Raw genomic sequence first — 72089 nt, 5'->3', positions numbered from 1 at the left:
CATATCTCCGGACCAGTAGGTGGCGCTGCGCCGAAACACAGCATGTAGCCTCAGGTCATGCTTGTGAGTACAAGTACCAAGTTTGGTCTGAATACGATAAACCGTTGCGGAGATACGGCCTTACGACTGTTTTTGCTAGCGCTACGTAAAATGTATTTGTGCGTTTATCGAAAACGGTTTGACGAATCCATTTGAATTCCATAACTTTTTGTCAGCACTACCTGAAGATGATCTGGTTCAATTTTCGTGCAAATCGGACAAACCGTCTAGGACGAGTTCGAAAAAGTAGCTTTTTTTGAAAATTCAAGATGGCGGCCATATTTTTATGACGGAAAATGACGTCATAGGGTGCAATCGAATCGCCATGAGCTCAGGAATCAGAGGAAAAAAGAATTTCGCTGATTGGCCTTACGGTTCAAAAGTTATTAGCAAAATAAAAGTGAAACTTTGGACAGGTGGTGGCGCTAGAGGGAATGACTTAGAAACACCAAAATTGGTGTATTTAATGTTGAGACGGTCCTCTATCAGAATGTCAAACCAAAACAACTTTCCCGCAATCGGTTCTATGGGCTGCCATAGACTCCCATGGCGGAAGAATAATAATAATAATAAATATAGCTGCAAGCAGCAATTACCGGGGCCAAGCAGAATAAGACGACAAGACATGCCAACATGTCTGAAAGTGTCAGACCAACTGCAACAATGAGCAATTAAAGACATTTAAAGAGGATTTTAGGCGAAATGGCTGAAAAATCATGTAAAAAGTGATTCAAAATATGATTTAATGGATTGTCACTTTTGACCAAAAGGTGGCGCTGTTACGAAATTGATGTGGTGTGGTCAGAGTAAGTAGACAGTGACACATACAAAGTTTTGTGTCAATATGTCGAGGCATTGCAGATATAAAGCCTGAATAGTCATTTTGGCATCATGCCTCAACTTTGCTGCTGCGCTATACGAAAACGGTTTCATCAATCGACACGAAATCCATAACTTTTTGTCGGCACAGTCTGGAGATGATACGATTCGATTTTGGTGAAAATCGGACAAACGGTCTAGGAGGAGTTCGAAAAAGTAGGTTTTGAATGAAAATCAAGATGGCGGACAGGAAGTTTGGCCAAATAAGGAAAACTTGGTATCTATGTTCTCGGCTTGACCCAAGGAATCTATTAAGACCTGTGGCATTTCAATAGCCAGATTTATTCAAAAGTTATTAGCCTTTTTGGAAATTTTGTTATAACTTTTGACCACTAGGTGGCGCTGTCTTGAAATATTTTGGTTGCCTTCAGGGGATGGTGCTGATGACACAATCTGAGTTTCGTAATATTACACCAATGCATTTGTTTAGTATAGCATTTTATTTCACAAAACTGTATTGAAGTCAATGGGAATTTCATATTTTGTTCAATTATAGCGCCACCAAGAGGCTCAGTCCCACAATTTTTTTTACGTGTCCTCAGAGTGAGCCCATACATATGTGTGTCAATTTTGGTGAAAATATCTCAATTCGCTTCGGAGTTATAGACATTTATATGAAAAAACACGAAAAAAATGACTGACACATGACTTTGATTGGAAATTAGTACCCCTAAACATCAATATTTTCGCATTTGGGCATTGGCGTATAGCTATCGACCTATGTTTCCAAACTTCTGACGGTGGTTTCGTCTCGATCGGACTAGCGGTTTCAAAGATATAGCCAAATGTTTTTTAAGCGCTAAATCACAATGCTACACAAACCGTAAGGCGAAACCTAGCATGTTTGGTATCGTAGGACTCGGCAACGATTCAGGAGTCTAAAAAGATGAGTTTCGTGAAAATAAGTCGACCACACCCAAAGTTATAAGCATTTGAAAAAAAAAATTCACCACTAGGTGGCGCTGTTTCGAAACTTCTCAGGCTCATTCAGGGCATTGTGCTGATGACCCATACCACGTTTCGTAACAATCCGTTCATGCGTTCATAAAATACAGAATTTTAGCACAAAATTCAAAATGGCCGACAGCCAAAATGACCGATATGGTCAAATTGGATATCAGTCGACTCGGCATGTTGCCCTGAATCTAACGAGACCAATTGTATGATTTTTGGACAAACTGTTCAGAAGTTATAAGCAAAAATAGCCATTTTTCATATCTCCGGACCAGTAGGTGGCGCTGCGCCGAAACACAGCATGTAGCCTCAGGTCATGCTTGTGAGTACAAGTACCAAGTTTGGTCTGAATACGATAAACCGTTGCGGAGATACGGCCTTATGACTGTTTTTGCTAGCGCTACGTAAAATGTATTTGTGCGTTTATCGAAAACGGTTTGACGAATCCATTTGAATTCCATAACTTTTTGTCAGCACTACCTGAAGATGATCTGGTTCAATTTTCGTGCAAATCGGACAAACCGTCTAGGACGAGTTCGAAAAAGTAGCTTTTTTTGAAAATTCAAGATGGCGGCCATATTTTTATGACGGAAAATGACGTCATAGGGTGCAATCGAATCGCCATGAGCTCAGGAATCAGAGGAAAAAAGAATTTCGCTGATTGGCCTTACGGTTCAAAAGTTATTAGCAAAATAAAAGTGAAACTTTGGACAGGTGGTGGCGCTAGAGGGAATGACTTAGAAACACCAAAATTGGTGTATTTAATGTTGAGACGGTCCTCTATCAGAATGTCAAACCAAAACAACTTTCCCGCAATCGGTTCTATGGGCTGCCATAGACTCCCATGGCGGAAGAATAATAATAATAATAATAAATATAGCTGCAAGCAGCCATTACCGGGGCCAAGCAGAATAAGACGACAAGACATGCCGACATGTCTGAAAGTGTCAGACCAACTGCAACAATGAGCAATTAAAGACATTTAAAGAGGATTTTAGGCAAAATGCCTGAAAAATCATAGAAACAATAATTAAAAATATGATTTGATGGATTATCACTTTCGACCAATAGGTGGCGCAGTTACAAAACTGATGTGATGTGGTCAGAGTGAAGTTACAATGACACATACAAAGTTTGGTGTCAATATGTCAAGGCATTGCAGAGATAAAGCCTTAATTAATGCTATTAGCATCATGCCTCAACTTTGCTGCTGCGCTATACGAAAACGGTTTCGTCTATCGACACGAAATCCATAACTTTTAGTCGGCACGGTCTGGAGATGATACGATTCGATTTTGGTGAAAATCGGACAAACGGTCTAGGAGGAGTTCGAAAAAGTAGGTTTTGAATGAAAATCAAGATGGCGGACAAGAAGTTTGACCAAATAAGGAAAATTTGGTATCTATGTTCTCGGCTTGACCCAAGGAATCTATTAAGACCAGTGACATTTACATAGGCCGATGTATTCAAAAGTTATTAGCAGTTTTGGAAATGTTGTTATAACTTTTGACCACTAGGTGGCGCTGTCTCTAAATATTTTGGGTACCTTCAGGGGATGGTGCTGATGGCACATTCTGAGTTTCGTAATATTACACCAATGCATTTGTTTAGTATAGCATTTTATTTCACAAAACTGCATTGAAGTCAATGGGAATTTCATGTTTTGTTCTATTATAGCGCCACCAAGAGGCTCAGTCCCACCATTTTTTTAATGTGTCCTCAGAGTGAGCCCATACATATATGTGTCGATTTTGGTGCAAAAATCTCAATTTGCTTCGGAGTTATAGACATTTATATGAAAAAACACGAAAAAAATGACTGACACATGACTTTGATTGAATATTACTACCCCTAAACATCAATATTTTCGCATTTGGGCATTGGCGTATAGCTATCGACCTATGTTTCCAAACTTCTGACGGTGGTTTCGTCTCGATCGGACTAGCGGTTTCAAAGATATAGCCAAATGTTTTTTAAGCGCTAAATCACAACGCTACACAAACCGTAAGGCGAAACCTAGCATGTTTGGTATCGTAGGACTCGGCAACGATTCAGGAGTCTAAAAAGATGAGTTTCGTGAAAATAAGTCGACCACACCCAAAGTTATAAGCATTTGAAAAAAAAAATTCACCACTAGGTGGCGCTGTTTCGAAACTTCTCAGGCTCATTCAGGGCATCGTGCTGATGACCCATACCACATTTCGTAACAATCCGTTCATGCGTTCATAAAATACAGAATTTTAGCACAAAATTCAAAATGGCCGACAGCCAAAATGACCGATATGGTCAAATTGGATATCAGTCGACTCGGCATGTTGCCCTGAATCTAACGAGACCAATTGTATGATTTTTGGACAAACTGTTCAGAAGTTATAAGCAAAAATAGCCATTTTTCATATCTCCGGACCAGTAGGTGGCGCTGCGCCGAAACGCAGCATGTAGCCTCAGGTCATGCTTGTGAGTACAAGTACCAAGTTTGGTCTGAATACGATAAACCGTTGCGGAGATACGGCCTTACGACTGTTTTTGCTAGCGCTACGTAAAATGTATTTGTGCGTTTATTGAAAACGGTTTGACGAATCCATTTGAATTCCATAACTTTTGGTCAGCACTACCTGAAGATGATCTGGTTCAATTTTCGTGCAAATCGGACAAACCGTCTAGGACGAGTTCGAAAAAGTAGCTTTTTTTGAAAATTCAAGATGGCGGCCATATTTTTATGACGGCAAATGACGTCATAGGGTGCAATCGAATCGCCATGAGCTCAGGAATCAGAGGAAAAAAAGAATTTCGCTAATTGGCCTTACGGTTCAAAAGTTATTAGCAAAATAAAAGTGAAACTTTGGACAGGTGGTGGCGCTAGAGGGAATGACTTAGAAACACCAAAATTGGTGTATTTAATGTTGAGACGGTCCTCTATCAGAATGTCAAACCAAAACAACTTTCCCGCAATCGGTTCTATGGGCTGCCATAGACTCCCATGGCGGAAGAATAATAATAATAATAATAATAATAATAATAATAAGAAACGGAACAGATACAATAGGTGCCTCCGCACCTTCGGTGCTTGGCCCCTAAATATAGCTGCAAGCAGCCATTACCGGGGCCAAGCTGAATAAGACGACAAGACATGCCGACATGTCTGAAAGTGTCAGACCAACTGCAACAATGAGCAATTAAAGACATTTAAAGAGGATTTTAGGCAAAATGCCTGAAAAATCATAGAAACAATAAATAAAAATATGATTTGATGGATTATCACTTTCGACCAATAGGTGGCGCAGTTACAAAACTGATGTGATGTGGTCAGAGTGAAGTTACAATGACACATACAAAGTTTGGTGTCAATATGTCAAGGCATTGCAGAGATAAAGCCTTAATTAATGCTATTAGCATCATGCCTCAACTTTGCTGCTGCGCTATACGAAAACGGTTTCGTCTATCGACACGAAATCCATAACTTTTAGTCGGCACGGTCTGGAGATGATACGATTCGATTTTGGTGAAAATCGGACAAACGGTCTAGGAGGAGTTCGAAAAAGTAGGTTTTGAATGAAAATCAAGATGGCGGACAAGAAGTTTGACCAAATAAGGAAAATTTGGTATCTATGTTCTCGGCTTGACCCAAGGAATCTATTAAGACCAGTGGCATTTACATAGGCCGATGTATTCAAAAGTTATTAGCAGTTTTGGAAATGTTGTTATAACTTTTGACCACTAGGTGGCGCTGTCTCTAAATATTTTGGGTACCTTCAGGGGATGGTGCTGATGGCACATTCTGAGTTTCGTAATATTACACCAATGCATTTGTTTAGTATAGCATTTTATTTCACAAAACTGCATTGAAGTCAATGGGAATTTCATGTTTTGTTCTATTATAGCGCCACCAAGAGGCTCAGTCCCACCATTTTTTTTATGTGTCCTCAGAGTGAGCCCATACATATATGTGTCGATTTTGGTGCAAAAATCTCAATTCGCTTCGGAGTTATAGACATTTATATGAAAAAACACGAAAAAAATGACTGACACATGACTTTGATTGGAAATTAGTACCCCTAAACATCAATATTTTCACATTTGGGCATTGGCGTATAGCTATCGACCTATGTTTCCAAACTTCTGACGGTGGTTTCGTCTCGATCGGACTAGCGGTTTCAAAGATATAGCCAAATGTTTTTTAAGCGCTAAATCACAACGCTACACAAATTGTAAGGCAAAACCTAGCATGTTTGGTATCGTAGGACTCGGCAATGATTCAGGAGTCTAAAAAGATGAGTTTCGTGAAAATAAGTCGACCACACCCAAAGTTATAAGCATTTGAAAAAAAAAATTCACCACTAGGTGGCGCTGTTTCGAAACTTCTCAGGCTCATTCAGGGCATTGTGCTGATGACCCATACCACGTTTCGTAACAATCCGTTCATGCGTTCATAAAATACAGAATTTTAGCACAAAATTCAAAATGGCCGACAGCCAAAATGACCGATATGGTCAAATTGGATATCAGTCGACTCGGCATGTTGCCCTGAATCTAACGAGACCAATTGTATGATTTTTGGACAAACTGTTCAGAAGTTATAAGCAAAAATAGCCATTTTTCATATCTCCGGACCAGTAGGTGGCGCTGCGCCGAAACACAGCATGTAGCCTCAGGTCATGCTTGTGAGTACAAGTACCAAGTTTGGTCTGAATACGATAAACCGTTGCGGAGATACGGCCTTACGACTGTTTTTGCTAGCGCTACGTAAAATGTATTCGTGCGTTTATCGAAAACGGTTTGACGAATCCATTTGAATTCCATAACTTTTTGTCAGCACTACCTGAAGATGATCTGGTTCAATTTTCGTGCAAATCGGACAAACCGTCTAGGACGAGTTCGAAAAAGTAGCTTTTTTTGAAAATTCAAGATGGCGGCCATATTTTTATGACGGCAAATGACGTCATAGGGTGCAATCGAATCGCCATGAGCTCAGGAATCAGTGGAAAAAAGAATTTCGCTGATTGGCCTTACGGTTCAAAAGTTATTAGCAAAATAAAAGTGAAATTTTGGACAGGTGGTGGCGCTAGAGGGAATGACTTAGAAACACCAAAATTGGTGTATTTAATGTTGAGACGGTCCTCTATCAGAATGTCAAACCAAAACAACTTTCCCGCAATCGGTTCTATGGGCTGCCATAGACTCCCAGTCGGAAGAAGGAAGAATAATAATAATAATAATAATAATAATAATAAGAACGGGAACGAAAACAATAGGTGCCTCCGCACCTTCGGTGCTTGGCCCCTAATAATAATAATAATAATAATAAGAAACGGAACAGATACAATAGGTGCCTCCGCACCTTCGGTGCTTGGCCCCTAATAAGAACGGGAACAGATACAATAGGTGCCTCCGCACCTTCGGTGCTTGGCCCCTAATAATAAATATAGCTGCGAGCAGCGATTACGGGCCCAAGCCGGTGGTACCGCAACCCCGGTGCCTTTAGTTACCTAAAGGCACCGGGGTGGCGGTACCGCCGGCTTGGGCCCTTCATCGCTGCTCGCAGCTATATTTATATATATATATATATATATATATATATATATATACATACACACACATACATATATATGTATATGTATATATATATATATATATATATTATATATATATATATTATTGTTCAAAAGTTTGAGGTCAGTAAGATTTTTAATGTTTTTAGGAGAAGTCTCTTCTGCTCACCAAGGCTGCATTTATTGATTGAAAATACAAACAAAAACAGTAATATTGTGAAATATTATTCCAATTTAAAACAGCTGTTTTCACTTTTTAAATATTTTACATAGTAATTCATTTCTGTGATCTAAGTTGAGTTTTCAGCATCATTACTCCAGTCTTCAGTGTCACATGATCCTTCAGAAATCATACTAATATGATGATTGATGCTCAATTCATTATTATTTTCAATGTTGAAAACAGTTGTGTACAGATTTTTTTTTTTCAAAATGCTTTGATGAATGTAAAGTTCAAAAGAACAGCATATATTTCAAATATATATATTTTTAACATTATAAATGTCTTTACTGTAACTGTTGATCAGTTTAACTCATCCTTCATAAATAAAAGTACTGATTTATTTTATTTATTTCCCCCCAAAATAAAATTTTAATTATTACTAACCCAAAACTTTTGAGCGGTAGTGTTTAACGTTACAAAAGCTTTAGATTTCAGATAAATGCTGTTCTTTTGAACTTTCTATTCATCAAAGACTGTACACAACTGTTTTCGACATTTAAAATAATAATGAATGTTTCTTGAGTATCAATCATCATATTAGAATAATTTCTGAAGGATCATGTGACAGTGACGACTGGAGTAATGATGCTGAAAACTCAGCTTTGATCACAGGAATAAATAACAGCTGCTTTCTATTTTAATATATTTTAAACTGTTTTAAATTGGAATGATATTTTACAATATTACTGTTTTTGTTTGTATTTTTAATCAAATAAATGCAGCCTTGGTGAGCAGAAGAAACTTCTCTGTTATGTGCGCGCCACAGACTGCACGCACGTCCGCTTAGAGTTCCGCCTTTTGCCTTCCGTCAATATTACGTTATTAGAAAAATATTTTTTTAGAGAATCGATTTTTTGACATTTGTGAATCGATTCAGAATCGTCCACGTCCGCATCGCGATGCATCTAAGAATACATTTTTTCTCCCACCACTAGATTTCATACAACAGGTTAATAAACAGTTACAATTAAGTCACTTACATTTTAGATGCAATGTTGACTGTTTTTGTTCTGTTTCAGCAGCGAAAATAGTTAAACAAAGATCACGGCAGAACCATATATTAGCGATTTAAAAGCACCCACTCGTGTCACACGTCGATTAACCGGTGGGAAAATATCCTCAGACACATACCTAATACATGTATATTTAAATACAATATTGGCCTACCTGGTAAAAAGTTTTATATACTATTTTGATGTCCTTTTGGACACAAGAGGGCAGTATAGCCCTATGTTTGCTTTTTTGTTGAACCAAAATAGCACTAAATAGCCTGTTTTAACTTTTTCATTCTTCTTGAATTGCAAAAACAGAATAAAATGGGTTTAGTTGTGATATTTGTATACTTTTATATAGAAATAAATGGTATATAATTACATTTTTAGAAGATTTTTAGTGTTTCCTTTTTGGACATTATTTAATCCCTCGCCATAGCAAAACCGTTTGAGATATTTATTATCCATTCACAATTTAGCATATTTAATGTAGTTTCATCATTTTGAAAAAGTTTGGTACGAATAAAATAAATAGTTTAAGAGGAGTGGCTAAAAATTCAGAGGCTGATTTTGCAAAAAAAATCACATTCAGACCAAAATATCTGACTTCCTGATGGCCAGAGCTATTGAATGTAAATTAGAAAGTTGTCCGGCTTGATGAGAACAATATACAAACTATTTTTGCTTTACTGTAGTTAAAACTAACCCCCCCACTTTTGTCAAAAGCATGTTGAAAGTGACACACTTCCTGCTGCCAGTTGGTGGCGCTATAACTTTGACTCACAATAGCTACATCCATCTGATCGGCCTCTTACCACGAACACACTGCTGAAGTTTCATCAAGATCAGTTAATGTATGCAGAAGTTATTCCACTTCCGTGTTTCTCTTTTCTCGCCATAAATTCGATTCCTCGCCACAGCCAAACCGTTCGAGATATCAAAAATCTGTCCGCAATTTAGCATCCTCAAAGTCTTGACTACATGCACACCGAGTTTGAAGGGGACACGGTGAATTTTCTAGGAGGAGTATTTCACATTCCACAGCAAGCGTTTTCCAAACAACCCATAATAGCCGACTTCCTGTTGGGCTGGCGTAAAACTTGACTGGGGTAAAGTTGTTCGGCCCGATGAGATCTATATGTGTACCGAGTTTCATATTAATTCATGCGAGCGTGTTTGATATATGGATCAAGTTTTAGAACCCCGTTCAAGGGGGTGCTGTTGAGCCCCCCTACCACGCCCGGGTACCAGCTTCAGCCCGGCCCTGATGGCCGTGGGTTCTGACCTGTGTGCAAAGTTTCAAGAGTTTTTGAGCACGTTAAGGACCCCAAAAGCCCCTGAAACCTTGATTAACAATATAAAAGCAATAGTCAAATCCCCCCTCCCCTCACACACACACAGACACAGAGAGAGGGAGAGAAAATTCTTCAGAAAATCCACATTCAAACCAAAATATCTCTCTTCCTGTTGGTCGGAGATGGTTCATGTAAATTAGAAAGTTGTCCGTCTTGATGAGAACAATACACATACCAAGTTTTGTTGCTGTTGATAAAACTAACCCCCCCACTTATGACTAAAGGTGGCGCTACTGAGCCCCTCACCACGCCCGTTTCTGAAACTTTGCACATGTCTACTGGATAATAAATGTGATGTGTCTGTCGAGTTTCATGCAATTTCAAGTATGTTAAGAGTCTCAAAAGCATAAAAAAAGAATATTAAAGTTTGATGCGTTGCCACGGCAACAGTATCTAAGATATCAATAATCCTTTCACAGGTCTACATCTGCCGTGTGTCTACATTGTACACATAAAGTTTGAAGCAAATCTGGTAAAAATAAGACAGTGATTTCAAAGCATTTTAATAGTGATGTACTTCCTGCGGCCTGTTGGTGGCGCTATAACTTTGACTCACAATAGTCACATCTGTGCGATCGGCGTCTTACAACGAACACACTGCTGAAGTTTCATCAAGATCAGTTAATGTATGCAGAAGTTATAACACACTTCCTGTTTCATTTTTTCGCCATAAATTCGTTTCCTCGCCACGGCCAAACCGTTCGAGATATCAAAAATCCGTCCGCAATTTAGCATCCTCAATGTCTTGACTTCATGCACACCGAGTTTGGAGGCGAATCGATGAATTCCCTAGGAGGAGTACATTAAATTCCACAGCATGCGTTTCCAAACAACCCTAAATAGCCGACTTCCTGTTGGGCTGGCGTAAAACTTAGAGCACGAAAGTTGTTCGGCCCGATGAGATCTATATGTGTACCGAGTTTCATATTATTACATGCAAGCGTGTCTGATTTATGGACAAGTGTTCGGATCCCGTTCCAGGGGGCGCTGTCGAGCCCCCCTGCCACGCCCGGGTACCAGCTTCAGTCCGGCCCTGATGGCCGCGGGTTCTGACCTGTGTGCAAAATTTCAAGAGTTTTCGAGCATGTTAAGGGCCCCAAAAGTGGCCGAAAGGTTAACAAAATAATAATAATAATAATAATAATAATAATAATAATAAATATAGCTGCGAGCAGCGATTACGGGCCCAAGCCGGTGGCACCGCAACCCCGGTGCCTTTAGTTACCTAAAGGCACCGGGGTGGCGGTACCGCCGGCTTGGGCCCTCCATCGCTGCTCGCAGCTATATTTATATATATATATATATATATATATATATATATATATATATATATATACATACATACATACATACATACACACACATACATATATATATATATATATATATATATATTATTGTTCAAAAGTTTGGGGTCAGTAAGATTTTTTATGTTTTAAGGAGAAGTCTCTTCTGCTCACCAAGGCTGCATTTATTGATTAAAAATACAAACAAAAACAGTAATATTGTGAAATATTATTCCAATTTAAAACAGCTGTTTTCAATTTTTAAATATTTTACATAGTAATTCATTTCTGTGATCAAAGTTGAGTTTTCAGCATCATTACTCCAGTCTTCAGTGTCACATGATCCTTCAGAAATCATACTAATATGATGATTGATGCTCAATAAATATTCATTATTATTTTCAATGTTGAAAACAGTTGTGTACAGATTTTTTTTTTTCAAAATGCTTTGATGAATGTAAAGTTCAAAAGAACAGCATATATTTCAAATATATATATTTTTAACATTATAAATGTCTTTACTGTAACTGTTGATCAGTTTAACTCATCCTTCATAAATAAAAGTACTGATTTATTTTATTTATTTCCCCCAAAAATACAATTTTAATTATTACTAACCCAAAACTTTTGAGCGGTAGTGTTTAACGTTACAAAAGCTTTAGATTTCAGATAAATGCTGTTCTTTTGAACTTTCTATTCATCAAAGACTGTACACAACTGTTTTCGACATTTAAAATAATAATGAATGTTTCTTGAGTATCAATCATCATATTAGAATAATTTCTGAACGATCATGTGACAGTGACGACTGGAGTAATGATGCTGAAAACTCAGCTTTGATCACAGGAATAAATAACAGTTTAAAATATATTAAAATAGAAAGCAGCTGTTTTAAATTGGAATAATATTTTACAATATTACTGTTTTTGTTTGTATTTTTAATCAAATAAATGCAGCCTTGGTGAGCAGAAGAAACTTCTCTGTTATGTGCGCGCCACAGACTGCACGCACGTCCGCTTAGAGTTCCGCCTTTTGCCTTCCGTCAATATTACGTTATTAGAAAAATATTTTTTTAGAAAATCGATTTTTTGACATTTGTGAATCGATTCAGAATCGTCCACGTCCGCATCGCGATGCATCTAAGAATACATTTTTTCTCCCACCCCTAGATTTCATACAACAGGTTAATAAACAGTTACAATTAAGTCACTTACATTTTAGATGCAATGTTGACTGTTTTTGTTCTGTTTCAGCAGCGAAAATAGTTAAACAAAGATCACGGCAGAACCATCACGCATCACGTGTTTTCTCATAACTGAACGATTCAGCATTTTTAACGAATCGGTTGACTCAAAGATTGAATGATCAATCCATAAACATCTGTCTTAATCATGATCGACTCATTCGAACGAATCGTTTGAACGAATGAATCAATGACTCGCTTATTAAGATGGATGCCTGGCGACACCTAATAGCGGTTTAGTGTTGTTTAAAAGCATCATTCTTTCCCACATGTGTGTGATTTGTGTGTGCAACATTATCATTATTTTTCTTTCACTATTATATTAGCGATTTAAAAGCACCCATTCGTGTCACACGTCGATTAACCGGTGGGAAAATATCCTCAGACACATACCTAATAAATGTATATTTAAATACAATATTGGCCTACCTGGTAAAAAGTTTTATATACTATTTTGATGTCCTTTTGGACACAAGAGGGCAGTATAGCCCTATGTTTGCTTTTTTGTTGAACCAAATAGCACTAAATAGCCTGTTTTAACTTTTTCATTCTTCTTGAATTGCAAAAACAGAATAAAATGGGTTTAGTTGTGATATTTGTATACTTTTATATAGAAATAAATGGTATATAATTACATTTTTAGAAGATTTTTAGTGTTTCCTTTTTGGACATTATTTAATCCCTCGCCATAGCAAAACCGTTTGAGATATTTATTATCCATTCACAATTTAGCATATTTAATGTAGTTTCATCATGTTGAAAAAGTTTGGTACGAATAAAATAAATAGTTTAAGAGGAGTGGCTAAAAATTCAGAGGCTGATTTTGCAAAAAAATTCACATTCAGACCAAAATATCTGACTTCCTGATGGCCAGAGCTATTGAATGTAAATTAGAAAGTTGTCTGGCTTGATGAGAACAATATACAAACTATTTTTTCTTTACTGTAGTTAAAACTAACCCCCCCACTTTTGTCAAAAGCATGTTGAAAGTGACACACTTCCTGCTGCCAGTTGGTGGCGCTATAACTTTGACTCACAATAGCTACATCCATCTGATCGGCCTCTTACCACGAACACACTGCTGAAGTTTCATCAAGATCAGTTAATGTATGCAGAAGTTATTCCACTTCCGTGTTTCTCTTTTCTCGCCATAAATTCGATTCCTCGCCACAGCCAAACCGTTCGAGATATCAAAAATCCGTCCGCAATTTAGCATCCTCAAAGTCTTGACTACATGCACACCGAGTTTGAAGGGGACACGGTGAATTTTCTAGGAGGAGTATTTCACATTCCACAGCAAGCGTTTTCCAAACAACCCATAATAGCCGACTTCCTGTTGGGCTGGCGTAAAACTTGACCGGGGTAAAGTTGTTCGGCCCGATGAGATCTAAATGTGTACCGAGTTTCATATTAATTCATGCGAGCGTGTTTGATATATGGATCAAGTTTTAGAACCCCGTTCAAGGGGGCGCTGTTGAGCCCCCCAGCCACGCCCGGGTACCAGCATCAGCCCGGCCCTGATGGCCGTGGGTTCTGACCTGTGTGCAAAGTTTCAAGAGTTTTTGAGCACGTTAAGGACCCCAAAAGCCCCTGAAACCTTGATTAACAATATAAAAGCAATAGTCAAATCCCCCCCTCCCCTTTCAGGGCTTGGGCCCTAATAATAATAATAATAATAATCCTACCGAAAACAATAGGGCCTTCGCCCTTTCAGGGCTTGGGCCCTAATAATAATAATCCTTACGAAAACAATAGGGCTCTGCGCCCTTTCAGGGCTTGGGCCCTAATAATAAATATAGCTGCGAGCAGCGATTACGGGCCCAAGCCGGTGGCACCGCAACCCCGGTGCCTTTAGTTACCTAAAGGCACCGGGGTGGCGGTACCGCCGGCTTTGGCCCTCCATCGCTGCTCGCAGCTATATTTATATATATATATATATATATATATATATATATATATATATATATATATATATATATATATACATACATACACACACACACACACATATATATGTGTGTGTGTATATATATATATATATATATATATATATATATATTATTGTTCAAAAGTTTGGGGTCAGTAAGATTTTTTATGTTTTTAGGAGAAGTCTCTTCTGCTCACCAAGGCTGCATTTATTGATTAAAAATACAAACAAAAACAGTAATATTGTGAAATATTATTCCAATTTAAAACAGCTGTTTTCAATTTTTAAATATTTTACATAGTAATTCATTTCTGTGATCAAAGTTGAGTTTTCAGCATCATTACTCCAGTCTTCAGTGTCACATGATCCTTCAGAAATCATACTAATATGATGATTGATGCTCAATAAATATTCATTATTATTTTCAATGTTGAAAACAGTTGTGTACAGATTTTTTTTTTTCAAATGCTTTGATGAATGTAAAGTTCAAAAGAACAGCATATATTTCAAATATATATATTTTTAACATTATAAATGTCTTTACTGTAACTGTTGATCAGTTTAACTCATCCTTCATAAATAAAAGTACTGATTAATTTTATTTATTTCCCCCAAAAATAAAATTTTAATTATTACTAACCCAAAACTTTTGAGCGGTAGTGTTTAACGTTACAAAAGCTTTAGATTTCAGATAAATGCTGTTCTTTTGAACTTTCTATTCATCAAAGACTGTACACAACTGTTTTCGACATTTAAAATAATAATGAATGTTTCTTGAGTATCAATCATCATATTAGAATAATTTCTGAAGGATCATGTGACAGTGACGACTGGAGTAATGATGCTGAAAACTCAGCTTTGATCACAGGAATAAATAACAGTTTAAAATATATTAAAATAGAAAGCAGCTGTTTTAAATTGGAATAATATTTTACAATATTACTGTTTTTGTTTGTATTTTTAATCAAATAAATGCAGCCTTGGTGAGCAGAAGAAACTTCTCTGTTATATGCGCGCCACAGACTGCACGCACGTCCGCTTAGAGTTCCGCCTTTTGCCTTCCGTCAATATTACGTTATTAGAAAAATATTTTTTTAGAAAATCGATTTTTTGACATTTGTGAATCGATTCAGAATCGTCCACGTCCGCATCGCGATGCATCTAAGAATAAATTTTTTCTCCCACCCCTAGATTTCATACAACAGGTTAATAAACAGTTACAATTAAGTCACTTACATTTTAGATGCAATGTTGACTGTTTTTGTTCTGTTTCAGCAGCGAAAATAGTTAAACAAAGATCACGGCAGAACCATCACGCATCACGTGTTTTCTCATAACTGAACGATTCAGCATTTTTAACGAATCGGTTGACTCAAAGATTGAATGATCAATCCATAAACATCTGTCTTAATCATGATCGACTCATTCGAACGAATCGTTTGAACGAATGAATCAATGACTCGCTTATTAAGATGGATGCCTGGCGACACCTAATGGCGGTTTAGTGTTGTTTAAAAGCATCATTCTTTCCCACATGTGTGTGATTTGTGTGTGCAACATTATCATTATTTTTCTTTCACTATTATATTAGCGATTTAAAAGCACCCATTCGTGTCACACGTCGATTAACCGGTGGGAAAATATCCTCAGACACATACCTAATAAATGTATATTTAAATACAATATTGGCCTACCTGGTAAAAAGTTTTAGGGTAGAGTGGGGGAAAACGCCCCCCTTAAGGAAAATGTGACATTACAGTGAAACAAAACATAAATGTGACTAGAATTGCCATCCCGGTTTTGAGTGACTATGGCAGGAGTTATTCACCAAATATTAAAATTGCTCAGCCTTCATAATTAATTAGTATTTTCACTGAAAATATTTTTGTACAAAGGGGGCGTTTTGCCCCAGCGGTGGGGTAAAACGCCCCCCAAGGTGGGGTAAAATGCCCCCTTTCTTACCAACCAGTTTGCTTCATAGATCAACAGCAAAATTAACAGACAATAGTTTTTAATCTCTAAAGGTAAAAGGCAAGTAATGTATCAACATGTATATATATTAATATTTATTTCAGAAATGTCCAAAATAGCCAAATTTAACTACCTTCCATCAGTGAGCTAACTGTGCTAGCAAGCTAGCTAGTTAATGCTCACTTGAGGTAATTTTTTCATGTTTTGTTCAAATATTTAGATTTTACCACCTAGTTATACTGCATTAAGTGTAAAACAAAGGATTTGATAGACAGAAATATTTTATTATAGTAATTATGATAGAGAAACTATGCCCCCAGGAGGGGCGTTTTACCCCTCAGCGTAGGGGGCGTTTTACCCCACAAGCTATGAGTTTAAAAAAAAAAAAAAAAATTTAAAATATAATTATATTCCTTATAAATAATATATGATCTCAAACTACAGACTTCACTATTCATCTATCATACATCACTGCGATATCCTGCAGAACAATATTCTCTTAAACACTTATTTACTAATATCTGAAAATTATAGCATTTACCATGTAATCCTCTTCTCTTCAAATGTGTCGCTGGTGTCAGCTTCTCCGTAGAGATTTGTATATCCCCGTTATCAACGTAGTGCATAGCAACAGTAAAAACCTATATTGACTACTTTTAGTGGTTATTTTGGGAAAAACAGGTGGGGGGCGTTTTACCCCAGGGGGGCGTTTTCCCCCACTCTACCCTATATACTATTTTGATGTCCTTTTGGACACAAGAGGGCAGTATAGCCCTATGTTTGCTTTTTTGTTGAACCAAATAGCACTAAATAGCCTGTTTTTAACTTTTTCATTCTTCTTGAATTGCAAAAACAGAATAAAATGGGTTTAGTTGTGATATTTGTATACTTTTATATAGAAATAAATGGTATATAATTACATTTTTAGAAGATTTTTTGTGTTTCTTTTTTGGACATTACTTTAATCCCTCGCCATAGCAAAACCGTTTGAGATATTTATTATCCATTCACAATTTAGCATATTTAATGTAGTTTCATCATGTTGAAAAAGTTTGGTACAAATAAAATAAATAGTTTAAGAGGAGTGGCAAAAAATTCAGAGGCTGATTTTGCAAAAAAATTCACATTCAGACCAAAATATCTGACTTCCTGATGGCCAGAGCTATTGAATGTAAATTAGAAAGTTGTCCGGCTTGATGAGAACAATATACAAACTATTTTTTCTTTACTGTAGTTAAAACTAACCCCCCCACTTTTGTCAAAAGCATGTTGAAAGTGACACACTTCCTGCTGCCAGTTGGTGGCGCTATAACTTTGACTCACAATAGCTACATCCATCTGATCGGCCTCTTACCACGAACACACTGCTGAAGTTTCATCAAGATTAGTTAATGTATGCAGAAGTTATTCCACTTCCGTGTTTCTCTTTTCTCGCCATAAATTCGATTCCTCGCCACGGCCAAACCGTTCGAGATATCAAAAATCCGTCCGCAATTTAGCATCCTCAAAGTCTTGACTACATGCACACCGAGTTTGAAGGGGACACGGTGAATTTTCTAGGAGGAGTATTTCACATTCCACAGCAAGCGTTTTCCAAACAACCCATAATAGCCGACTTCCTGTTGGGCTGGCGTAAAACTTGACCGGGGTAAAGTTGTTCGGCCCGATGAGATCTATATGTGTACCGAGTTTCATATTAATTCATGCGAGCGTGTTTGATATATGGATCAAGTTTTAGAACCCCGTTCAAGGGGGCGCTGTTGAGCCCCCCAGCCACGCCCGGGTACCAGCTTCAGCCCGGCCCTGATGGCCGTGGGTTCTGACCTGTGTGCAAAGTTTCAAGAGTTTTTGAGCACGTTAAGGACCCCAAAAGCCCCTGAAACCTTGATTAACAATATAAAAGCAATAGTCAAATCCCCCCCTCCCCTCACACACACAGAGACACAGAGAGAGGGAGAGAAAATTCTTCAGAAAATCCACATTCAAACCAAAATATCTCTCTTCCTGTTGGTCGGAGATGGTTCATGTAAATTAGAAAGTTGTCCGTCTTGATGAGAACAATACACATACCAAGTTTTGTGATTCTAGGAAAAACTAAGCCCCCATTTTTGACTAAAGGTGGCGCTACTGAGCCATTCCACCACGCCCGTTTCTGAAACTTTGCACATGTCTACTGGCTAATAAATGTGATGTGTCTGTTGAGTTTCATGCAATTTCAAGTATGTTAAGAGTCTCAAAAGCATCAAAAAAGAATATTAAAGTTTGATGCGTTGCCACGGCAACAGTATCTAAGATGTCAATAATCCTTTCACAGGTTTACATCTGCCGTGTGTCTACATTGTACACATAAAGTTTGAAGCAAATCGGGTAAAAATAAGACACTGATTTCAAAGCATTTTGAAAGTGATGTACTTCCTGCTGCCTGTTGGTGGCGCTATAACTTTGACTCACAATAGTCACATCTGTGCGATCGGCCTCTTACAACAAACACACTGCTGAAGTTTCATCAAGATCAGTTAATGTATGCAGAAGTTATAACACACTTCCTGTTTCATTTTTTCGCCATAAATTTGTTTCCTCGCCACGGCCAAACCGTTTGAGATATCAAAAATCCGTCCGCAATTTAGCATCCTCAATGTCTTGACTTCATGCACACCGAGTTTGGAGGCGAATCGATGAATTCCCTAGGAGGAGTACATTAAATTCCACAGCATGCGTTTCCAAACAACGCTAAATAGCCAACTTCCTGTTTGGCTGGCGTAAAACTTAGAGCACGAAAGTTGTTCGGCCCGATGAGATCTATATGTGTACCGAGTTTCATATTATTACATGCAAGCGTGTTTGATTTATGGACACGTGTTCGGATCCCGTTCCAGGGGGCGCTGTCGAGCCCCCCTGCCACGCCCGGGTACCAGCTTCAGTCCGGCCCTGATGGCCGCGGGTTCTGACGTGTGTGCAAAATTTCAAGAGTTTTCGAGCATGTTAAGAGCCCCAAAAGTGCCCGAAAGGTTGACAAAATAATAATAATAATAATAATAAATATAGCTGCGAGCAGCGATTACGGGCCCAAGCCGGTGGCACCGCAACCCCGGTGCCTTTAGGGTGGCGGTGCCGCCGGCTTTGGCCCTTCATCGCTGCTCGCAGCTATATATATATATATATATATATATATATATATATATATATATATATATATATATACATATACATATATATATATATATATATATATACATACATATATATATATATATATATATATATATATATATATATATATATATATATATATACATACATATATATATTTATTTATTCATTCATTCATTCATTTTTTTTTTTTTATTATTATTATTTTTTTTTATTATTATTCAGATTTTATGATACACTCAAAATATTCCACAACAAATCCTTTAAATTTAATGTAAAAGTAAAAATGAAAGTAAGAAGTGTTGGGCTCACGTAACCCTCTCATCAGAATCAAAATGTTTCAACATTTGCGATGTATTTGGATGCTAAACTATTCTTTATTATAGGCTTTGTTCTTCACTCGTGTTCCAATATTGATGGAAAAAATCATCCTCTTCACATGCGCAAAAATTTGCTTGGAAACATCACAGTGGAGCGAGCGGTGCTTACTGTGAATGTACGAATTGTACTACTGACTATTTAGAGCAGTGTAATTTTTATATGTTAGGTTGACTATTTTATTATTATATTTTATTAAGGCTATAATGAACAGGCTGCGATGTCAAGATTGTAATGCTGGAGTGTGTGTGTGTGTGTGTGTTCATGTTTTTCTATCCCGGTGGGGACTTTAACCTGAATGCACACAGACTCATGGGGACTCGTGTCACAGTGGGGACCTAAATAGAGGTCCCCATGGGTAAACAAGATTATAAATCATACAGAATGAGTTTTTTTGGAAATGTAAAAATGCAGAAAGTTTTATGGGATAGGTAGGTTTAGGGGTAGGGTTAGTGTGAGGAGATAGAATATACAGTTTGTTCAGTATAAAAACCATTAAGTCCATGGAGAGTACCCACAAAGATAGTAAACCGTGTGTATGTGTGTGTGTGTGTGTGTGTGTGTGTGTGGCGTGGGCGCGATTGAACAGTAGACACATAAAAACATACTCCGTCATTATACAGGACGACATTCAAACTGCAAAGTGTTAACTTATATTTGTGTACAGTTGCAATAAAACACAAAATTGTGCTTTTGTAAAATAATTTCAAGCAATCCACCCCCCGAAAGGCGCTAATTTTAAAATGAAACTAAAATGCTCATGGCTGCACGGGCATTCATAATGGTGCGCGTCCACGGCGAGGAACGAGCAGAACAGAGTGAACGTTTTTCAGTTAATTCCTTCTTCCATAGGAATTCATTTGAAACGCTCGCTCAACCAATATAAATGTCAGTGCGGACGAACATATTTTACTTTCGTTTTTAAGTTAGCGATTAAAAAGCCCCCAGCGGTGTCACACGTCAGTTAACCGGTGGTAAAATATTCTCACCGTCACATACCTAGTATATTTTTATATAGATATAATAGGCCTACCTGATTTTGAACACAAGAGGGCAGTATAGCACTATGTTTGACTTTATTTATGTATTGTTTAGACTAAACAACCATTCTGGCAGTTTTTAAACTTAAAATTCATTCTTAAATTGAAAAAAAATAATAAAATGTTTAGTTGTGATGTTTGTATACTTTTATATAGAAATAAATGGTATATAATTACATTTTTAGAAAATTTGAGGCTTTTAGTTTTTCCTTTTTGGACATTACTTTAATCCCTCGCCATAGCAAAACCGTTTGAGATATTTATTATCCGTTCACAATTTAGCATATTTAATGTATTTTCATCATGTTGAAAAAGTTTGGTGGGAATAAAATAAATAGTTTAAGAGGAGTGGCTAAAAATTCATAGGCTGATTTTGCAAAAAAATCCACATTCAGACCAAAATATCTGACTTCCTTTTGCTCTGAGCTAATGAATGTAAATTAGAAAGTTGTCCGGCTTGATGAGAACAATATAAAAACATTTTTTTTTTTACTGTATTTAAAACTAACCCCCCCACTTTTGTCAAAAGTATGTTGAAAGTGACACACTTCCTGCTGCCAGTTGGTGGCGCTATAACTTTGACTCACAATAGTCACATCCATCTGATCGGCCTCTTACCACGAACACACTGCTGAAGTTTCATCAAGATCAGTTGATGTATGCAGAAGTTATAACACTTCGTGTCTCTCTTTTCTCGCCATAAATTCGTTTCCTCACCACGGCCAAACCGTTCAAGATATCAAAAATCCGTCCGCAATTTAGCATCCTCAATGTCTTTACTTCATGCTGACTGAGTTTGGAGGTGATTGAATGAATTCTCTAGGAGTACATCACATTCCACAGCAAGCGTTTTCCAAACAACCCATAATAGCTGACTTCCTGTTGGGCTGGCGTGAAACTTGACAGAGGGAAAGTTGTTCGGCCCGACGAGATCTATATGTGTACCGAGTTTCATATTAATTCATGCAAGCGTATTTGATATATGGACCAAGTTTTCAGACCCTGTTCAAGAGGGCGCTGTTGAGCCCCCCTGCCACGCCCGTTTCTGAAACTTTTCACATGTCTACTGGCTAATAAGTGTTATGTGTCTGTCGAGTTTCATCCAATTTCAAGCATGTTAAGAGTCTCAAAAGCATCCGAAAAGAATATTAAAACTTGATGCGTTGCCACGGCAACAGTATCTAAGATATCAATAATCCTTTCACAGGTCTACATCTGCCCTGTGTTTACATTATACACAGAAAGTTTGAAGCAAATCGGGTAAAATTAAGAGGGTGACTTCAAAGCATTTTGAAAGTGACACACTTCCTGCTGCCAGTTGGTGGCGCTATAACTTTGACTCACAATAGTCACATCCATGTGATCGGCCTCTTACAACGAACACACTGCTGAAGTTTCATCAAGATCAGTTAATGTATGCAGAAGTTATAACACACTTCCTGTGTCCCATTATTCGCCATAAATTCGTTTCCTCGCCACGGCCAAACCGTTCGAGATATCAAAAATCCGTTCGCAAGAATTCATCCTCAATGTCTTGACTTTATTCTCACCGAGTTTGGTGGCGATCGGATGAAATCCCTAGGAGGAGTATTTCACATTCCATTGTATGCGTTTTCCAAACAACGTATAATAACCGACTTCCTGTTGGGCTTTTGTAAAACTTAGAGCACGAAAGTTGTTCGGCCCGATGAGATCTATATGTGTACTGAGTTTCATATTATTACATGCAAGCGTGTTTGATTTATGGACCAAGTTTTCGGACCCCATTCCAGGGGGCGCTGTCGAGCCCCCCTGCCACGCCCCAGTACCAGCTTCAGCCCGGCCCTGATGGCCGCAGGTTCTGACGTGTGTGCAAAATTTCAAGAGTTTTTGAGCATGTTAAGGGCCCCAAAAGTGGCAAAAAGGCAAAAAAAATAATAATGAAGAAAAAAAAAAAAATATATAGCTGCGAGCAGCGATTACGGGCCCAAGCCGGTGGCACCGCAACCCCTGTGCCTTTAGTTACCTAAAGGCACCGGGGTGGCGGTACCGCCGGCTTTGGCCCTCCATCGCTGCTCGCAACTATATTTATATATATATATATATATATATATATATATACATATATATATATATATATATATATATATATATATATATATATATATATATATATACATACATACACACACACACACACACACATACACATACACATACACACATATATATATATATATATATATATATATATATATATATATATATATATATATATATATATATATATATATATATTATTGTTCAAAAGTTTGGGGTCAGTAAGATTTTTTATGTTTTTAGGAGAAGTCTCTTCTGCTCACCAAGGCTGCATTTATTGATTAAAAATACAAACAAAAACAGTAATATTGTGAAATATTATTCCAATTTAAAACAGCTGTTTTCAATTTTTTAATATTTTACATAGTAATTCATTTCTGTGATCAAAGTTGAGTTTTCAGCATCATTACTCCAGTCTTCAGTGTCACATGATCCTTCAGAAATCATACTAATATGATGATTGATGCTCAATAAATATTCATTATTATTTTCAATGTTGAAAACAGTTGTGTACAGATTTTTTTTTTCAAAATGCTTTGATGAATGTAAAGTTCAAAAGAACAGCATATATTTCAAATATATATATTTTTAACATTATAAATGTCTTTACTGTAACTGTTGATCAGTTTAACTCATCCTTCATAAATAAAAGTACTGATTTATTTTATTTATTTCCCCAAAAAATAAAATTTTAATTATTACTAACCCAAAACTTTTGAGCGGTAGTGTTTAACGTTACAAAAGCTTTAGATTTCAGATAAATGCTGTTCTTTTGAACTTTCTATTCATCAAAGACTGTACACAACTGTTTTCGACATTTAAAATAATAATGAATGTTTCTTGAGTATCAATCATCATATTAGAATAATTTCTGAAGGATCATGTGACAGTGACGACTGGAGTAATGATGCTGAAAACTCAGCTTTGATCACAGGAATAAATAACAGTTTAAAATATATTAAAATAGAAAGCAGCTGTTTTAAATTGGAATAATATTTTACAATATTACTGTTTTTGTTTGTATTTTTAATCAAATAAATGCAGCCTTGGTGAGCAGAAGAAACTTCTCTGTTATGTGCGCGCCACAGACTGCACGCACGTCCGCTTAGAGTTCCGCCTTTTGCCTTCCGTCAATATTACGTTATTAGAAAATATTTTTTTAGAGAATCGATTTTTTGACATTTGTGAATCGATTCAGAATCGTCCACGTCCGCATCGCGATGCATCTAAGAATACATTTTTTCTCCCACCCCTAGATTTCATACAACAGGTTAATAAACAGTTACAATTAAGTCACTTACATTTTAGATGCAATGTTGACTGTTTTTGTTCTGTTTCAGCAGCGAAAATAGTTAAACAAAGATCACGGCAGAACCATCACGCATCACGTGTTTTCTCATAACTGAACGATTCAGCATTTTTAACGAATCGGTTGACTCAAAGATTGAATGATCAATCCATAAACATCTGTCTTAATCATGATCGACTCATTCGAACGAATCGTTTGAACGAATGAATCAATGACTCGCTTATTAAGATGGATGCCTGGCGACACCTAATGGCGGTTTAGTGTTGTTTAAAAGCATCATTCTTTCCCACATGTGTGTGATTTGTGTGTGCAACATTATCATTATTTTTCTTACACTATTATATTAGCGATTTAAAAGCACCCACTCGTGTCACACGTCGATTAACCGGTGGGAAAATATCCTCAGACACATACCTAATACATGTATATTTAAATACAATATTGGCCTACCTGGTAAAAAGTTTTATATACTATTTTGATGTCCTTTTGGACACAAGAGGGCAGTATAGCCCTATGTTTGCTTTTTTGTTGAACCAAATAGCACTAAATAGCCTGTTTTAACTTTTTCATTCTTCTTGAATTGCAAAAACAGAATAAAATGGGTTTAGTTGTGATATTTGTATACTTTTATATAGAAATAAATGGTATATAATTACATTTTTAGAAGATTTTTAGTGTTTCCTTTTTGGACATTATTTAATCCCTCGCCATAGCAAAACCGTTTGAGATATTTATTATCCATTCACAATTTAGCATATTTAATGTAGTTTCATCATGTTGAAAAAGTTTGGTACGAATAAAATAAATAGTTTAAGAGGAGTGGCTAAAAATTCAGAGGCTGATTTTGCAAAAAAATCCACATTCAGACCAAAATATCTGACTTCCTGATGGCCAGAGCTATTGAATGTAAATTAGAAAGTTGTCCGGCTTGATGAGAACAATATACAAACTATTTTTTCTTTACTGTAGTTAAAACTAACCCCCCCACTTTTGTCAAAAGCATGTTGAAAGTGACACACTTCCTGCTGCCAGTTGGTGGCGCTATAACTTTGACTCACAATAGCTACATCCATCTGATCGGCCTCTTACCACGAACACACTGCTGAAGTTTCATCAAGATCAGTTAATGTATGCAGAAGTTATTCCACTTCCGTGTTTCTCTTTTCTCGCCATAAATTCGATTCCTCGCCACAGCCAAACCGTTCGAGATATCAAAAATCCGTCCGCAATTTAGCATCCTCAATGTCTTGACTACATCCACACCGAGTTTGAAGGGGGCACGGTGAATTTTCTAGGAGGAGTATTTCACATTCCACAGCAAGCGTTTTCCAAACAACCCATAATAGCTGACTTCCTGTTGGGCTGGCGTAAAACTTGACCGGGGTAAAGTTGTTCGGCCCGATGAGATCTATATGTGTACTGAGTTTCATATTAATTCATGCGAGCGTGTTTGATATATGGATCAAGTTTTAGAACCCCGTTCAAGGGGGCGCTGTTGAGCCCCCCAGCCACGCCCGGGTCCCAGCTTCAGCCCGGCCCTGATGGCCGTGGGTTCTGACCTGTGTGCAAAGTTTCAAGAGTTTTTGAGCACGTTAAGGACCCCAAAAGCCCCTGAAACCTTGATTAACAATATAAAAGCAATAGTCAAATCCCCCCCTCCCCTCACACACACACAGACACAGAGAGGGAGAGAAAATTCTTCAGAAAATCCACATTCAAACCAAAATATCTCTCTTCCTGTTGGTCAGAGATGGTTCATGTAAATTAGAAAGTTGTCCGTCTTGATGAGAACAATACACATACCAAGTTTTGTTGCTGTTGATAAAACTAACACCCCCACTTATGACTAAAGGTGGCGCTACTGAGCCCCTCACCACGCCCGTTTCTGAAACTTTGCACATGTCTACTGGATAATAAATGTGATGTGTCTGTCGAGTTTCATGCAATTTCAAGTATGTTAAGAGTCTCAAAAGCATAAAAAAAGAATATTAAAGTTTGATGCATTGCCACGGCAACAGTATCTAAGATATCAATAATCCTTTCACAGGTTTACATCTGCCGTGTGTCTACATTGTACACATAAAGTTTGAAGCAAATCTGGTAAAAATAAGACAGTGATTTCAAAGCATTTTAATAGTGATGTACTTCCTGCTGCCTGTTGGTGGCGCTATAACTTTGACTCACAATAGTCACATCTGTGCGATCGGCCTCTTACAACGAACACACTGCTGAAGTTTCATCAAGATCAGTTAATGTATGCAGAAGTTATAACACACTTCCTGTTTCATTTTTTCGCCATAAATTCGTTTCCTCGCCACGGCCAAACCGTTCGAGATATCAAAAATCCGTCCGCAATTTAGCATCCTCAATGTCTTGACTTCATGCACACCGAGTTTGGAGGCGAATCGATGAATTCCCTAGGAGGAGTACATTAAATTCCACAGCATGCGTTTCCAAACAACCCTAAATAGCCGACTTCCTGTTGGGCTGGCGTAAAACTTAGAGCACGAAAGTTGTTCGGCCCGATGAGTTCTATATGTGTACCGAGTTTCATATTTTTACATGCAAGCGTGTCTGATTTATGGACAAGTGTTCGGATCCCATTCCAGGGGGCGCTGTCGAGCCCCCCTGCCACGCCCGGGTACCAGCTTCAGTCCGGCCCTGATGGCCGCGGGTTCTGACCTGTGTGCAAAATTTCAAGAGTTTTCGAGCATGTTAAGGGCCCCAAAAGTGGCCGAAAGGTTGACAATAATAATAATAATAATAATAATAATAATAATAATAATAATAATAATAATAATAATAATCCTACCGAAAACAATAGGGCCTTCGCCCTTTCAGGGCTTGGGCCCTAATAATAATAATAAAAAATCCTACCGGAAACAATAGGGCCTTCGCCCTTTCAGGGCTTGGGCCCTAATAATAATAATCCTACCGAAAACAATAGGGCCTTCGCCCCTTCAGGGCTTGGGCCCTAATAATAATAATCCTAACGAAAACAATAGGGCCTTCGCCCTTTCAGGGCTTGGGCCCTAATAATAATAATCCTACCGAAAACAATAGGGCCTTCGCCCTTTCAGGGCTTGGGCCCTAATAATCCTACCGGAAACAATAGGGCCTTCGCCCTTTCAGGGCTTGGGCCCTAATAATCCTAACGAAAACAATAGGGCTCTGCGCCCTTTCAGGGCTTGGGCCCTAATAATAATAATAAACAATAATCCTACCGAAAACAATAGGGCCTTCGCCCTTTCAGGGCTTGGGCCCTAATAATCCTACCGAATTCGCCCTTTCAGGGCTTGGGCCCTAATAATCCTTACGGAAACAATAGGGCCTTCGCCCTTTCAGGGCTTGGGCCCTAATAAAATTGTATGTGTATATATATGTTTTAGAGGCATGTTAAATCATTAGATTTTCTGCATTAGATACAAACTGATTTTTATGGTTTTCAATTGGATTAGTTACTGAATGTTTATTGCCATGACATTGGGTTGGAGGAAGATTTGTTTTTAGAAACTTTAATAACCTTTTGTATTCTCAGCTTACTGTAAGTTAGTTTTGGACAGTTTTCACTGACTTACTAGCAGCTCTTTATATTTTAATGAAAACTTAAAAGTAGCACAAATCAGGTAGTGTAAAGACACCTTTATTCTGCTGGAGGGTTCACACTAGAACAGAGTTTTAGACATTCAGCATTTTGGGTGATATACCAATGGGCAAATATGACAATTTAGTAAATTGTTTCTATGATGCCTGTAACCATGCAGTGCCACTTTGTTATCAGGGCTTGGGCCCTAATAATCCTTACGGAAACAATAGGGCCTTCGCCCTTTCAGGGCTTGGGCCCTAATAATAATAATAATAATAATAATAATCCTACCGAAAACAATAGGGCCTTCGCCCTTTCAGGGCTTGGGCCCTAATAATAATAATAATAATAAAATATAGCTGCGAGCAGCGATTACGGGCCCAAGCCGGTGGCACCGCAACCCCGGTGCCTTTAGTTACCTAAAGGCACCGGGGTGGCGGTACCGCCGGCTTTGGCCCTCCATCGCTGCTCGCAGCTATATTTATATATATATATATATATACATACATACACACACATACATATATATGTATATATATATATATATATATATATATATATATATATATATATATATATATATATATATATATATATATATATATATATATATATATATATATATATATATATATATATATATATTATTGTTCAAAAGTTTGGGGTCAGTAAGATTTTTAATGTTTTTAGGAGAAGTCTCTTCTGCTCACCAAGGCTGCATTTATTGATTAAAAATACAAACAAAAACAGTAATATTGTGAAATATTATTCCAATTTAAAACAGCTGTTTTCAATTTTTAAATATTTTACATAGTAATTCATTTCTGTGATCAAAGTTGAGTTTTCAGCATCATTACTCCAGTCTTCAGTGTCACATGATCCTTCAGAAATCATACTAATATGATGATTGATGCTCAATAAATATTCATTATTATTTTCAATGTTGAAAACAGTTGTGTACAGATTTTTTTTTTTCAAAATGCTTTGATGAATGTAAAGTTCAAAAGAACAGCATATATTTCAAATATATATATTTTTAACATTATAAATGTCTTTACTGTAACTGTTGATCAGTTTAACTCATCCTTCATAAATAAAAGTACTGATTTATTTAATTTATTTCCCCAAAAAATAAAATTTTAATTATTACTAACCCAAAACTTTTGAGCGGTAGTGTTTAACGTTACAAAAGCTTTAGATTTCAGATAAATGCTGTTCTTTTGAACTTTCTATTCATCAAAGACTGTACACAACTGTTTTCGACATTTAAAATAATAATGAATGTTTCTTGAGTATCAATCATCATATTAGAATAATTTCTGAAGGATCATGTGACAGTGACGACTGGAGTAATGATGCTGAAAACTCAGCTTTGATCACAGGAATAAATAATAGTTTAAAATATATTAAAATAGAAAGCAGCTGTTTTAAATTGGAATAATATTTTACAATATTACTGTTTTTGTTTGTATTTTTAATCAAATAAATGCAGCCTTGGTGAGCAGAAGAAACTTCTCTGTTATGTGCGCGCCACAGACTGCACGCACGTCCGCTTAGAGTTCCGCCTTTTGCCTTCCGTCAATATTACGTTATTAGAAAAATATTTTTTTAGAAAATCGATTTTTTGACATTTGTGAATCGATTCAGAATCGTCCACGTCCGCATCGCGATGCATCTAAGAATACATTTTTTCTCCCACCCCTAGATTTCATACAACAGGTTAATAAACAGTTACAATTAAGTCACTTACATTTTAGATGCAATGTTGACTGTTTTTGTTCTGTTTCAGCAGCGAAAATAGTTAAACAAAGATCACGGCAGAACCATCACGCATCACGTGTTTTCTCATAACTGAACGATTCAGCATTTTTAACGAATCGGTTGACTCAAAGATTGAATGATCAATCCATAAACATCTGTCTTAATCATGATCGACTCATTCGAACAAATCGTTTGAACGAATGAATCAATGACTCGCTTATTAAGATGGATGCCTGGCGACACCTAATGGCGGTTTAGTGTTGTTTAAAAGCATCATTCTTTCCCACATGTGTGTGATTTGTGTGTGCAACATTATCATTATTTTTCTTACACTATTATATTAGCGATTTAAAAGCACCCACTCGTGTCACACGTCGATTAACCGGTGGGAAAATATCCTCAGACACATACCTAATAAATGTATATTTAAATACAATATTGGCCTACCTGGTAAAAAGTTTTATATACTATTTTGATGTCCTTTTGGACACAAGAGGGCAGTATAGCCCTATGTTTGCTTTTTTGTTGAACCAAATAGCACTAAATAGCCTGTTTTAACTTTTTCATTCTTCTTGAATTGCAAAAACAGAATAAAATGGGTTTAGTTGTGATATTTGTATACTTTTATATAGAAATAAATGGTATATAATTACATTTTTAGAAGATTTTTAGTGTTTCCTTTTTAGACATTATTTAATCCCTCGCCATAGCAAAACCGTTTGAGATATTTATTATCCATTCACAATTTAGCATATTTAATGTAGTTTCATCATGTTGAAAAAGTTTGGTACGAATAAAATAAATAGTTTAAGAGGAGTGGCTAAAAATTCAGAGGCTGATTTTGCAAAAAAAAAATCACATTCAGACCAAAATATTTGACTTCCTGATGGCCAGAGCTATTGAATTTAAATTAGAAAGTTGTCCGGCTTGATGAGAACAATATACAAACTATTTTTTCTTTACTGTAGTTAAAACTAACCCCCCCACTTTTGTCAAAAGCATGTTGAAAGTGACACACTTCCTGCTGCCAGTTGGTGGCGCTATAACTTTGACTCACAATAGCTACATCCATCTGATCGGCCTCTTACCACGAACACACTGCTGAAGTTTCATCAAGATCAGTTAATGTATGCAGAAGTTATTCCACTTCCGTGTTTCTCTTTTCTCGCCATAAATTCAATTCCTCGCCACAGCCAAACCGTTCGAGATATCAAAAATCCGTCCGCAATTTAGCATCCTCAAAGTCTTGACTACATGCACACCGAGTTTGAAGGGGACACGGTGAATTTTCTAGGAGGAGTATTTCACATTCCACAGCAAGCGTTTTCCAAACAACCCATAATAGCCGACTTCCTGTTGGGCTGGCGTAAAACTTGACCGGGGTAAAGTTGTTCGGCCCGATGAGATCTATATGTGTACCGAGTTTCATATTAATTCATGCGAGCGTGTTTGATATATGGATCAAGTTTTAGAACCCCGTTCAAGGGGGCGCTGTTGAGCCCCCCAGCCACGCCCGGGTACCAGCTTCAGCCCGGCCCTGATGGCCGTGGGTTCTGACCTGTGTGCAAAGTTTCAAGAGTTTTTGAGCACGTTAAGGACCCCAAAAGCCCCTGAAACCTTGATTAACAATATAAAAGCAATAGTCAAATCCCCCCTCCCCTCACACACACACAGACACAGAGAGAGGGAGAGAAAATTCTTCAGAAAATCCTCATTCAAACCAAAATATCTCTCTTCCTGTTGGTCGGAGATGGTTCATGTAAATTAGAAAGTTGTCCGTCTTGATGAGAACAATACACATACCAAGTTTTGTTGCTGTTGATAAAACTAACCCCCCCACTTATGACTAAAGGTGGCGCTACTGAGCCCCTCACCACGCCCGTTTCTGAAACTTTGCACATGTCTACTGGATAATAAATGTGATGTGTCTGTCGAGTTTCATGCAATTTCAAGTATGTTAAGAGTCTCAAAAGCATAAAAAAAGAATATTAAAGTTTGATGCGTTGCCACGGCAACAGTATCTAAGATATCAATAATCCTTTCACAGGTTTACATCTGCCGTGTGTCTACATTGTACACATAAAGTTTGAAGCAAATCTGGTAAAAATAAGACAGTGATTTCAAAGCATTTTAATAGTGATGTACTTCCTGCTGCCTGTTGGTGGCGCTATAACTTTGACTCACAATAGTCACATCTGTGCGATCGGCCTCTTACAACGAACACACTGCTGAAGTATCTTCAAGATCAGTTAATGTATGCAGAAGTTATAACACACTTCCTGTTTCATTTTTTCGCCATAAATTCGTTTCCTCGCCACGGCCAAACCGTTCGAGATATCAAAAATCCGTCCGCAATTTAGCATCCTCAATGTCTTGACTTCATGCACACCGAGTTTGGAGGCGAATCGATGAATTCCCTAGGAGGAGTACATTAAATTCCACAGCATGCGTTTCCAAACAACCCTAAATAGCCGACTTCCTGTTGGGCTGGCGTAAAACTTAGAGCACGAAAGTTGTTCGGCCCGATGAGATCTATATGTGTACCGAGTTTCATATTATTACATGCAAGCGTGTTTGATTTATGGACACGTGTTCGGATCCCGTTCCAGGGGGCGCTGTTGAGCCCCCCTGCCACGCCCGGGTACCAGCCTCAGCCCGGCCCTGATGGCCGCGGGTTCTGACCTGTGTGCAAAGTTTCAAGAGTTTTCGAGCATGTTAAGGGCCCCAAAAGTGGCCGAAAGGTTGACAAAATAATAATAATAATAATAAATATAGCTGCGAGCAGCGATTACGGGCCCAAGCCGGTGGCACCGCAACCCCGGTGCCTTGGCGGTGCCGCCGGCTTTGGCCCTCCATCGATGAAGAGTTCAGATGCAAAAGCCTCTAAGTGCCATCTGAAATTTTTTTCTTGAATGATCATTTTTATCAAGCTCGTATATTTAAGTTCAGTAATTTCACTTAAATGGTAATGCAAATTACCTATTAATTGTCATTTAAGTGAAATTACTGAACTTAAATATACGAGCTTGATAAAAATGATCATTCAAGAAGAAAATTTCAGATGGCACTTAGAGGCTTTTGCATCTGAACTCTTCATATATATACATATAAGTAAATATAAATATATATATAGAAAAGACAGAAAATATTACTTGTCTTACCTTATTCTGATTTTATGATACACTCAAAATATTTCACAACATATCCTTTAAATTTAATGTAAAAATAAAAACGAAAGTAAGCCGTGTTGGTCTCACGTAACCCTCTCATTAGAATCAAAAATGTTTCAACATTTGCGATGTATTTGGATGCTAAACTAATCTTTATTATATGCTTTGTACTTCACTCGTGTTCCAATATCGATGGAGAAAATTATCCTCTTCACACGCGCAAAAATGTGCTTGGAAACATCACAGTGGAGCAGTGCTTACTGTGAATGGTACAAATTGTACTACTGACTATTTAAACAGAGCAGTGTAATTTGTATATGTCAGGTTGACTATATGTCAGGTTGACTATTTTATTATTATATTTTATTAGGGCTATAATGAACAGGCTGCGATGTCAAGATTGCAATTCTGGAATGTGTGTGTGTGACGCGGTTGCGATTGAACAGTGGACACATAAAAACATAAATAAAATGTTTTAGTTCATTCGTACTTCCATAGGAATACATTGAAAATGCTCGTTCTACTCCGCACCATTATCAATGTCTGTGCGGACGTCTGTATTTTACTTTCGCTTTTAAGTTAGCGATTTAAAAGCCTTCAGTGGTGTCACACATCGATTAACCGGTGGGAAAATTTTGTCACAGTCAGATCCCTAATATATGTATATATAAATACAATAGGCCTACCTGAAAGAGAATTTTACTTGCCCGACCAGAGTATAGCCTGGTTAGAACGTCAATAACAAAAAAATAACTTGGGAATCACTAAAAAGAGAGATTATTCTAATTGCATTACATTCATTTTAAGTTGCAATCAACAGTTAATAATAAATGTACTGATCAATGTTAACAAGGTTGCACTGCTGAGGCTCGTGCAGCTTCTCCAGGAGAATTGTAAACAAATGAGCGCAGCACACAAAAAAGGAACCCAGTTAACAACATTCTGACTATAAAAATTACAAATATGGAGTTTTTATATATTTTATAACATATGATAGAGTTAAGCAACCTCACTTGACGAGTAGGCTACTATTTCCTGAATGCAATCACGATTGAAACTGTGACATTGATTTCATACAACAGGTTAATAAACAGTTACAATTAAGTCGCTTACATTTTAGATGCAATATTGACTGTTTTTGTTCTGTTTCAGCAGCAAAAATAGTTAAACAAAGATCACAGCAGAACCATCGCGCATCTCACAGCAACTTGTTTTCTCATTACTGAATGATTCAGCATTTTGAAACGAATCGGTTGACTCAAAGATTCAATGGTCAATCCATAAACATCTGTCTCAATCATGAATGACTCAGTCATTGGAACGAATCGTTTGAACGAATGAATCAATGACTCGCTCATTAAGATGGTCGCCTGGCGACACCTAATGGCGGTTTAGTGTTATGTTTAGAAGTATCATTCTTTCCAATGTGCAACATTATCAATGTCCGTGCGGACGTCCGTTTTTTACTTTCACTTTTATATTCACTTTTATACTTTTGCTAGTTGCTTTCAAGATGTGATTCCTACTAAATTTTTTAAGCAGGTTGTATGTACTATTGGTTCTGACTTGTTGTCTATTATCAACAAATGTCTCTACACCGGGGTTGTTCCTAACAGCCTGAAACATGCCTCGGTCTTGCCGAAACTTAAAAGAGCTAGCTTGGATTCATCAATTCTAAGCAACTACCGCCCCATTTCAAATTTACCTTTTATTTCTAAAATTTTAGAAAAAGCGGTTCTATGCCAACTCCAGTCTTTTTTAACTGATAGTCAGATCTACGAGAAATTTCAGTCTGGTTTTAAATTACGTCATAGTACAGAATCTGCACTTCTACGAGTCATGAATGATGTTCTGCTCAGTACTGACACAGGGCAATCTGTAGCTCCCGTCCTTTTAGACCTTAGCTCTGCTTTTGACCTTGTCGACCATGATATTTTAATCTCTCGTCTTGAGGCATGTACAGGTTTTAAGGGCATGGTGTTGAAATGGTTCCGCTCATATTTGTCTAACAGAAGCTATTCTGTTCGTATCGGGAAACAGTGCTCATCTAGAATGAAACTTGGGTGTGGTGTTCCGCAGGGTTCTATTCTTGGGCCAGAACTGTTTAATCTGTATATGTTACCTTTAGGTTCTATTTTAACTAAACATGGGATTTCTTTTCACCTGTATGCCGACGATACCCAAATTTACCTGCCTCTAAAGCGTGACGACAGGTCTGCTTTACAGCCACTACTGGACTGTATAGATGACCTGAAATCATGGCTTACAGGTAACTTTTTGAGTCTGAATGAAAACAAGACGGAAATTATCGTGTTTGGCCCCAGTGATCGTAGTACACATGTTTGTGACCTCCAAACGTTGTCACCTTACAGTACTACCTGTATTCGGAATCTGGGGGTCTGGATTGATAACAACATTACCCTTGAAAAGCAGATAAGTGCGGTGGTAAAGTCTTGCTTCTTTCACCTCCGTCTCTTAGCAAAGGTTAAACCATTTTTGTCTAGTAAGCACTTTGAGATAGCTATGCATGCTTTTGTAACATCCAGATTGGACTATTGTAATTCTTTATATATTGGGATCTCTCAGAAACACATCACCCGTCTACAAATAGTCCAAAATGCAGCTGCACGCCTTCTCAAAGGAAAACGAAAATTTGAACATATTACACCGGTTCTGATTTCGCTTCATTGGCTACCGATTAAATTTCGAATAGATTTTAAAGTTTTGCTTTTTGTTTTTAAATCTATACAGAACTTAGCTCCCCAGTACTTATCTGAAATGCTTTATCCAGAAATTAAGTCAAGATCACTAAGATCGGGGGACTCGAACCTACTTTCTGTCCCTAGGACCAGACTAAAAAATAGGGGTGATCGTGCTTTCGCAGCTTATGGGCCTAAGCTATGGAATAGTCTACCCCACAATATCAGATCTGCCCAAACTCTGACACTTTTTAAAATCTCTCTGAAAACGCATCTCTTTTCACTAGCTTTTAATATACCCTGACTTGAGCGACTTCTTCTCTTTGATGTGTATCTTTGCTGGTTTTTGTGCTTACTGTCTACCCTTATTGGCCTTGTTAAGCACTTTGGTCAACATCAGTTTTTTTTAAATGTGCCATATAAATAAAATTGTTGTTGTTGTTGTTAGCGAATTAAAAGCACCCGCTCGTGTCACACGTCGATTAACCGATGGAAAAATACCCTCACAGTCATATACCTAATAAATTTATATTTAAATACAATAGGCTTACCTAGTAAATGTTTTATATACTATTTTGATATCCTTTTGGACACAAGAGGGCAGTATAGCCCTATGTTTGCTTTTTGTTGAACCAAATAGCACTAAATAGCCTGTTTTTAACTTTTTCATACTTCTTGAATTGCAAAAACGGAATAAAATAGGTTTAGTTCTAATATTTGTATAATTTTGTATAAAATAAATGGTGTATAATTAAATTTTTAGAAGTTATGAGATGTTTCCTGCTTCCTTTTTGACATTAATTTAATCCCTCGCCATAGCAAAACCGTTTGAGATATTCAATATCAGTTTACAATTTAGCATCATTAATATATTTTTATCATGTTGAAAAAGTTTGGTGGGAATAAAATAAATAGTTTAAGAGGAGTGGCTAAAAATTCAGAGGCTGATTTAGCAAAAAATCCATATTCAGACCAAAATATCTGACTTCCTGATGGCCGGAGCTGATGAATGTAAATTAGAAAGTTGTCCGGTTTGATGAGAACAATATACAAACTATTTTTTTTTCACTGTATTTAAAACTAACCCCCCCACTTTTGTCAAAAGCATGTTGAAAGTGACACACTTCCTGCTGCCAGTTGGTGGCGCTATAACTTTGACTCACAATAGTTACATCCATCTGATCGGCCTCTTCCCACGAACACACTGCTGAAGTTTCATCAAGATCAGTTAATGTATGCAGAAGTTATTCCACTTCTTGATTCTCTTTTCTCGCCATAAATTCGATTCCTCGCCACGGCCTTACCGTTCGAGATATCAAAAATCCGTCCGCAATTTAGCATCCTCAATGTCTTGACTACATGCACACCGAGTTTGGAGGGGACACGGTGAATTTTCTAGGAGTAGTACTTCACATTCCACAGCAAGCGTTTTCCAAACAACCCATAATAGCCGACTTCCTGTTGGGCTGGCGTGAAACTTGACAGAGGGAAAGTTGTTCGGCCCGATGAGATCTATATGTGTACCGAGTTTCATATTATTTCATGCAAGCGTGTTTGATATATGGACCAAGTTTTCAAACTCCGTTCAAGGGGGCGCTGTTGATCCCCCCTGCCACGCCCCTTTCTGAAACTTTTCACATGTCTACTGGCTAATAAGTGTTATTTGTCTGTCGAGTTTCATCCAATTTCAAGCATGCTAAGAGTCTCAAAAGCATCAAAAAAGAATATTAAAGTTTGAAGCGTTGCCACGGCAACAGTATCTAAGATATCAATCATCCTTTCGCAGGTCTACATCTGCAGTGTGTCTACATTATACACATAAAGTTTGAAGCAAATCAGGTAAAAAGAAGAGGGTGATTTCAAAGCATTTTGAAAGTGACACACTTCCTGCTGCCAGTTGGTGGCGCTATAACTTTGACTCACAATAGTCACATCAATGTGATCGGCCTCTTACAACGAACATACTGCTGAAGTTTCATCAAGATCAGTTAATGTATGCAGAAGTTATAACACACTTCCTGTGTCCCATTATTCGCCATAAATTCGTTTCCTCGCCACGGCCAAACGGTTAGAGATATCAAAAATCCGTTCGCAATTTAGCATCCTCAATGTCTTGACTTCATTCACACCTAGTTTGGTGGCGATCGGATGAATTCCCTAGGAGGAGTATTTCACATTCCATTGTATGCGTTTTCCAAACAACGTATAATAACCGACTTCCTGTTGGGCTGATGTAAAACTTAGAGCACGAAAGTTGTTCGGCCCGATGAGATCTATATGTGTACTGAGTTTCATATTATTACATGCAAGCGTGTCTGATTTATGGACCAAGTTTTCGGACCCCGTTCAAGGGGGCGCTGTTGAGCCCCCCTGCCACGCCCGGGTACCAGCTTCAGCCCGGCCCTAATGGCCGCGGGTTCTGACCTGTGTGCAAAGTTTCATGAGTTTTTGAGCATGTTAAAGGCCCCAAAAGCCCCCGAACCCTTGAAGAACAATAATAATAATAATAATAAATATAGCTGCGACCAGCGATTACGGGCCCAAGCCGGTGGCACCGCAATCCTGGTGCCAGGGTGGCGGTACCGCCGGCTTTGGTCCTCCATTGCTGCTCGCAGCTACATTTATATTTAAATATATACACACACACACACACACACACACACACACACACATATATATATATATATATATATATATATATATATATATATATATATATATATATATATTATACACACACACACACACACATATACATATATATATACATATATATATATATATATATATATATATATATATATATATATATATATATATATATATATATATATATATATATATATACACACACACATATATATATACCTGTATACACACACACACACATACATATATATAGTTTTTATATATTTTATAACATATGATAGAGTTAAGCAACCTCACTTGACGAGTAGGCTACTATTTCCTGAATGCAATCACGATTGAAACTGTGACATTGATTTCATACAACAGGTTAATAAACAGTTACAATTAAGTCACTTACATTTTAGATGCAATATTGACTGTTTTTGTTCTGTTTCAGCAGCAAAAATAGTTAAACAAAGATCACAGCAGAACCATCGAGCATCTCACAGCAACTTGTTTTCTCATTACTGAATGATTCAGCATTTTGAAACGAATCGGTTGACTCAAAGATTCAATGGTCAATCCATAAACATCTGTCTCAATCATAAATGACTCAGTCATTGGAACGAATCGTTTGAACGAATGAATCAATGACTCGCTCATTAAGATGGTCGCCTGGCGACACCTAATGGCGGTTTAGTGTTATGTTTAGAAGTATCATTCTTTCCAATGTGCACCATTATCAATGTCCGTGCGGACGTCTGTTTTTTACTTTCACTTTTATATTAGCGATTTAAAAGGACCCGCTCGTGTCACACGTCGATTAACCAATGGAAAAATACCCTCACAGTCATATACCTAATAAATTTTTATTTAAATACAATAGGCCTACCTAGTAAAACGTTTTATATACTATTTTGATATCCTTTTGGACACAAGAGGGCAGTATAGCCCTATGTTTGCTTTTTGTTGAACCAAATAGCACTAAAGAGCCTGTTTTTAACTTTTTCATACTTCTTGAATTGCAAAAACGGAATAAAATAGGTTTAGTTCTAATATTTGTATAATTTTGTATAAAAATAAATGGTGTATAATTAAATTTTTAGAAGTTATGAGATGTTTCCTGCTTCCTTTTTGACATTAATTTAATCCCTCGCCATAGCAAAACCGTTTGAGATATTCAATATCAGTTTACAATTTAGCATCATTAATATATTTTTATCATGTTGAAAAAGTTTGGTGGGAATACAATAAATAGTTTAAGAGGAGTGGCTAAAAATTCAGAGGCTGATTTAGCAAAAAATCCATATTCAGACCAAAATATCTGACTTCCTGATGGCCGGAGCTGATGAATGTAAATTAGAAAGTTGTCCGGCTTCATGAGAACAATATAAAAACTATTTTTTTTCACTGTATTTAAAACTAACCCCCCCACTTTTGTCAAAAGCATGTTGAAAGTGACACACTTCCTGCTGCCAGTTGGTGGCGCTATAAATTTGACTCACAATAGTTACATCCATCTGATCGGCCTCTTACCACGAACACACTGCTGAAGTTTCATCAAGATCAGTTAATGTATGCAGAAGTTATTCCACTTCGTGTTTCTCTTTTCTCGCCATAAATTCGATTCCTCGCCACGGCCTTACCGTTCGAGATATCAAAAATCCGTCCGCAATTTAGCATCCTCAATGTCTTGACTACATGCACACCGAGTTTGGAGGGGACACGGTGAATTTTCTAGGAGGAGTACTTCACATTCCACAGCAAGCGTTTTCCAAACAACCCATAATAGCCGACTTCCTGTTGGGCTGGCGTGAAACTTGACAGAGGGAAAGTTGTTCGGCCCGATGAGATCTATATGTGTACCGAGTTTCATATTATTTCATGCAAGCGTGTTTGATATATGGACCAAGTTTTCAAACCCCGTTCAAGGGGGCGCTGTTGATCCCCCCCTGCCACGCCCCTTTCTGAAACTTTTCACATGTCTACTGGCTAATAAGTGTTATGTTTCTATCGAGTTTCATCCAATTTCAAGCATGCTAAGAGTCTCAAAAGCATCAAAAAAGAATATTAAATTTTGAAGCGTTGCCACGGCAACAGTATCTAAGATATCAATCATCCTTTCGCAGGTCTACATCTGCAGTGTGTCTACATTATACACATAAAGTTTGAAGCAAATCGGGTAAAAATAAGAGGGTGATTTCAAATTATTTTGAAAGTGACACACTTCCTGCTGCCAGTTGGTGGCGCTATAACTTAGACTCACAATAGTCACATCAGTGTGATCGGCCTCTTACAACGAACACACTGCTGAAGTTTCATCAAGATCAGTTAATGTATGCAGAAGTTATAACACACTTCCTGTGTCCCATTATTCGCCATAAATTCGTTTCCTCGCCACGGCCAAACCGTTCGAGATATCAAAAATCCTTTCGCAATTTAGCATCCTCAATGTCTTGACTTCATGCACACCGAGTTTCGAGGGGATTGGATGAATTCTCTAGGAGGAGTATTTCAAATTCCAGAGCGTACGTTTTTCAAACAACCCATAATAGCTAACTTCCTGTTGGGCGGAGCTAATAACATAGAGTGCGGAAGTTGTTCGGCCTGATGAGATCTATATGTGTACCGAGTTTCATACTAATACGTTCTTGTATGTGTCCAAGATTTCAGATTGCATTCTAGGTGGCGCTGTTGAGCACCCCTGCCACGCCCGGGTACCAGCTTCACCTCGGCCCTAATGGCCGCGGGTTCTGACCAGTGTGCAAAGTTTCATGAGTTTTCGAGCATGTTAAAGGCCCCAAAAGCCCCCGAACCCTTGAAGAACAATAATAATAATAATAATAATAATCCTAACGAAAACAATAGGGCCTTCGCCCTTTCAGGGCTTGGGCCCTAATAATCCTGACGAAAACAATAGGGCTCTGCGCCCTTTCAGGGCTTGGGCCCTAATAATCCTAACGAAAACAATAGGGCCTTCGCCCTTTCAGGGCTTGGGCCCTAATAATCCTAACGAAAACAATAGGGCTCTGCGCCCTTTCAGGGCTTGTGCCCTAATAATAATAAATATAGCTGCGAGCAGCGATTACGGGCCCAAGCCGGTGGCACCGCAACCCCGGTGCCTTTAGTTACCTAAAGGCACCGGGGTGGCGGTACCGCCGGCTTTGGCCCTTCATCGCTGCTCGCAGCTATATTTATATATATATATATATATATATATATATATATATATATATATATATATATATATATATATATATATATATATATATGTGTATATATGTGTATATGTGTATATATATATATATATATATATATATATGTGTGTATGTATATAAATATTTAAAAGACAGAAAATACTACTTGACTTACCTTATTCTGATTTGATGATACACTCAAAATATTACACAACAAATCCTTTAAATTTAATGTAAAAATAAAAATGAAAGAAAGCAGTGTTGGGCTCACGTAACCCTCTCATTAGAATCAAAATGTTTCAACATTTGCGATGTATTTGAATGCTAAACTATTCTTTATTATATGCTTTGTTCTTCACTCGTGTTCCAATATCGATGGAAAAAATCATCCTCTTCACAAGCACAAAAATGTGCTTGGAAACATCACAGTGGAGCGTTGCTTACTGTGAATGTATGAATTGTACTACTGACTATTTAGAGCAGTGTAATTTTTATATGTTAGGTTGACTATTTTAGTATTATATGAAGGCTATAATGAACAGGCTGCGATGTCAAGATTGCAATGCTGGAATGTGTGTGTGTGTGTGTGTGTGTGTGTGTGTGTGTGTGTGTGTTCATGTTTTTCTATCCCGGTGGGGACTTCAACCTGAATGCACACAGACTCATGGGGACTCGTGTCACAGTGGGGACCTAAATAGAGGTCCCCATGGGTAAACAAGCTTATAAATCATACAGAATGAGTTTTTTTGGAAATGTAAAAATGCAGAAAGTTTTCTGTGATAGGTAGGTTTAGGGCTAGGGTTAGTGTGAGGAGATAGAATATACAGTTTGTACTGTATAAAACCATTAAGTCTATGGAGAGTCCCAACAAAGATAGTAAACCGTGTGTATGTGTGTGTGTGTGTGGCGTGGGTGCGATTGAACAGTGGACACATAAAAACATACTCCGTCATTATACAGGACGACATTCAAACTGCAAAGTGTTAACTTATATTTGTGTACAGTCGCAATAAAACACAACATTGTGCTTTTGTAAAATAATTTCAAGCAATGCTCCCCCCAAAAGGTGCTAATTTTAAAATTAAACTAAAATGCTCATATTAGCGATTTAAAACGGTGCGCATCCACGGTGAGGAACGAGCAGAACAGAGTGAACGTTTTTCAGTTAATTCCTACTTTCATAGGAATTCATTTGAAACGCTCGCTCAACCACTATCAATGTCACTGCGGACGAACATATTTTACTTTCGTTTTTAAGTTGGCAATTCAAAAGCCCCCAGCGGTGTTACACGTCGATTAACCGGTGGGAAAATATCCTCAGACACATACCTAATAAATGTATATTTAAATACAATATTGGCCTACCTGGTAAAAAGTTTTATATACTATTTTGATGTCCTTTTGGACACAAGAGGGCAGTATAGCCCTATGTTTGCTTTTTTGTTTAACCAAATAGCACTAAATAGCCTGTTTTTAACTTTTTCATTCTTCTTGAATTGTAAAAACAGAATAAAATGGGTTTAGTTGTGATATTTGTATACTTTTATATAGAAATAAATGGTATATAATTACATATTAGAAGATTTTTAGTGTTTCCTTTTTGGACATTACTTTAATCCCTCGCCATAGCAAAGCCGTTTGAGATATTTATTATCCATTCACAATTTAGCATATTTAATGTATTTTCATCATGTTGAAAAAGTCTGGTGGGAATAAAATAAATAGTTTAAGAGGAGTGGCTAAAAATTCAGAGGCTGATTTTGCAAAAAAATCCACATTCAGACAAAAATATCTGACTTCCTGATGGCCGGAGCGAATGAATGTAAATTAGAAAGTTGTCCGGCTTGATGAGAACAATATACAAACTATTTTTTTTTTACTGTAGTTAAAACTAACCCCCCCACTTTTGTCAAAAGCATGTTGAAAGTGACACACTTCCTGCTGCCAGTTGGTGGCGCTATAACTTTGACTCACAATAGTTACATCCATCTGATCAGCCTCTTACCACGAACACACTGCTGAAGTTTCATCAAGATCAGTTAATGTATGCAGAAGTTATTCCACTTCGTGTTTCTCTTTTCTCGCCATAAATTCGATTCCTCGCCACGGCCAAACCGTTCGAGATATCAAAAATCCGTCCGCAATTTAGCATCCTCAAAGTCTTGACTACATGTACACCGAGTTTGGAGGGGCCACAGTGAATTCTCTAGGAGGAGTATTTCACATTCCACAGCAAGCGTTTTCCAAACAACCCATAATAGCCGACTTCCTGTTGAGCTGGCGTAAAACTTGACCGGGAGAAAGTTGTTCGGCACAATGAGATCTATATGTGTACCGAGTTTCATATTAATTCATGCAAGCGTGTTTGATATATGGACCAAGTTTTAGAACCCCGTTCAAGGGGGCGCTGTTGAGCCCCCCAGCCACGCCCAGGTACCAGCTTCAGCCCGGCCCTGATGGCCGTGGGTTCTGACCTGTGTGCAAAGTTTCAAGAGTTTTCGAGCACGTTAAGGGTCCCAAAAGCCCCTGAAACCTTGAAAACAAACATTAAACTCAACAGACAAATCCCTCCCACCCCTCACAAACACAGAGACAGACAGAGAGAGAGAAAATTCTCCAGAAAATCCACATTCAAACCAAAATATCTGAGTTCCTGGTGGTCTGAGGTTATGACTGTAAATTAGAAAGTTGTCCGGCTTAATAAGAACAATACACCTACCAAGTTTTGTGATTCTAGGAAAAACTAAGCCCCCATTTTTGACTAAAGGTGGCGCTACTGAGCCATTTCACCACGCCCGTTTCTGAAACTTTGCACATGTCTACTGGATAATAAATGTGATGTGTCTGTCGAGTTTCATGCATTTTCAAGCATGTGAAGAGTCTCAAAAGCATCCGAAAAGAAAATTAAAGTTTAATGCGTTGCCACGGCAACAGTATCTAAGATATCAATAATCCTTTCACAGGTCTACATCTGCCGTGTGTCTACATTATACACATAAAGTTAAGCAAATCGGGTAAAAATAAGACAGTGATTTCAAAGCATTTTGAAAGTGACACACTTTCTGCTGCCAGTTGGTGGCGCTATAACTTTGACTCACAAATGTCACATCCATGTGATCAGCCTCTTACAACTAACACACTGCTGAAGTTTCATGAAGATCAGTTAATGTATGCAGAAGTTATAACACACTTTCTGTTTGAATTATTCGCCATAAATTCGTTTCCTTGCCACGGCCAAACCGTTCGAGATATCAAAAATCCGTCCGCAATTTAGCATCCTCAATGTCTTGACTTCATGCCGACCGAGTTTGGAGGCGAATGGATGAATTTCCTAGGAGGAGTACATCAAATTCCACAGCATGCGTTTCCAAACAACCCATAATAGCTGACTTCCTGTTGGTCTGGCGTAAAACTTAGAGCACGAAAGTTGTTCGGCCCGATGAGGTCTATATGTGTACCGAGTTTCATATTATTACATGCAAGCGTGTCTGATTTATGGACAAGTGTTCGGATCCCGTTCCAGGGGGTGCTGTCGAGGCCCCCTGCCACGCCCGGGTACCAGCTTCAGTCCGGCCCTGATGGCCGCGGGTTCTGACCTGTGTGCAAAATTTCAAGAGTTTTCGAGCATGTTAAGGGCCCCAAAAGTGCCCGAAAGGTTGACAAAATAATAATAATAATAATAATAATAATAATAATAATAATAATAATCCTACCGAAAACAATAGGGCCTTCGCCCTTTCAGGGCTTGGGCCCTAATAATCCTACCGAAAACAATAGGGCCTTCGCCCTTTCAGGGCTTGGGCCCTAATAAAATAATCCTTACGGAAACAATAGGGCCTTCGCCCTTTCAGGGCTTGGGCCCTAATAATCCTACCGGAAACAATAGGGCCTTCGCCCTTTCAGGGCTTGGGCCCTAATAATAATAATAATAATCCTAACGAAAACAATAGGGCTCTGCACCCTTTCAGGGCTTGGGCCCTAATAATAATAATAAACAATAATCCTACCGAAAACAATAGGGCCTTTGCCCTTTCAGGGCTTGGGCCCTAATAATCCTACCGAATTCGCCCTTTCAGGGCTTGGGCCCTAATAATCCTTACGGAAACAATAGGGCCTTCGCCCTTTCAGGGCTTGGGCCCTAATAATCCTACCGAAAACAATAGGGCCTTCGCCCTTTCAGGGCTTGGGCCCTAATAATAAACAATAATCCTACCGAAAACAATAGGGCTCTTCGCCCTTTCAGGGCTTGGGCCCTAATAATGCTTACGAAAACAATAGGGCTCTGCGCCCTTTCAGGGCTTGGGCCCTAATAATCCTACCGGAAACAATAGGGCCTTCGCCCTTTCAGGGCTTGGGCCCTAATAAAATTGTATGTGTATATATATGTTTTAGAGGCATGTTAAATCATTAGATTTTCTGCATTAGATACAAACTGATTTTTATGGTTTTCAATTGAATTAGTTACTGAATGTTTATTGCCATGACATTGGGTTGGAGGAAGATTTGTTTTTAGAAACTTTAATAACCTTTTGTATTCTCAGCTTACTGTAAGTTAGTTTTGGACAGTTTTCACTGACTTACTAGCAGCTCTTTATATTTTAATGAAAACTTAAAAGTAGCACAAATCAGGTAGTGTTAAAGACACCTTTATTCTGCTGGAGGGTTCACACTAGAACAGAGTTTTAGACATTCAGCATTTTGGGTGATATACCAATGGGCAAATATGACGATTTAGTAAATTGTTTCTATGATGCCTGTAACCATGCAGTGCCACTTTCATAAAAATAGGAAAGTATTATTATTATTATTATTATTTGTCGCATCTTTTTTTCTTCTTGCTACTTGGCAAGTTACTAGGGCTTAAATGTATTTGTTTCCTCCAAATGATGCTTATTATTGCTAACTTAGTCACTGTTAATTCTTTAATTGAGTTTCCATTATCAAAATCAGCTGGTTTAATCACTCGCAGCTATTTGAATGCTTGTGTTTTAAATATTATTGACGACATATACAAATAAGCTTTTCACACTACCAACAACAATGTTGGTTTCCAGTTTTGGTCCCCATCGACTTCCATAGTATTTTCGTCCCCGATACTATGGAAGTCAATGGGGACCAACATTCTTCAAAATATCTTTTGTGCTCACACATCAACCCAACCTGGATTATGTCACTGAATCGTGATAACAATGGTATACAAGTTACTAACTCATTGTAAGAACTAGTTGACCCCTGGTTAACAATATGACGTGTGAAAAGCCTATATGTGTAAAACAGAAAAGAGTTGTTATTGTATAAAGCAGTAGTAATATAAGTATCATTGAGCTTCACAACAACTGGATTTATTTATTTTCCCCCAAAAGGTGTTTATTATATTAGAAATAAAGATTTATGAGCAACAAATCTGGGTGTCTTATTTAAGAAGTTCAGCGTATAATACTGTACCGCACACCATCTTTGTAGATATATTCAGTTTATTAATTTATGAAATAATTTATACTTTTTTTTTACATGAAATAAAACATCAAAACTGTTCATGTCTGATGAAATAGGATGCAAGAAATGGGAATGAGAGCCTGTTCATAGGATTCTGTGGCCTCTTGTGAGCACAACTGCCACTTGCCAGGATCCGTGGGTCGATGGAAAGGATCCACGTTCTTCAGTTATGACCTCATGTTTGTGCTGACAGTTGCATGAAGTGGAAGAACGAAGTCATGCCACTCTCCTGGCATCTGCTGGAGGCGTTGCCATGAGGATTCTGCTGAAACAAGCAGACAGAGTGACATACAAGCCCATCTTGTGTGTGTGTGTGTGCGCAGACAGAGTATTTTTAGAGAAGTCTACTGGTGCTCATTTCTAGATACAAAGAAACTCAAATGCTGACATCAAACATAAGATGATATAACTGGAATCTTGAGATCATGTGAACGTGCACTACCATATCAAATTTATTTGTTTTTGTAAGATCAAAATGACTGGAAAAATGCGTGTGACTCACCGCCGGCCAGCCGTGCTGATCTCAGTAAGCGGTCAGCGAGGCTGAAGGTGTGTTTCTCCCACAGGTTGATCTGCAGGTTGGCCTGCTGGAGCTCCTGAAGTGAGACTCTGCTGAAGCTCATCTGGAGAGACTCGGTCTTCTTCAGTGCAGTTCTCTGCACCAGCTCTCTCTCTCCAGGAAGATGAAGAATCCTGGGGAGAACACACACTATTACTGCAACTGACATCAAATGCCAACATGACTAATATATCCTTGTGGAGAGGAGACAACAGATACATATCCATACAGTACCAATCAAAATTTGTGTTTTTTATTTATTTATTTTTTACATAAATTCATACTTTCATTCCAGAAGGACGCATTAAACCAGGGTTCCTCAAACTCGGTCCTGGAGGGCCGCTGTCCTGCACAGTTTAGCTCCAACACTGATCAAACACACCTGAGCAAGCTAATCAATGTCTTCAGCATCACTGGAAACTCACAGCTAGGTGTGTTTGATCAGGGTTGGAGCTAAACTGTGCAGGACAGTGGCCCTCCAGGACCGAGTTTGAGGAACCCTGCATTAAACCAATCAAAAGTGGCTGAAAACATGTTTTTTTTTTTTTTTTACATTAAATAACAACTTAGCTGAAAATGATGCGGAATAAAAAGAATCCTGTTTACATGTACCTTAGCAAAGTTAATGATTTGGTTAGCAATGTCCAGGAATCGGAGACAGGATACTAACTGAATGTCTTTCTAATGATTAATAAAGGTGGAAATCTTTCATAATTTGCAGTGAAATTTAATATTTTATGTTTATTTGTGCCAACTTTACACATTGTTCTATATTGTCGACTCACCCCTCGATGTAAGCTGTTTTTGAGACGGAGAGCTTCCACGCATCAGTGATGACAACTTTGAGCTGTCCTGCAGATCCCATCAGAATGTCTGTAACGTTATAGATAGATTAATTACAAGTGTTTTCATTATGAAATAGGCCAAGTTATATTTGATAAGAGTATTTATAATGAGCATTGGAAGATAAATGACATGAAAAGCTCATAAAACCCTGCTGAAGTAAACAGCTAAAACCAGCCTAAGCTAAGCTGGTCTTCCTGCCGGGTCAAGCTGGTGTTCAACTGGTGTCCCAGCTTGACCAGCCGGATCAGCTAAAAAAGAAGCTGGTTTTAGCTGTTTGTTTTTGTTTGTTTGTTTGTTTTCAGCAGGAAAGACAGTATATTTGTCATTCTCTAATCCACACACAGTCTGTTCTGGCAGAAAAGCCCAGAGTCCCAGTGTGTGTGTGAGACAGTCTCGTACCGTTAGTGTGTGTCAGGAACTGTAGTTGTGCTTTAAGCAGCAGGTGATCTGAAGTGAACAGCTCCACATCGCCACCTAGTGAATGTCTCTGCTGTGAAAGAATAGATCAGATCATTCACCTCAGAACATGAGCAGATGTTTGCATGATCATGTTGATTTGTTCTTTACACTTCCTGCTAATCTATTTTTTCTTCCTTTTACTTGTTTTTGATGGCTTTAACATTAGCATAGACATTGCTCATTACTTCACCATTATAATGCACTCCCACAAGTTCGGTTCAACCGATGTGCTAACTTCAGTTTTGAGGACAATAATTTGCTCCCATGGTTTCAATTGGGTCAGTTATTCAAGCATCTGCAATATTTACTGCTCCTGATCTACTCTCCTGATACTTGAATATTTATTAACTTATTGTTTCATTTAATTTAATAATTTTTCTCTCCCCATTACATTTTTTAATCATCATAAATTAAGTATAATTGAAATACTTAAACTCTCAAAATTGGTTAGGCATATGGATTTCATTTTCTAGCGATTTTTGAGTCCAAATTATTTAGTAAAATTTATATTTTGCATAAAAAAATGTTTAGTTTAGTACATTTGCTTCACAGCAAAATTAAACTTCTATAACATTTTTACACTTTTTATTTAATACAGTGATTTCACTTATGCTATAATCTGATGAGTAATTTCATTTCATTTCATTTCATAACAGAGCCTATTAGCAATTTCATTGGGAAAAAAGGTATAGGATTGACTCTGAAATAATTGTCACTAACTTTTTACCTTTATTTTTAACCTTAATTTAAGCAATTTCCACTTTTTTTAATAAGCTATAACATTTTTTTCATCTTAATATAAAAAAGTATAAATAACTTAGAATTTAATACAGCAACTGTACTTTATATATATGTTCTCTCTCTCTCTCTCTCTCTCTCTCTCTCTCTCTCTCTCTCTCCCTCTCTCCTCTCTCTCTCTCTCTCTCTCTCTCTCTCTCTCTCTCTCTCTCTCTCTCTCTCTCTCTCTCTCTCTCTCTCTCTATATATATATATATGTAAACAAAATATTTGATAAAGCTGTAATGAGATCAGATGAGTTTGACTGATCTTACCTTTGGGCTGAGTGAGTTCCAGACCGAGCGCTGAGTGTGTGTGTTCTCCAGACTGAAGTCTGCCAGATGGAGGAAAGTCTCACCCAGAAAGAGCTTGCGCTTGAGTCCTCTGGAGTGCCAGACTGAGACCTGAACCACACTGCTGACCAGCTGCTCACACTCAAGTGCACACTGCAAACACAACACCTGCATGAGGACCACTGCACTCAAGTGCACACTGCAAACACAACACCTGCATCTCTACTCATAAACCTCATTACAAACCTCAATCCATAACCAGGCAGGCCACTTTAAAAATATGCAATGTATTTGTATTTATGTTCAAATAATAACAATACTTAATAAAAAAAAAAAAAGATTTAATATATGTTAAATGTCACAATTAAATAGTGAATAATTTTTAACTGCAACTTTAACATTTTTAATTTACCAACACAACAACCAATGAGAACAATGAACTGCAGTACTGACAGTTTGACACAAGATGGCTGACCACAAATCATTCAGGGCAAAGGTTTTTTAATTACTGTGATTGGTTGTGAACTTTAACAAAAAATATTTTGCCCACTCAGTATCTGTTTGTAAACTTGACTTCACTAAAAACATTTTTTTTTAACTCTAACCAATTATGTTTGTTTATCTCACCCCTTGCAGGGTCATTATAGTTAACTAAAAATAAAACAAAAACATTTTTGATTCCTGAAATAAAATAAACATTAACTGAAATAAAATAAATAACAACATATAAACTTAACATACTTTTTTTAAGTAGTTGGCAAAATGTCTAATTTTCAGTTAGTTTAATTTGATGTACTAAAAAAATCCTAAAACTAAAATACAGAATTATAAAAAAAAAACTATATAGGCATATTTAAAAAAGAATACAAAAAAATGACAAAAATACAGAACTAAATTACTAAAACTTTAACTAAGATTACAATAAAAAAGTGTAAAAAAATAGAAACCAATTCAAAGTAATAATACAACTATTTAGTATCTCGATGATACAAATATAACACTTTCATTGTTGATTTTTTTGTTGTTGTTTTTAAACAAAGTTCACTAGTAACTTTTTACTGCTTGTAAATACTCACTGTAAATGTTTCATTGTAAACCGGGTTATTTCCCCTCTTGACTGTTGTTTTCATCTTATTATTGTGACATTTCTTCGGAAGCAAACGGACCTTTACATATCTGTTTGTTCAGAAAGATACAACATTTCTTGTCAGACCAACTGTATATGAGCAAAATATGTTACAGCAACGATGTTCTCCTAACATTATTATGCAAACATTTATTGTAATAAACAGCAAACCCACACTCTATCAAAACAACTTACGGATGACATTTCTTTTTCATATCTCCAAACATCAGATTTCTGCAGGCTTTGATAGTTATCTCCAAACAGGACGTCCTGTTGTTGTACCCAAAGGCAACCTCTATTTCTCCAGTCACGCTGTTTTCAAAGAACCCACAATCCATTCCTGTGCTGCTGTTGCTGTCCTGTACAAAACATGTCTTGGAATGAATTCATATTTCATTTAAATTTTAATATATACAGTGCTATGCATAAGTTTAGACACCCATGCTAAAGTTGACTAAAAAGAGGAATAAAAAATCATCTTTTGGAAATTGAACTTAATGCCTTAATTTAAAAAATTAGGAAAAATCCAACCTTTAAGGACAAATATTCTCTTTGTGAATGAATAATGTATCGTAAATAAATAAAGTTCCCTTGGCCTTTGGAATTAAAATAGCCCCACATCATCACATAGCCTTCACCATACCTAGAGATTGGCATGGTTTTATTTCAGTTAGCCTAATAGCTGGTTTGATTTGCATTGAGAGATGATCTTATGGAAAGTACTCCATGCCAATCTCTAGGTATGGTGAAGGCTATGTGATGATGTGGGGCTATTTTAATTCCAAAGGCCAAGGGAACTTTATCAGGATGCATAGTATCCTGGATCCATGAAGTAACTGGCCTTTAAAAATAAAAATCTGCCTGCCTCTATGGGAATTTAACATAGGGGTGTCCAAACTTATGCACCCTGTATTTTAAGGAAGAACATTTATTTATTTACGATACATTATTCATTCACAAAGAAAATTGGTGTCCTTAAAGGTTGGATTTTTCCTAATTTTTTTAAATTAAGGCATTAAGTTCAATTTCCAAAAGATGATTTTTTATTCCTCTTTTTAGTCAACTTTAGCATGGGTGTCTAAACTTATGCATAGCACTGTATATATTTTATATATATATATATATATATATATATATATATATATATATATATATATATATATATATATATATATATATATATATATATATATATATATATATATATATATATATATATATATATAAAACATTTTCAACATAAGCCTGTAATCTATTAAACGTTGATGCCATAAAAGGCTATCTTGCAGACTTTTGCAGACTACAGGTTTTTTTTTTTTTTTTACAGAAGGTTTTGCACTTGTTATCAGATTAAACAGAAACCGTATGTGAATACACACCCTGTGCTCATCGCTGTATGCGGATGTATATGAAACATCGTCATCTGTCAGGTAAACAGTGCTTGATGATGCGTACTGCTCCGAGGATTTGGTGTTCTGGGAAAGATCGGGAAGACTGGGAGCTTTGGACAGCTGTGAGGGAACAATATCAGTTAGAACACGTCACACTAATGCCAAACATTTAGTCAGGGTCATTAGATGTCAAATGAATCGAAAGAACATTTGAAAACCTCTGAACATTTGAATGAAGTCTCTTCTGTTCACCAAGGCTGCACTTGATGAGAATACAGTAAAACAGCAATATTGTGAAATATCATTACAATTTAAAATAACTGTTTTCTATTTTAATATATTTTAAAATGTAATTTATTCCTGTGATCAAAGCTGAATTTTCAGCATCGTTACTCCAGTCTTCAGTGTCAGATGATCCTTCAGAAATCATTCTAATATTTTTGATTTGCTGCTCAAAAAACATTTATTATGATTACCAATGCTGAAAACAGTTGTGCTGCTTAATATTATTATGAATTTATAATATTTTTAATGGAAACGTGATTAACTAAGCTAGGTAAAAAAAGAAAAAGAAATAATAATAATAATAATAATACTTTTATTCAGTGACAGTAAAACATTTATAATGTTATAAAATAAAATGTGTCTTAAACCCTCCTAATTCCGCATTCAGGTCCGTTTTGACCAAGAAGAGGTAAATAACAGTATATATATATATATATATATACATATATATATATATATATATATATACATATATATATACATATATTAACCTTTTAAACTTAATTGTTACACATTTTGCATTTGGTCCATTTTGACCTGAAAGTGAATTGTGTTTACACATGAAGTTATGCTGATTTTCTTCTTTTTTTTCTTCAAAATCTTCACACACATTCCCACTGCAGGATTGCATTTAGTTTAGAAACATGCTTGTGCATACACACACAATAATTTAAAATTAAATTAAATTAATGTCTACTACCATTCAAAAGTTTGGGATATTTTTTTTTAAAACTAATTCTGTTCTTTCACTCTTTCTATTCACCAAAGAATTCTAGTAAAGTTTCTACAAAAATATTAAGAATATAAATAGTTCTCTACATTGAAAACTGTAAGAACTATTATTAGTAATTGAGCACCAAATGATTTCTGAAGGATCATGTGACACTGAAGACAGGAGTAATGATGTTGAAAATACAGCTTTGAACACATGAGTAAATTACATCGTAGAATACTGAACACATTTTAATCAAATAAATGCAGCCTTGATAAGAGACTTCAAAAGTTCAAAGGTTTCGTTCAATTTATTTTACAACTAAGAATGCCATTGACTGCACAGTTCTGCCCTAGTTAAACCTGATTGGCAGGAAATCTATGGTATTTATCAAGAACTTTATAGAAACGAGTTGCTTAGTCGATCTTAATTTAGATCTTCATTCAGAGGCCAGAGGAGAACTGACTCATTGCTGTTGATGTCTTGACATCAATTCAATTCAATTCAATTCAATAAAACATTTAAAAAAAAAAAAAAACAGTTTATGAAAACGTCCATCTCTTACATTGCAGGCTCTGTCGAGGGCGCCCTCTGAAAGACTCTTGCGTCTCGAGTTAATGCGCCCGTAATCCACAGTCAGCTGACCGGCTTCCACACTCAAATCATTCTGAGACTTGGAGAGCTCTAGCATCAGGAAAAGACAACAACATCTGGATCAGGCAGTTGTAGACACTTTTTGGGATCTCTGAGTTATTACAATGTTATTACATTGAACAATTACCATGAAAAGGTTCTAGTTTTGTTCTCTTACTTTTTATGTGAGCACTGACAGACATCATGAGGTTCTCCATAGATTTAGTAAATGGCTTTGACATTTTGGGATCCTATATGGCAAATGCACACAAACAAATTATAAGGTGATGAAGAAACAGAAAAAAAAAAAAAAATACATATTATTCTTTTCACCTCTGATCTGTTAAATGATGGGACCACTTTAAAGGGAGGAGGAGTTGGAGGCACGACTGCAATGAAGCTAAAACCAAATAACAAAATTAATAACACATTAAAATGATTGATTAAAAACAGATTAAAGAATTGTCGTGAAGCAAAGGAGGTTATTATAATGTTCTCCAACCTGAGCCGTTGATAAGACTGTAATAGTTTGTCTCCGGTGGTCTCATGACTGTTTTCTGGAAACACAAAAAGACAGCATTCATGTATTAATATTGACATTTGAAATCATCATGCAAAAATATATGTATTGTGAACGTAGATTGCTTATATTTATAGTACATGAGAAATTCCCACGTTTACCTGATGTACATGTCCTGAAATATTAAGTTAAAATTTAAATAATTTAACAAAACATTTATATGTTCACAGTTCTCTGATGCTGGTTAATAAAATATATTATCTTTTTTAATAGCTTAATTGATTTATTTTAATAGTTTTTATTTTAAAATTATTTATTTAAATTGTAAATTATTATGAAGTGATTCATTATTAGCTTTTCATCAACTGACAAACCCCTGCAGTTTCACCAAAAACTTCACAAACCCCAGTTCAGGAAATAATGTGTAAAAACAAGTCGTGTGACATTACAGTGAGCCGTGAAAAAGTGTTCAGTGCTTATATATTTCATTGTAAGTCAGTGTAAATTCAGTTTTTTCAACACAATTATCATCAATAATTGTTTCTCTTGGCTAATTAAAGCAGACAAACCTTTGACATCCGTAAATTTCTTTGCTTGCTGCTCCATAAACCATTCACCAGATTTGATCTTAAATTCCCTGAAAAAAAAAAAAAAAAAAGATTTAAAAAAAACCCCCTCATTTGTCCTTATGTCATCTATCTAAAGATTTAGCAACACTTTACAATAAGGTTTCATTTGGTAATATTAGTTAACTACATTAGTTAACATGAACTAGCAATGAACAATACTTTCACAGCATTTATTAATCTTGGCTGGTGTTAATCTCAGAATTGACCAAACACATAAAACTGTTAACATCAGTTAATATACTGTGAACTAAAATGAACATTTTATTAAAGGAATAGTTCACTTAAAAATTAAAAGTCTGTCATCATATGGCGCTTTTCCACTACACAGTACCAGCTCGCCTTGGCTCGCCTCGACTCGACTCGGCTTTGTTTGGTTTTCCACTGTGTAAAAGTTGTACCTGTTTCCAGGTACTTTTTTTCGTACCACCTCCTGCGAGGTTCTAAGCAAGCTGAGGCGATACTAAAATGTGACGTGAAAACACGGCAGACTGCTGATTGGTCAGAGAGAATCGTCACTATTCACTGCGTCATCATTGCACGCGCCAGACGGAGTATCCTGAATAAAAACACCAAAAACAAAAACAAAAACATCCAAAAACTGCATACACTCGATTTCCTCCATTGTCCTGTGTTTGTGGGTAGCGGGGGTGTGTCGCGTAGAAGATTAAGTCACGGCAGTTTCCTGCGGTGTCGCTATCACGACCCGGTAACGTTACTATTGTGGCGGTACTATCTGCAATGGAAAACGGAGCGAAAAGCGAGCCGAGCCGAGACGAGGCAAGTTGAGTCGAGTCGAGTTGAGCTGCTACTGGTAGCTAATGGAAAAGTGCCAATATACTCTCACTCAAGTTGTTTCAAACCTGTATGAGTTTCTTTCTTCTGTTGAACACAAAGGAAGATATTCTGAAGAATGTCGGTAACCAGACAGTTGACGGACCCCATTGACTTCAATAGTAAGTCAATAGGGTCCATCAACTGTTTGGTTTCCGACAGAAGAAAGAAATGAATACAGATTTGAAACAACTTGAGAGTGAGTAAATGATGACAGAATTTAAATTTTTAAGTGAACTATTCCTTTAACTAACATATAAAGGTTGATAAATGCTGTATATATTTTTTTTTTGGGTTGCATTAACTAATGTTAACAATTAAACTTACTGTAAAGTGTTACTAAAGCTTTGAAATTGGTTTAATAATGAATGTAATTTCTGACACATATTCAGAGCCAGAGCCAGCAGAGGGGCGTCAGAAGTAAGGAAAATGGTCAATGACGTAACGTATATCCTCAGCTAGAAACACTTATGTGGCCCATTCAAGTATTTGTCGGACCATAAACAAACCTTTCGCTTCTACAACTCTAAATCTAAAGCTATGAGCAAAATACACATGGCAGAGAATTGAATAATATTACTTCATAAAACATTTGAAGTATATATATATCATCATACCTTTAGCCTACTCTGTAGAGCCAGTTCAGGAAGTTCGTAGGTTAATGTGTCAAATGTGACTGGAAACACTGTCCTTGACTAAAATGTTGCTATAGTAGCCTAATATTAAAGCTAGAAAGCCTTTGCACTTGGCAAATGTGATTTTTTAAAGTCTTAAATCCCCATTAGGTTTAGGATTAGGATTAGGACTTTAACAACGGGAGTGATACCGTAATTTGGCAGGGAGATTCAAATTAGATTCAAATTAGATTCGAAGGTATTATATAAAGCCATGAGTGATGTTTTGTTTTTACCTGAATGCATGACACATTGTGCACTTCCACTCTCTTGCGGACCGGACGACCCGACAGCGGTTACAGATGCGGTGACTGCATCCACAGCACACTGAACCACAGTCCCAGAACTTCCCTAGAGGTCGCTGACATCTCGCACACGATCTCTGACCATATGGACGAGTAATGGTCTTGGCACCCTGATGATAGACACCTTGAAGTTCTACCTTTAGCCTCCTAAAAAAAAAAAAAGTAGTTTGAAATGTTATTTTTTCATAGTACAATGCATTTTTAAATAAATACAAGAACGTTCCCAGACAGCAACATAGTGTCGGCCCAGATCCGGCCCACACGCGTGGAATCCACGTGTACCAGATGTGGCCCGGATCTGGGCCGACACTATGTTGCCGTCTGGGAACATAGGGAAGAATTAGGACGTTCGGCAGAACCATTTTCGGACCTGATTCTGTCTGCTTCAATGGTTCGAAGTGCTTTGTCTCTCTGAAGAACCTCCAGGACTCGTTCTCTCTCCAGAGCCTGGAACAATCCGAGGTCCATAGGGCAGAGTTGATAGTGTCGGTTTTCCCAGTTTTCCTCTTCGAGTTTCATTTCAGTTCACAGTTCAGTTCAGTTCAGTTCAGTTCGGTTCAGAAGACACCACTCTGCTTAGATTCTGAAAAACTGTTCAATGACCAAAATATGGTGGTGTTTTTATTTGGCTTTCCATCGATTAACGTGTTTAATAAATGTATAATAATATGTTCAATTTAGTACAATTAATTTTATTTAAAACAAATGCTTAAAAAGGTATATTTTTGTGAGTTCACAGTCAGTGCAGATCAAGCTGCTGCTAACCCATTCTCATGAGAAAACGTAACAATTTGACTAGTAGGCGACATAAAGTACAGTGAAAATATAATAAAACATTGTCTATTCCTAACGCTTAATGGGGCGCACCAATACAGGCAGCACAAAATAAATGTAAAAATAGTTTGACTGTGCGAAACACACCTTCGTAAAGACATAATGATTCGCTATTTCCCTATAGCGGCTAATGAATCAGAAAGCTTGCTAATAACATAGTTCTGCATTGCAAAATAAGTTGGATAAGCGAGTTATGTTCAATGATATTAGTTTATTTCAATAAACGGCAGGATTATATTGACTAAAGCCACTTTTTGTAATATTTATTCAAGATAACACTTTATTTCGATTGTCCACTTTAGACATTCAACTATAAGTAGCTTTGCCACTACATATTAACTAACTAACTGTCATTAGAGCATTAGTAGACTGTCTGTTTAATAAACACTTTATTTTGATGGTCTGCCAACACACATTCTACTGACTGTAAGTAATTTTGCAATTACATGTCAACTTATTCTAATAACCCAAACACTACTACAGTCTACTACAGTATACTAACGTCTGTCTACTACAGTCTACTAACATTCTACTATAGTCTATCAATAGTATACTATGATCTTTGTTTACTAATGTTTACTAATGTCTACTACAGTCTACTAATGGTCAAGTACAATCTTCTAATGTCTACTACGGTCACGTCTACTACAGTATACTAACGGTCTACTACGGTCTACTAATGTTTTGCTAACATTCCCATTAGGTTATAAAAAAAACGTAATTTCTGAACGTTCTCAAAACGTTCAAAACCTCCAGTTTTTTTAAACGTTTTTCTTGATTAGCCTATGAGAACATTCTGGAAACATTCCATTTAATCATTTTGCAATGTATATAAGGATGTATAAATAATGTTTTTGTACTAATATTTTGAGAACATAATTAAAGACCAGATAAACTTTGAATGAACATTCTATTAATGTTCCTGGAAGAATGTTTGTTTATAACTTTAAACTTTCCCTGTTAGCTGGATTGATAAAACATATTGTATTTTTTTTCTAATTAATCATTATATCAATGAAATGGTAATAGATTATCAGCCCTAGTTAAAACACAACAGATGACAAAACCAAAAGCCAAATCAAAAAGCAAATTTTTGAAATTATGTCATTCTGACAATGTGTGGGACGACCCAGCGACGATGAAACTGAGTCAATAGACCCTACACGGAATTCAGAGGAGTGTGGGAAGAGTCTGCTGTCATTTCCCACACTCTTCATGAGCTCATTTACGTGAAGTCACTTCGTTGCACTCATATCTGGTGAACTGCGCTTGTCATGCAATGGATGGGGTTAAGCGGGAACCCACAATGTCTGGCCTCGACAGCTCAACGTCAAAGGCTTTTGCTGCGAGAGCCACTTCCAGGAAAGGGTTTGTGTAACAAATGCCACAAGTATATGTACATAGTTGTGAGAAGAGTGGACAACCTGGTTCACATAGATCGAATGTCCTTAAGTTTGGCATCCCTTTATTTGAATTGCCAAACACTAGACAAACAAAACTAAACTGATCCACAGTGAATGGTCCAATTGGTTCAACTGAGCTACATGCATCCCTTAAAATCACAGAGGGTTTTAAATTAAGGACCCCCAAATATGATGACTGATTTTTGTTCTGACTGTTATTATAGTTTTACAATCAATTAAGCTCACGGTTTTCTAAATAATCTTTAAGCAGAATGAAATATTAATGTTGTCAAATTTGGTAAAACCACTGTTTTTAACATATTCCACATTTAAGTAATGTCTTTGGACACATTAACATTTGCAGCCCTAAAAATACATTGTCTTCATGGCAAGCTCAAAGTAGTAAGACAGCAATATTATTTAGATCTTACAAAATTAAAATGTTTACTAACATCCATGTTCTTCTCTAAAACACTTCATACCTTGCTGCTAACATACATTATAAACTTTACTCAACCTATATTTTGCAGCTCTGATAAAACTGCTTGTAATAATAATCGCTACATTGATTTTTCATGATAAAATATTGCATGCAAGCTTACCTTCCAGCTGGTGAGATGTGACAGCTCAAAGATCTGCAATCTCAACCCTATATAAAGACTCAACGCTGGTCGTCATTTTCCACTTCCTTCCTGTTCACATGATGATGACAGGTCTGTGAAACTTAAATAAATGAGCACGACAGTAACTTCATTTCAAGAGTGCTGTGCAAGGCCACAATTTGATTCTCATCTTTAAAGAGATAGTTTGAAGCTGAACATGCAATAAATTAAATAATAAAACCAGATTATGATTACTGAAGATTGCAGCATTTCATTTAGAATTTTTCTAACATGCTTTTTACCTTGATGATCTTAATCAGTTCCATTTTTGACTTTGACCTACTAGCCTTTAAATACAAACATGAAGGTCTACAGGGGTCCTCTCTGTGATATCATTTCCTGTTTTATGGTTTTCTTTTCACTTGACAGCAAAAAGTTTCCTGCTTGTTCATAACTTCTAATTTTGATTGTGACGTTTGATTTTTGGTTTCAAATATTAAAGTCCCCCTCTGGTAAAAATCAAAATTTAATTTTGTCTATATAGTGGTATATAGTATATCTAAGTGATATAATCGTTCAGTTTATGATACAAGCGTGAAAATTGGCATGAGCAGTCTCCATGGGTCACTTGACAAGAAAATTGTCCGAGCCACTTGAAATTTCAAGATTTTTCATTTTTCAAGATGGCCGACACCTTAGTGGAGCAGTTAAGTGATATAGTGGTTTATTTGGTGATACAAGCATGAAAATTGGCATGAGCAGTCTCTGATGGTCACTAGACAATAAGCCACCCACAGCTACTTGAAATTTCAAGATGGCGGCCATTTTTCAAGATGGCCGACACCTTAGTGGAGCAGTTAAGTGATATAGTGGTTTATTTGGTGATACAAGCATGAAAATTGGCATGAGCAGTCTCTGATGGTCACTAGACAATAAGCCACCAACAGTTACTTGAAATTTCAAGATGGCGGCCATTTTTCAAGATGGCCGACACCTTAGTGGAGCAGTTAAGTGATATAGTGGTTTATTTGGTGATACAAACATGAACATTGGCATGAGCAGTCTCTGATGGTCACTAGACAATAAGCCACCCACAGCTACTTGAAATTTCAAGATGGCGGCCATTTTTCAAGATGGCCACCACCTTAGTAGAGCAATTAGGCTCATGGCAATTTTCATGCTTGTATCACCAACTAAATGATTTCTTAAGCCTAATTGCTCCACTAAGGTGGTGGCCATCTTGAAAAATGGCCGCCATCTTGAAATTTCAAGTAGCTGTAGGTGGCTTATTGTCAAGTGACCCACAGAGACTGCTCATGCCAATTTTCATGCTTGTGTCACCAACTAAATTATTTCTTAAGCCTAATTGCTCCACTAAGGTCATCTTGAAATTTCAAGTGGCTCGGACAATTTTCTTGTCAAGTGACCCATGGAGACTGCTCATGCCAATTTTCACGCTTGTATCATAAACTGAACGATTCTGCCAAACATAAGCACTTAGCCGCTCCACTAATATGTCTATCCGGTGTTTTTAATATGCTTTAAGACAAACCATGTGCAAATTCATAAGTCAACCCCATTGCGGAGTATTTTCTCTTTAAAACTGCAGTGAACCACAAAACATGGCAAAACATGGTTTTTGAAAAAAAATTATGGGAGGTGCAAACTCAACTGGAGCTGAGCTGCTCTGTGATCTGGGTCTGGATTCACAAAACATTTCTTAAGAACTTAAAAAATTTCTTAAGATAAATTCTAAAAAGGTTGTGCAATTTGTCAGAAATTCTTAAGAACTTTTCTGAAGAACATGTTATTTTTGTTCTTAACAAGAAAACAACAGGCTTTGCTATTAACTGATTGATGATGGTTCTTCTCAAAGAAAAACACCTCAAAGACAGTGTTTTGTGCTGACTACAGATAACAGTCATAATCATATACAATAAGCATGCACACTTTCCGTTGAGACTGGCTTAACGGGAGTCTGGCACTCTGTCGTGTTTTTATCTGTGTTCTGTTGAATTAACCCTTTCATGCATGAATTATGATAACCTCAGTCAGGATTTTTTTCCTATGTGTTTTTATTGCTCTTAGGGCATGAAAAACAAGAATTGATTTTTATTTTATTTTTTTACAAATTTTTCAAAGAGATCTTCAGATGTCCACTTGAGTGGACAGCATGCAGTTGGTTTAAACTGAAGATATACTGTATTAAATATAAGACAATAATCAAACAGATAAAGTATGTGAATTTAACAAACTAATCAATGCAATTATATCAAATAATGTGAAAACTATAAAATATATACAAAAAATATAAATGCAAAATATTGCAATGGCTTCATACAACTTCATACAAAGTTGCACTTCGCGTATCTATGATATCAGAACATGAGGACGTGATTCCATCAGAATTTTCTACAGCCTGTCAAGGTACAACTGTGGAAACCACTCAGATGCTCCCTCCAGTGCACCAGAGTATGGAGATTTACCCTTATTAGCTGATAATTCTGATTATGTTCAAGATGGACATGCACATTTCTGTCATAGCCCTCCTCTGAGAAAACCTAGCGATACGTTTTTTCAATCTCATCTGAAATGATCAGTGTTGGGGGTAATGCATTACAAGTAACATGCATAACCCATTCAGATTACTTTTTTGATGTTACAAGTAAAGTAATGTGTTACAAGTAACATGCATTACCTAATCAGATTACTTTTTGATCTAACAAGTAATTAACTACAAGTATTGTGCATTACCTAATCAGATTACTTTTTTATGTAACGAGTAAAGAAACGCATTACAAGTAACATGCATTACGGAATCAGATTACTTTTTGATGTTATGAGTAAAAAAACGCATTACAATAACGCACATTACATAATCAGATTACTTTTTGATGTTATGAGAAAGGAAACGCATTACAAGTAACATGCATTATGTAATCAGATTACTTTTTTGATGTTATGAGTAAAGAAACGCATTAAAAGTAACATGCATTACGTAATCAGATTACTTTTTGATGTTATTAGTAAAAAAAGGCATTACAATAACATGCATTATAAAATCAGATTACTTTTTGATCTAACAAGTAAAGTAATGCATTACAAGTGTCATACATTATGTAATCACATGACTTTTTTTCGATGTCAATGAAAATTACATTCTAATAATACAAATACATTTATTTACAGTAGAAAAAGTCAATGCATATTAAGTTTTTAAGTTTTAAATTTCAAAAACAATATTCACATTATAATTATGAATTGTAGCTGAAATAGAGCCATTGCATGCATGACGTCCACTACAGTGGACATGTGATTAATCAGTTTTCTCTCAATCTAAAATCAAAACTTGGAAAATTTTACTGTGATATGACTCATTAGATATATTTCTTTATGCTGCAATATTTTTTTACCTACAAGAGTCTCCTAGGATAGAAGGAATGGGTGGATATTCTGGAGCAACTTGGCATGTCTGACTGACCCTTGGCCATCTTGGTTTGGAGGGGGAAAAAATCGAAACACAAAGGCTTGCCACTTGGTTGCAATTTATAGGAAGATGCACCAGGGTCCAATGAAGAGATTGATGTGCAACTTTGCCATAAAAACCCGTGCAAATTCAAGAAAATGCTTTTTTAATAGCTGTCCACTGTAGTGACCACTATGCGTGAAAGGGTTAATTTGCTTCCATCTTTGTATGAACGCTTTCATAAGTTGAATGCTTCTGAAAATTGTGTCATCATTGTAAAATAATAACTGACATCCCTATTTGACAAATTTTTTGTAGAATTCAGCAAAAACTCATTCATGGCCGATCATTGTTCACATTATCGATCATTGGTGTCAATTCAGTTTACTCATGTGCTCATATCTGTAAAATATTAGAATAAATAATCCAATAAATTCATTAAACAAACCTTTGGGGATTGTTGGAGGTTATCCTATCTTTAAGAGATTATTTGTGATTATTTTTAAGAACATTAATTTCAGGAATTCAAAGGTTTTGTCTTTAGGACAATCTTAAGAAAAAAAGATAAGAACATTCTTAGGACATGTTTTTGGGAATACAAACTATTCTTAACTTTACTCTTAAATGAGAAAACAAGAAGAATATAGCAGTCAAGAATAATTGTATTCTTTAGAATGTTTCATGAATCCAGTTTCAGGATCTGGACTGATCATTGAGATTGGCAGATCAAACTAGAAATACTATTAAGGGTAGGGGTTCGAATTTAGGGTTGGAGGTCGGGTGAGATTATGTGTAAAGATGAGGGTTAGGATTAGGTTTGGGATGTTTTAGTGCCGTGACACACCAAGCCGATGGTTGGCTGTCCGTGAGCGTCTGTCACACTCGTGTTCCACATGTCAGCTCTAGTCAGACTCACGTCGATGGGAGTTCGCCCGATTCAGCATGTTGAATCAGCGTCAGGCTCATCGGTGAGAGAGGTCACTCTGATTGGCTGTTCATTTAGTGAATGAGTCTAACACGAGAATAAAAGCCAACATGACGAAAGCGAGCATAGAAGTCACTGACTCCATGTAATATGGCACATGGTCTTAGAGCTCAAACATGAATTGCAGCTCAAACAGACCTGAGGGTCAGGAAGCAGACAGACTGGCTAAACCTACTGTCTGCTAGCCGTCTCACGTCACCAAGGTCAGATAAATCCCATCACATAGAGCCTCTTTCACCTAGATATCATCATATAGAGACTGTGTATGTTCCCCGAATTAAGAAATACAAAAAACTTCCAAACCCATCTAAGGTTAAAAATTTAATTGATGTTCAACAAATAAAAAACAGATATAATACAAATGAGCAAATGATAAAGCTTGGGTTGCTGAATATTCAATCCCTTACTTCAAAAGCACTTATTGTTAATGATATGATTACAGACTATAACCTAGATGTGCTGTGTTTGACAGAAACCTGGCTAAAACCAGACGATTACATTACTTTAAATGAGTCCACCCCGCAAGATTACTGTTATAAATATGAGCCTCGTCTGAAAGGCAAAGGGCCTCCCCCTGTTGCTGTAATTTATAGTAATATTTTCAAAATTACTAAGAAGTCTAGTTTCAAATATAATTCTTTTGAAGTGTTGGTGCTTAATGTAACAATATATAGTGTAAATGATAAATCACGTTTGAGATTTGTCCTGGCTACAGTATACAGGCCACCAGGGCACCATACAGACTGTATCAAAGAATTTGCTGACTTTCTATCAGAGTTAGTACTGGCTGGAGATAAAGTCTTAATTGTTGGTGATTTTAATATACATGTAGATAACGAAAAAGATGCATTGGGATTGGCATTTAAAGACATTCTTAACTCTACTGGAGTTAGACAACACATTTCAGGACCTACTCATTGTCGTAATCATACTCTAGATCTAATATTATCACATGGAATCAATGTTTATGCCGTTGAAATACTGCAGCAGAGCGATGACATCTCAGATTATTATCTATTCTCGTGTAAACATTTAGCCAAGGCTGCAAAGCCGACTCCATGTTACAAATATGTTAGACCTATCACTTCTGTCACTAAAGATTGCTTTATTAATAATCTTCCTGATCAATTTCATCATCTCAGCATCCCAGATGGCTTAGAAGAATTCGATATTGTGACAGAAACTTTTACTCTCTCTTTTCCAGCACTTTAGACACAGTTGCTCTTTTGCGCTTAAAGAAGATTAAAGAAAATAGTCCAACGCCGTGGTACAACGAGCACACTCGGACCCTTAAGAGAGCAGCCAGAAAAATGGAACGTAACTGGAAGAAAACAAAACTAGAGGTATTTCACATTTCATGGAAGGAGAGCTTGATTGCATACAGAGAGGCCTTAAAAACGGCAAGATCTGATTATGGTTCAACCCTATTAGAAGAAAATAAACAAAACCCTAGGTATTTATTTGAAACAGTAACTAAACTAACGAATAATAAAGCTTCAAGCACCGAAGTTTCCAAGCAACACAGCAGTAATGACTTTCTTAATTTCTTCACTTATAAAATTGATAATATCAGGGAGAAAATTATAACTATGCAACCGTCTACTACAGTATCGCATCAGGGAGTGCACTGTAGTCTCCCTAAGGAAAAATTTGATTCATTCGTTGCTATAGGAGAGGAAGAATTTTCTAAACCTGTTAAATCATCTAAATCGACAACATGTATGTTAGACCCTATTCTGAATAAGCTACTGAAAGAAATGCTCCCATACCCCTTTTCCACCAACAAGAACCGGGTGCTGGTTCAGAGCCAGAGCCAGAGCTGGTTCAGAGTTGGTTCGACTGACGAGCTTACTAAGAACCGGTTTGCCTTTCCACCGGCTAGAGAGCCACAACAGAGCCAGATCTTACGTCACTGTATACGTCTCATGTTGCCCAGCAACCGCTAGTGCGGTAGCGCCAAACACAAACACGCCAGGCTTGTTCGAGATGCATCGGCTTCTCGCAGATCGATCGCCACATGACATCAAAGCACTGCGATAGCGATCTAAAAGCACAAGGAGTCGTATGCTCTCCAAACACTCCCGCAGCTCCGATCGGTCCTCGCCGCTCCGATGCATCTCGAACAAGCCATCAACAATAACGGACGTTGCAATACTATGGATGCTCATGGGTTTGCAAAAATACATCGGAATCCAACGCGTTCGTGCAGCTCGCCGTAAGTTACATAGACGGATATTATAATCAAGCCGCTATTAGCTCGACTAGCTGCTATTTAAAAATGGCGGTCACAAGTTTCTATTCGTCTTGTTGGTCACGGTAACCCCGCCCCCAGCCTCTGACGCAAGCGGTTCTTTCTTGGCTCCGTTTAGACCCTGCAATGATTTGGTGCTACTTAAGAACCAGTTTTACTGGTTCGGAGCTGGTGCTTTGGCGGTGGAAAAACAAAGAACCGATTTGAAACTAGGCTCTGGCTCCGAACCAGCACCAGCTCTGCCTTGGTGGAAAAGGGGTACCAGAGGTCTTAGATCCTCTTCTTAATTTCATTAATTAATCTTTGTCATTAGGATACGTACCAAAAACTTTTAAGCTGGCTATGATTAAACCGCTTGTTAAAAAATACAACTTGATCCTACAGAATTAGTCAATTACAGGCCAATCTCGAATATACCTTTTCTGTCAAAGATATTGAAAAGGCAGTATCCTCACAACTATGTTCCTTTTTAGAAAGAAATGGTATCTGCGGGGATTTCCAGTCAGAATTTAGACCGTACCATACTGAGACAGCTCTCATTAGGGTCACAAATGATTTGCTCTTATCATCCGATCGTGTTTGTATCTCGCTATTAGTGTTTCTTGATCTTAGTGCTGCATTTGGTACCATCGACCACAACATTCTTTTAAATAAATTAGAAAATTATGTTGACATTAGGGGAATTGCACTAGCATGGTTCAAATCATACTTATCTGACCGTTATCAGTTTGTAGCAGTAAATGAAGAGATGTCTTATCGATCAAAAGTTCAGTCTAGCGTACTACAAGGCTCAGTACTAGGACCGCTGCTGTTCACTCTGTACATGCTACCATTAGGAGATATCATTAGGAAACATGGCATTAGCTTTCACTGTTATGCTGATGATACTCAGCTCTATATTTCTTCACGCCCTGACGAAACTTACCAATTCACAGGAAGCAGACACACACTGTCATTTCAAATCTAGACTAAAAACACATCTCTTTGACTTAGCATACACATAATACATTATAGACTTCTATAATTCAATGTTAGGCTGCATAGATTAGGTCAGCCGGAAACGGGAACACTTCCCATAAATCCTGATGTACTTGTTACATCATAAGAAGAATGGCGTCTATGCTAATATTAGTCTCTCTGTTTATCCCGAGGTTTACCGCAGTCCGCCGGATCCAGGCCATATCCAGATCTGATGAAGGACCTGCGCCTGGACACACGACAACGCAGTCCTGAAGTGTCAACTAGTCTCTCCCCTGCGAAGGCCTCTTTCCCTTCCCTTTACCTCTGTACAAAATATTGTTGGGATAATTCCGTTGCACGTTGCTATGTGTAAGCGATACAAATTCTGTATTATAAATTTTAAGGCCAGACAAGTAGTTTGTTGAGGGTTGGTTTGTAAAGAAGGACTACACGCCTGCGCACATATATATTCAAACACGCATACTTATAGAATAAACACGTAATACGCATGTGCACGCCATCAGTGTGCGCAGAGAGAACTTAAGAGTTTTCTGTTAGAACGGTGTCGTGTTAGCGGCCCCTTAGTTAATAACTAATGATCGTTGCGACGGAAGTGAATCAATCAAAACTAACTTTAGCTGGACAATAACTTTATTCTAGAGCTGCTATAAAGCCAAAACAATCTCTGTTACTTTAATTTCCTCTTATCACTGTAAAGCTGTTTTGAAATCTATATTGTTAAAAGCGCCATATAAATGAAGGTGACTTGAATTGACTGTGAGGCAGTGTTGTCAAGTCGTTAGGCTCCCTTTGAGCCTCTTTGGCTACTGCTTCTATATAAACTGCTCTTCAGTGCTCCGCCTGGGGCAGCATCGAGTTGTTAGGTGCACTATGTGCCTCCTTGATTTGGAGCTTGACAGGGTAACAATGCTGAATTGTTAGGCTGAGTTGTTATGCTGAGTTGTGACGGCAGCCACAGTATTACGGCGCCAGTGCGCTCACCACACACCAGATGTAAGTGGAGAGGAGAGAGAGTGATAGAGCCACCCCTGGAGTTCCACCCCAACTCTTTACAAGAAGTGTCATGGGATTTTTAATGAACACAGAGAGTCAGGACCTCGGTTTTACGCCTCATCCGAAGGACAGTGCTCTTTGACAGTATAGTGTCCCCGTCACTAAACTGGGGCATTAGGACCCACACAGACCACAGGGTGAGCACCCCCAGCTGGCCTCACTAACACCTTTTCCAGCAGCAACCTGGTTTTCTCAGGAGGTCTCCCATCCAGGTACTAACCAGCCTCAGCCCTGCTTACCTTCAGTGGGCAACCAGTCTTGGGCTACAGGGTGATATGGTTGCTGAGGTTGGGATTACTATTAACTATTATTTATGCACTCCCCTGAGCTCCATCTGTTATATTAGTGTGAAGTTGCTATGCTTTCTTTGGGCCTCCCTAACATACGTTGGATGTAGCTAGGCTTCTCTCTCTCTCTCAAGAGAGAGTCCTTATCATTAGGCCTCTGTCCTCCAAGCTCAGTCTGGGGCTAAGTTGTTAGGCTCTCTGTGAGTCTACTTAGTCACTGCTCTTGAACTAGAGCATTGTTATAGGCCTACTCTCGCTATAGAGAGTCATTCTATTAGAGGCTTCCGCTCCTTTGACCTCCATCCATTATTGTGTCAGACTGCTAGCACTGTTATGTAGCTTCCTTGACAGGCATAGGACGTTGTGTATTCATCCTATGAGCATAGCCATGGGCTAAGTGGTTAGTCTTTCTTTGAGCCTCCTTGGCTATTGCAAGCGTTTGCTAGGCCTCCTCTCACTAGAGAGTTATCTTATTGAGGCCTCCGCTCCCTTGACCTCTGCTAGGGTAGCAATTGTGAGTGGTAGGCCCTCTGTGAGCCTCCTTGGCTACTGACTCTAGTGTGGAGTGTTGCTAGGCCTCCTCTCATTATGAGAGTCGTTGTATTGAGGCCTCCTCTCTGCGGAGCTCCGAGGGCCAGTTAGACTGAGTTTATAGCTCCTTTTTTATATTTCTCGGTACTGTCTTTGGGTTAGAGCATTTCTAGGCCTCTTGTTTGAGGCCTACACTCTTCAGGGCTGTTTGAACAGAAGTTCTGAGTGTTAGGCTCTCTGTGAGCCTCCTTGGACGCTGGCCTGAATATGAACGTAGTTAGGCTTCCTCTCTTTAGAGTCATCCTGTTGAGGCCTCCATTCTTGAAAAGCTCCGGTCTATGACTATTTTCTCTTTAAGATACCAAGCTCTTGAGCTTGCCTGTGAGGAGCCTTGTAGCTCAGGCTCTGGCCGCAGGGAATTGATCACGTTGCTGGTGTGCACCTTAGGGATGAGGACTCCTTTGAGTCTTTGACTTAGGTCAGCCAATACGGCATCCCTTCAGCATGTTCCCCATAGCGTACTCTTTCTAAAGGGAACGTCTCAGGTTATGCACGTTGAAGGGATCCAAATTTAAGAATCTATTTCAGATATGTTTCCTTACATAACATCACGGTGAAGAATACTGATTTTAGCATTTGAGGTTTTAATTTAGATAGTATATAAACTGAGAAAGTGATTATTGAGTCTCTAGCAAGAGTCTCCTATTCCTACCAGACCTGTTTTCTCTATTGTGTTTTAAATGAGTCTTTAATGGCTCTAGCCAGTAGCTCCAAGACGCACCCTTTGTCTTAAATGTCTCTGGGATGGCCCGTGGAACCAGAGTTTCCTGGCCAGTATCAGCATTTGAATAGGTATGCTGATTAAATTGATACTGGTAAACACGCTGGGGTCTGGGGCAGGTTACCTTAACCTTTATACCTCATTTACATGCTTTGTTTGTATTTGTCTCCACCTTCAAAAAGTCCCTCCTCCTAAAATGCCTATAAGATAACATGTAAAGTTATGTTATATCAGATCATGTTGGAAGTTCTATAGCCACGTACAGCGGAGTTCTCAATAAAGAATAACTTCCGTTGAACGCGATCCCGACTGTCTCACTGGTCTCTGCTTTGAAGAAAGAAAAACTTTACAACAACGTAACCATGGTTTCCTGAGAAGGGGAATGCACACATCTCCTTCAGGCAAGAAATGGATACAATTTTTCATAGGTGCCCTTTTATACTCAGAGTAGTGTATACACACTAACATTTTAAAAGTATGGAATTAATGTTTTTTAAGAAGTCTCTTCTGCTCACCAAGGCTGAATTTATTGATCAAAAATACAGTAAAAATGGTAATATTGTGAAATATTATACCGTTTTATATTTTAATAAAATATATTAATATTTTAACATATGTAATGGCAAAGCTAAATTGTCAGCATCATTACGCCAGTCTTCAGTCACATGATCCTTCAGAAATCATTCTAAAATGATGATTTTGTGATCAAGAAACATTTCTACTCATTATAAGTTGAAAAGAACAGCATTTATTTGAAATAGAAATCTTTTGTAACATTATGCATGTCTTTACAGTCACTTTTGATCAATTGAATGCACTTTTGCTGAATAAAATTATCAATAACTAACTTCTGAATGTTAGTAGGTAATTTTTATAAGAAATGTAAAGGTCCATAATGTAGTAAAAATCTTACTGAATGATATTGACAGTGATGCTTAATGACATTTAACTATAACAAACTGCACAAACAAAATACATACACAAATATTAAATATTTAATCATTATTCACCAAACAAGACAACCTACAACATGCTATTCACTGCTTACACATTGTAAACCTTGAAAAACAAAAGTAACATACAAATGTAATAAGAATGTTGATTTAGTAATATCAAAACTGACCTGAGAGAGTGAATCAATTCAGGCATCAGAAACTGACACAGTGCCATAGATGCCTTCAATTGTTGATGTAATTATGCTTTCTGGCCTAAAGGAGGAGTAAAAACCACTTTTATACTAGAGTAAATAAATCTTGAATCGCACATGTTATCAACAGCTGGAAAGAGCATTTGCTGTAGAACAATTTAATAAAACAACGCAAGTGACACTGAGAGTGATTCCTGTGGAAAATGTGGCTTTCCCGTTGTTTACACAAAAACTCTTGATAAAGTTTCTTTTTAGATATTTTTTTTCTTTTTTAACTGGATGAATGCAGGATCAAGTCTAACCACAAATCACTAACATGTGTGCTGAAAAACTGTTTTTTAGTTACTTCTTGCTGGGCAGTTTCTAGTTCAGTCGGTACTTTCCCAGTTATAAATAGATCGCCTCTGAGAATAAAGAATTAAAACAGAGATCATAAAGGGTTTAATTTTTCCATTTTAGGAGTTCAAAGGCCCTCTGGATAAACTTGTGTTTTTGTTTCAGAGTCTGGTAAAGCTCAGCTGCATTTCAATGTTGGAAAAAAATCTATTGCGAATGAACCTTTTGTGGCCTGCAGATGCGGTGAAATGAGGATCCTAAAACGTTTTGAGTGTGGTCTTGAGTTGTAATGTTTCAGTAACAGATATCCGGTTATGATAAAAGCTCAAGCCCGTCAGTAGCTCAACGTCTCTGATTCGAGCCACGTGAAGCTGAACCCAGTCCTGGAGCCATGAGTAGTCTGTGCCATTCTGGAGAAACAAACGGTAAAACAAAAAATAATTTAAAGTGTACTGCCGAATGTACTGACAAGCTTTTATGG

At 37.3% G+C, this 72089-nt stretch overlaps 2 protein-coding genes across 4 annotated transcripts in view; both read right to left on the bottom strand.

The window, feature by feature from the left end:
• Nucleotides 1-46768: 46768 nt before the first annotated feature.
• sytl3 (synaptotagmin-like 3) lies at nt 46769-59923 on the bottom strand. 2 transcript variants are annotated; one of them, XM_081379486.1, is made up of 16 exons: nt 59791-59923; nt 57322-57542; nt 56883-57098; nt 55082-55149; nt 54495-54549; nt 54326-54392; nt 54171-54243; nt 53925-54043; nt 52351-52482; nt 51167-51330; nt 50922-51021; nt 49828-49998; nt 48716-48806; nt 48256-48343; nt 47414-47604; nt 46769-47173 (listed from the first exon to the last, which is right to left on the bottom strand). In XM_081379486.1, exons 2-16 carry the CDS (start codon nt 57468-57470, stop codon nt 47079-47081), a joined length of 1779 nt encoding a protein of 592 aa, XP_081235612.1. In that variant the 5' UTR covers nt 57471-57542; nt 59791-59923; the 3' UTR covers nt 46769-47078. The 2 variants fall into 2 exon arrangements, with proteins under 2 accessions (XP_081235612.1, XP_081235613.1); XM_081379487.1 differs by having other exon boundaries at nt 46985-47173; nt 48716-48803.
• A 10927-nt stretch (nt 59924-70850) lies between these two features.
• enpp1 (ectonucleotide pyrophosphatase/phosphodiesterase 1) overlaps nt 70851-72089 on the bottom strand; it is a 77484-nt gene continuing 76245 nt past the window's right edge. Inside the window, exons 25-26 of one of the 2 annotated variants that reach the window (XM_081379485.1) lie at nt 71831-72018; nt 70851-71333 (exon numbers count right to left, since the gene is read on the bottom strand). In XM_081379485.1, coding sequence (XP_081235611.1) covers nt 71866-72018 — 153 coding nt within the window. In that variant the 3' untranslated portion in view covers nt 70851-71333; nt 71831-71865. Of the gene's footprint in view, nt 72019-72089 lie in introns of both variants that reach the window. The other variant, XM_081379484.1, reaches the window with a different exon arrangement.

Source organism: Scardinius erythrophthalmus (assembly GCF_964197995.2).
Source record: "Scardinius erythrophthalmus genome assembly, chromosome: 11".
Taxonomy (NCBI): Eukaryota; Metazoa; Chordata; class Actinopteri; order Cypriniformes; family Leuciscidae; genus Scardinius; species Scardinius erythrophthalmus.
The sequence above is the reverse complement of the archived record's forward strand: the minus strand, read 5'-3'. Positions and strand labels throughout refer to the sequence as shown.

Coding starts and splice junctions, on each gene's coding strand:
- sytl3 (XM_081379486.1), bottom strand. CDS start 57,470: ATGAAACTCGAAGAGGAAAACTGGGAAAACCGACACTATCAACTCTGC. Junction 57,099..57,321: donor ATTGAAGCAGACAGAATCAG/GTCCGAAAATGG, acceptor TTTTTTTTTTAG/GAGGCTAAAGGTAGAACTTC. Junction 54,550..55,081: donor GAAATTTACGGATGTCAAAG/GTTTGTCTGCTT, acceptor TTGTGTTTCCAG/AAAACAGTCATGAGACCACC.